The sequence below is a fragment of the Papaver somniferum genome, chromosome 10 (assembly GCF_003573695.1).
Source record: "Papaver somniferum cultivar HN1 chromosome 10, ASM357369v1, whole genome shotgun sequence".
Taxonomy (NCBI): Eukaryota; Viridiplantae; Streptophyta; class Magnoliopsida; order Ranunculales; family Papaveraceae; genus Papaver; species Papaver somniferum.
Window position 1 is genome coordinate 63566948 of NC_039367.1, and position 72089 is coordinate 63639036.

The 72089-nt window shown below is 36.4% G+C and overlaps 2 protein-coding genes and 1 long non-coding RNA gene across 4 annotated transcripts; 1 reads left to right on the plus strand and 2 right to left on the minus strand.

Annotated features, from left to right (window-relative positions):
• The first annotated feature begins 19960 nt into the window (after window positions 1-19960).
• On the plus strand, window positions 19961-24098 carry LOC113319020 (dehydrogenase/reductase SDR family member 7-like). 2 transcript variants are annotated; one of them, XM_026567326.1, is made up of 13 exons: window positions 19961-20129; window positions 20219-20274; window positions 20366-20399; window positions 20835-20933; window positions 21016-21164; window positions 21378-21416; window positions 21619-21711; window positions 22071-22169; window positions 22334-22435; window positions 22605-22688; window positions 22856-22921; window positions 23533-23641; window positions 23782-24098. In XM_026567326.1, the coding sequence occupies exons 1-12, from the start codon at window positions 20057-20059 to the stop codon at window positions 23623-23625; spliced, it is 987 nt and encodes a 328-aa protein (XP_026423111.1). In that variant the 5' UTR covers window positions 19961-20056; the 3' UTR covers window positions 23626-23641; window positions 23782-24098. The 2 variants fall into 2 exon arrangements, with proteins under 2 accessions (XP_026423111.1, XP_026423109.1); XM_026567324.1 differs by having other exon boundaries at window positions 19962-20129; window positions 23533-24098.
• Window positions 24099-24832: 734 nt separating this feature from the next.
• Window positions 24833-28134, minus strand: LOC113318669 (F-box protein SKIP16-like). The gene is made up of 5 exons (XM_026566874.1): window positions 27863-28134; window positions 27073-27777; window positions 26603-26821; window positions 26032-26138; window positions 24833-25230 (listed from the first exon to the last, which is right to left on the minus strand). The coding sequence occupies exons 1-5, from the start codon at window positions 28073-28075 to the stop codon at window positions 25152-25154; spliced, it is 1323 nt and encodes a 440-aa protein (XP_026422659.1). The 5' UTR covers window positions 28076-28134; the 3' UTR covers window positions 24833-25151.
• Window positions 28135-36955: 8821 nt separating this feature from the next.
• On the minus strand, window positions 36956-37690 carry LOC113315560. The gene is made up of 2 exons (XR_003342946.1): window positions 37636-37690; window positions 36956-37116 (listed from the first exon to the last, which is right to left on the minus strand). It is a non-coding gene; the product is annotated as an uncharacterized LOC113315560 (long non-coding RNA).
• Window positions 37691-72089: the final 34399 nt, after the last annotated feature.

Genomic DNA, 72089 nt, shown 5'->3' on the forward strand with positions numbered 1-72089 from the left:
AAACTTAGAGTTTTGGGTGTCTCTAGATAAACTAGTCATAATATTCCTAATTTCTAGACCATCTGGTTCCTGAAAAAGGTCAATTGCTTTCTCTGAGTTGTAATCAGGTGGTTCATCCTCTAAATTCTTTTGAGGTATACTATTTATAGGACTTATATGTTTCATATCCTCTATGGTCATCCCTAGAGTTTCCTTATTGTGTTGAAGCACAATTACTGGCCTAATCTCATGATCACTATCCAAATCGGAAGTTATAGGAAAAATTTCAGATGGGCCTACAAATGCATAATTGGGGTCCAACTTAGGAGGATCTTTAGGCTCTTCGAAATAAGGGCTTAAGGTAGATTCGGTAGCTAGTAATGGTTCAAACCTAGATTTCCATCTATCGGTATCTAACATAGGAATAGAATCCAACAGAGCATTTACTTGTTCAATGTTGCTATCATCGTCAAAATCCATGCTAAAACGGGCTAGACAACTCTCTAATGGATCTTCCGATTCGGTGTTTGGTACAGACTTCGGAACTAAGGTTCCTATCATATTGACCTCTTCAATGCACGTGTCATCTAGCTCAGAATGTAGCTTATTGACATTAAAAATATTCAACTCAATAGTCATATTACCAAAAGATAGATTCATAATACCATTTCGACAGTTTATGATCGCATTAGACGTGGCTAAAAACGGGCGACCTAAAATCACTGGTATTTGGTTCTCTGGGTCAGGGATAGGTTGGGTATCTAAGATAATAAAATCCACTGGATAAATAAACTTGTCAACCTCTATGAGAACATCCTCGATCACACTACGAGGAACTTTAACGGACCTATCAGCTAACTGAAGTGTTATCTGGGTAGGTTTCATCTCACCAAGTCTTAGCTTAAGGTACACATGGTATGGCATTAAGTTCACACTGGCTCCTAAGTCAAGCAACGCTTTCTCAACACGGAATTTACCTATTGTGCAAGAAATGGTCGGGGACCCTGGGTCTTTATACCTAGGAGTAGTGGTATTCTGAATAATAGAACTCACATGACTAGCTATGAAGGCTTTCCTCTGGACACTGAGCTTACGCTTTCGCGTACACAAGTCCTTAAGGAACTTGGCATAAGAGGGAATCTTCCTAATTGCATCTAATAATGGAAGGTTGATATTAACCTGCTTAAAAACCTCCAATATATCATTAAAGTTGGACTCCCACTTAGTCGGAACTAACAGCTGGGGAAACGGGGCTCTGGGAACAAAGCCGGGCTTAACATGACCCTCATTGGTCTCTTTAGAGACTCTATCAGTCTCCTCATTTTCTGGCTCATAAGGGTGAACTACAGCATGTTCACTTTCAGGTATGTCGACCTTATTATCAACTTTCTTTCCACTCCTAAGGGTTGTAACAGAGTTCACATGATTGTACGATTTCTCTCCTCTAGGGTTAGGATCAGTATGACTAGGGAACCTTCCTTCTTCTCTCTCATTGATAAACTTAGCTATTTGGCCGACTTGAAGCTATAATTTAGCAAAAGACTGGGCACTATTCTTAAAATTCTGTTTGGTTTCCTCTTGAAAATTACCCTGGCTTTTTACTAACATTTCCTGGATTTGTGATAGCATCTCCTGGATCTTCCTTAATATACTAAGGGTTTCCTCTAAGCTAGCTATTCTATTCTCAGATGGGTTCTGGGTCTGACCTGAAGAGTTCTTAGTATAACCAAAACCTGGGGGAGGCTGAGAATTACTAGACTGGCCTTGATTCTGGCCCTTAGACCAAGAGAAATTAGGATGGTTTCTCCAACCAGGGTTGTAGGTCTCTGAGTAGGGGTCAAACTTCTGACGGTTTTCAAACCTAGCATTGTTATAGACAACATGGGCTTGTTCTTCACTAACCTGACCTTCCCAAAATGAGTTATCGGGCTCTATTCCACAACTAGAGACTTGAGAGGCTCTATTAGGTTCAACAAGGGACCTATTTTTAGACTGACCCATTTCCAAAGCTTCTAACCTTCTGGACAAAGCAGCAAACTTAGCATCTGATGCAAAACTCGTATCTACCATATTGGTGCTACTTGTATTGACCAAGAGTCTTTTAGGGGTTCAACACAAGATTCCCACTGTTGGGATTTTTCAGCGATAGCTCCTAAGAAGGTAAAAGCGTCATCAGCATTTTTACTAGTGAACTCACCAGCGCACATAGACTCAACCATGGCTTTGGTCGAATAGTCCAAACCATTATAAATAATCTCTACAAGTTTCATCTTATCAAATCCATGGAGAGGACACTTGGATAGAAGATCATTGACTCTCTCTAAAAATCTATAAAGAGACTCTCCCTCTTGTTGCACACTAGTACTAATGTTCTGCCTAACAGCTGCAGTTTTATGCTTAGGGTAGAAATTCATATAGAAGGCAGCGATAAGTACCTGCCATGTTTCAATGGATTCAGATGGTAGGTTGTTCAGCCAGATCTTGGCTTTATCTCTCAAGGAAAAGGGAAACATCTTAAGTTTCAAGACTTCATCAGTAAGGTCTTTTATTCTAATTGTCCTACAGATTTCCTCAAAGTCCCTAATATGGAAATAAGGGTTCTCATCATATTTTCCTAAGAATATAGGGATCATCTGAAGAATACTAGGTTTTATCTCAAAATTAGTCGTAGTGGCTGGCAATTTAATGCATGAAGCTCGGTTGGTCCTAGTTGGGAACATGTAATCTTTAAAAGTTGCCATCGTTGGCACAACTGGAGTACTAGGGGTAATTTTATCACTCAGAGATAAATTCTCAAAACTGAAGTTTCCAGAAACAGGGCTCTCCAAAGAAGAGTCTTCCAGCTCCCTGCTTAAATCAGAAGAACTACTAGGTTTTTCGCTAATCAATCGACCTAGAGTATCTCTTTTCCAAGCCCTATTAACAAAATCGGGCATACACTAAAAAAAATTCAAACAAAAATAAAAATCCTAACAGGAAGGTTCTAGCAATCACACAGCAGGCTGACTCGACTTTACCACAACAAACCTAAAGATTTCTAGCAAACAACAAGCATGATGGCTCCAATTAGATTGTTTCTAAACCAGCTTCTATTCCTTCGAAAAGGAATTCGTTACAATTTGTGCAAACCCCTCTGGAATCAATCCGAGTCAAAGTAAGTTGAATTGAGGCGAGGGAAGCTCAGTGGAGCTTTGATTCCCAAGGCCTCACCGATCCAATGCGGCGCAGTCACGCATTCAACTCGCAGAAACCGTCAAGAACTTCGAGGTGTGCTTAAAAGAGTAACCAATATTTTTCGAATGATTGTCCTGTTAAGCTCGATACCCTATAGGTCTCTTTCTAGTCCAAATTTTAGGCTTAGGTTCGCTTTAGGTTTCGTTTTCCTAAGGCGGGCAAGAAGGGAGCGGTGATGAAATCCGAACCCTTATCTTGTTTAGGCCAGGCCTTGCCCTTTACTAGGAATATAAAAACAGTCCGGTTCGTCCTCAAACAATTATCACCTTAAGGAATACAGTAACCCGCTTGCAGGAGATTCGCGAGTGTTTCGATTGGACTTACCTCCCGTACCAGACGGGCGATGAACCATTGAAGTCGACTCGGGCCACTGACTCCATTGTCAGTGTGCGAACCCGAGGGGCCGAGATGATATCGTAATCGTCGTTCTTCCCTGCAAACAGTTTGTATTTAAACTACCCTTCCGTAGGGTATAAAATAAAAAAAAAAATGTCCAAAGTTTAAAGTCCACAATCCACAAAAATAAAGTGCAAAAACAAAAAGTAAATTACAAAATATTTCCTAATACAATTCTAAAAAAATAATAATAATAAAACTAAATCCTAAAAAAAAAAAAATCTTCTTTTTGTCTTCTCTTTACGCTTTACGCTTTAAGCTTTTTTTTTCCAAGTCCTTAGTGTTCACTTCAAACCTGTAAATCAAAGACAAAAAGAAACGTAAAAAGGAACAAATAAAAATAAACAAAAAAAAAATAATAAATAATAAATCTAAAAAAAAATGCTACCTAAACACAAATCTGCGTCGGCGGCGCCAAAAATTTGATGGATTTTCAAATGATGTTGTAGTTGTGGTAAAAACTGGGTTCTTTTCAGACTTGTGAAGGAAATAATTTTTAGACTTAATAAAAATAAAGATAAAACATATTAAATTCAAAGGTGAAGTAAATATTATGGAAAGACCAGGGTTCAGGATTTCACCATACACCAAAATTCATGTGATTCAATGATAATTCTTATCATGCAATTCTAGACATTATAATTCCAATCAAAAGTAATTGTGATTCTAATCATTGCCTAAATCAGATTTTCAAAACATCCATTGTTAATCGCAAGCATGAAATATCAAAAGCAATAAACCAAGCATATTTCATCAAGAGAAAACACAATTAATTAATAAAAATCATTTATTCAATTTTCATTCGGTGCAATTAATCATAAAAGGATTGCATAAATAAATTTAAATGAATTTTACCACATAACTTTTGGAAGAATGGCTTCCTCCATCACCCCTGGGATTGGGTTTAGCTCCTCATCTCAAAAACACACTCACAAGATAAATTCATGGCTAAAATAGGTGTTTTTATTGATGAATATATGATGAAACAGAAACTTGCAACGCTGTAATGGTGTTACAGCGCCACTGTTACAAAAGGGAAAGGGCTGAAAATCAACGATACAACTCAAGTGCTGTAAAACAACGACACTGCGTTCCACTTTTAAGACTGTTGAAGAACGACTGCCTTAGCTAGTCTGTTCTTTGTCTTCTCTTCCTCCTCGAGCAGCAGCAGAAGCAGCACTGTAACTCGATTCTCCCTTCTCTGCAGACCTCTAAACTCTCCCCTCATGGTTTCCAACCCTTCTATGATATAAATACAACTATTTATAGGCTTTAAATCCCCTAGAAACTCGATCGAAATCGTTGAAAATGCGCATTACTCTTTACGGGCAGTTGGGAGAATAATTCCCTTTTTGTTGCGTTCCACTGTTTTGTTAGATATTCTATCGTCTCAAATATCTTCTAGGACTTGGACTCAACTTATTTGAAGTATATCCCACGCAAGACAATCCCTTAAATCTCTCAAACTAATCTCAAACCCTAAACAGAGAAGCCGTATCCTGTTGGGACTTTGATCAATTATTCCGACTTATCCAGCCCAATTGGATGGGTCTAGACGATTGCATTAGGCCTGTTATGTCTTCTAGAGTCCGCAAGTACCAAATACACCCGTTTAATCTCCTCAGAACTCGCTAAGAATTCAACTCCAAAACTGTTGTCGCTGCAGCCAATTCTTTCCGCCAATTTCTGTTTTGAATTTTGAAGATGACCTCTCCCTATCCAGTTCCGGTGTCCCTGTAGTACATGCCCTGAAATGGGGTGCCCCTATCCAAATTAGGGGTGCCTTTAGCAATTCTTCTGGGATGTTTTCCGCACTTTTTCAGGGTTCCTCCGGGGTATTTCCGGTACACTATCAACGACAATCCAAGGGCCACATTTTTAGCCAATTTTTGCCGCAAAGACTTATTTATCCAAAAACACCTACAAAAGCATAAAAGACCATAATAAGTACAAAATCGAGCACTAATAATATATACAAATAAGATATATTAGACACATAAATGTGTCTATCAGAAACTAAATAATAAGTCAAAATATGATCATGTGAAAATTTCCTTGAAACATCTTACATGATTTGTGTGAGACAATCATTTGACGTCGAATCGGAAAGTTTCGTATTGAGCATTCGATCACTTGAAAATTACTTATAAGCTAATAGTTTGTGTGAGACAACTATTCTCGTCTTCTAAGGATGTTTCAATGATTGAGATGGGAGTTTAGAAAATTAACCTTTGTATGGATACAACACAGTATGCAAACTTTTGTGGTATGATTCAGGTCCGAGAACCTTATTTGCATACCTAGTATGCGAACGGTTTTAACTGTTAAAGTACGGGAACCAAGTTTGCATACCAGTATGCAAACGGTTCTACCTGAGTTAAGGTCCGGGACAACAATATGCATACCCATTTGCAAACTGTTGGACAAGACTAAAGTACGGAAGCTATAGTTTGCGTATCTGTTTGCAAACTTAGTGGTTAAAGTTCTAAAATCGGTTAAGTATGTTTTCATACTCATGAAAAACATACATTTATGAATTAAGGAATGCAATCTTTGCAAACCGTTGCTTAATGTTCATGAATTGATTCTTATGAATCAATCCGATTTTGATTCAATTGGTTCATATATATTTCTATGAAATAGTGAAAAATTGAACAACTCTATTTGAAACACAATTAAATTCATTGGATTATCTTTCATGGTTGATTGATCATCATAGTTGATCTAGAAGTGTTAGATGAATGTGGCTAAGACAAAAGTATTCATATGGCTAACTTCGGTTAACTATTATTGATCCAACTCAATATACACGTTTAGGTATGGTTACCCATATCTTAATGAAGGTATATTTCATTTGTGTGTAACAAGCTAAGACCATCTAACGGTGGAGAGATATTACTTTGGTTTTAAGCAGACTTAGCTTGAATCTTAAATCAGGTTTTCATATAACGGTGAATATTGAATGCTTTGTTACTAAGCTATCTTAGCTTTGATTGAAAGCAAACCCTGGTTTGAAAGACTATATAAGGGAGAACTCTAACAACTGGAAAACCTATCCCGGCACTTTCTTGTGTCCTAGTTGTGACTAGAGTCGATTCTCCTTTAACCAAGGTTTTTCCAAAACCATTATAGGTTAACGACTTGAAGACTTCATTTTGGATTCGTGAAGCGAGACCCAACTATTTTATCTGTAGTTGCGTGATATGCTCTTACTTGTTCTATCGTATTGAGTTTTATCTTCTCTAAGATTTGCTCGAGATTTATCTCCGATAGGTAAGATATAAAAAGTAATCACAAAGCTTTTCGTCTCATTCTTTGTAATTCCATAATAACTTCTTCTACTACCATATAGTTAAGTTATTGTGAGGTGATTGATATTTCTAGGTTGTTCTTCGGAAGTATAAGACCGGATTATCAATTGGTTCTTGTTCACCTTGATTTATCAAAATACGAAACAAAACTTCATAGGTACTTCAGTGGGAGACATATTTAGATATCAGAATCTATGGGTCGTAGCAACTCTTAGTTGTGGATGAGATCATCTAAGGGAATCAAGTGCGCAGAATCCGGCGTGGTTCAAGAGGCGTAAGGAACGCGACTGTACCTTAATCGGTATGAGACTTGGTTAGGGATCAACTATATTCCAGTCCGAAGTTAACTTGTAGTAGGCTAGTGTCTGTAGCGACTTAATACAGTGTGGTGTTCAAATCTGGACTAGGTCCCGGGGTTTTTCTACATTTGCAGTTTCCTCGTTAACAAAACTTCTGGTGTTTGTGTTATTTCTTTTCCGCATTATATTTGTTTATATAATTGAAATATCACAGGTTGTGCGTAGTTCAATCAATTGGTAAGTCCGACCTTGATTGTTGGTTAGTAATTGATTGGCACTTGGGCATTGGTCTTTGGTACCGTCCAAGTTATTTCTCATATCAATCGGGCTCGCATATTCTATCTGTTCGATTGGAGATTGTATTGAGAAATTCAGATATAACTCTTTGGTATATTTCTTGTTTGAGCTCGCTTTATAATATGGTGCTCTCGGGATTATATTAGAGTTAGTCCATACAAATTATCGAACGAATTATTGGGTGTGGTTGTTATACCCACGCTTTTTCGCTAAGATGTCACAAGCCTCTTTCGATGTTTCACATGTAGACACGTGATGTTGAAGATCCTGGCTTATGACATGGATAATATCATTCGATCCATCAGTAAAGCATAGCCATTTTCCACATAAGTAATTTGTACCATCGAAGGATGGTGATACGTTAACACATATAAAACCCTTGTCAATAGATTTCATAGTGTTTTTGATATGGTAGACTGATTGTTAAAAATCAACTGACCATTGCTTGAATTATAATTTGAGATTAAATCAAGACAAGCTTGAACTCTTTTTTTTTATAATATAAAATATACTTCATATGAGATAATCTCATAAGATAAAATGGTAGATACTTTGAGTAAATAGGAAAAATCAGTCTTCACGTACATTTATTGAGGGTATTTGGTGATACCAGATACTCAACCACCATGCTCTAATCCTAGTCCCAGTCTTGACTTTAGTATTTTAGTAATCAAGATATAGTTTTATACATCTAACACTCAACAAGCTTGGGATAGCAAAAAATTTGAGTTCGACCGGGCGAGGCTTTAAGAGAATTTTCTGGTTGATAGGCTCTCCAAAGAAGGTAAAGCTTCTGACAGAAAGAGGAATTTTGGGTACACCTTCAATTCCCAAGTATAACTCGCTCGATTATATCTTTTTTTGAAGATGCGTTTCAAGTCATTTTATTTACTTGTTGGATGATAAAAAAATCTACGAAAGGGGAAGATTTTGGATTCGTCATCTCTTAGACAGTTGGTGAACGTCGTACATGTGGAAATTTGATAGCGCCTTCTCGTATCCATACTTCCAACAACTCAATCACCTCTTCCGTGGATGAGAAGGTTGAAGTCCGTTTCAGTTTCTATTGTTGTTGACATACAGTTTTAGATGGATCTTGGAATGGAGCTTGTCCTTGGGATGGTACTGGTGTCAGAGTCGGAGTTGGAGTTGAGGCTTATGTAAAACGTTTATTTCGTGGCACCTGTTGAGTCGGAGTCTCCCTCTTGCCTCCTTTTCCGCTAACAACATCAATAAATGGGTTAACACTATATTATTTGTTGACTAGACGTCTGCTTCTATAAGTACCTCCACGACCTTCTTCTAGCTATTATTCTCTCTAACAAGGCAAGTGCAGTTGTTGTTGATCTCTTGGTAGTTCCATGGAGTTCAGAGAAGGTCTTTAAGCACATTTTTCCTAGAAAAGTACGATAAATATGAATCATAACATTAACGCAAAGTTCCATTTGCTGCAGTTCAGTGACATTCATATCATGACAGTCGAGTGTCTGAGTTTTAAACCGCTTCATGAAGTTGTTAAAAAGTTTGTCATTTCATTGAAACATCCTCCCCAAATCCGGCAGGGCGATTTGCTCTTAAACAAATTTATTTTATAAAAAATACCGACCATCTCACCCTAGTTGGAGATGGTGTTGGGAATAATATTATTATACAAGGTGTACCCTCTCGGTGAGAGATTTTTAGATTCCTTGTGACATAATGCATGATTATATTTATGTTCCCCTAATGATTTCAGAAATAGAGAAACATGCTCTCGAACATTTCCTATCCCATCATACATCGAAAATAGAGGAAAGGAATATCCCATTAGCAAAGAAATCCTCTAGATTTCAGTTGGGTAAAGAGGCTGGTGCTGGTGAATTGAAGACGATCCCTCCTTTCCACGATTTTGTACGAGACTTTCTAGATCTTCACAAGTGATAAAATTAGATTGTTAACTATTTTTTAGTCTACTATCAGTGACAACACGAACTTCATCATCATCTTGGACGTGAACTCTGGGAGTGCTAGCATCAACATTGACATTGGAAGCATTTATGGTTAGTTCCTTATGAGATGACATTTCTCAAGTAATAGTTGCTCCGTCAAAGTCTTGAGGGAGCTAAATACTTTCTTATGAGTAATAGCCACATCTCCATGTGTCTTGGAAAGAGTTTCTTATCTCTGCACCAAATCAGCTATGTTGGCGCAACTTGGATATTTTGGAGCAGTGTCAGAGGGAGGAGGATTGGTGTTACCGGAGGTAATATTAGAAGGAATGGTCTCATAACAACCACTGCTAATATTACCAGAATTAGGATTAGAGGTTTTTAGGAATCCACGGGCCTAACTAACCTCGAAAACCGGCTTGCAAGGTTAGGATTGCCCGAGGCTTATTAAGCATGGGACCTAGGTTGCCCTAGGCGATGTGGTACTATTTAACAGAGGTTACTGAACCTGACTTTAGATCGACCATTTTGAATAATCGAGAAATTGATTTCGTAACTGATCAACCTCCCGATGTGACCGTAAATTGTTTTAAGGTAAAAATAAATATATTATAAAAGTGCTTAGGTTCGAAAAATCAAGATCGTATAAGACGAGCCTAAACCAAGAAATGGTCGTTCATGTCTTGCTTCAGTCAAGGAGACAGGTTGATCTTAAGGGGAAGAAAGCAGAGAAAGTAGAAAAATTACTCTGGAATGTGTTTGTAGTCTGAAGTTGTTGAACTACTGTGTCAAAGGCTGAGCTTGTGTATCATATTGTTTTTAATAAATTGAATTATCTGTTTATAGTTTTAGTGAACATACTGATTCCTCGTAAGGAGTGGAGGTTAACATTTCTCATTATTTGTTACCTTCTCATCATGGGTGTATTGCTACACCCGCATATTGCTGGAGAACACTAGATCGATACCCCAATGAGTATCCCCATGTACCATATTTGATGTCTTGTAGAAAATAATAAAGTTTATGTACTACAATTTAGGTTAAGTCATTGTTATGATTTGCTGAGAATAGATGCGTAGTTTTATTGAACAGACTGAACAACCTCAAGTCTAATGTAAGTAATAAGTCTATCAACGACTTATATATTAGTAAGTTTAAAAGCAAACTGCGTTAATATGATTTGAGCGTTGAATGCTGATGATGCCAACCGTGTGCAATGAGTAAGATGGTACTCAGTATGATTAGGAATTACGCGTGGTAGCGTTTTAAGTGATCTCAGCTGAGAGATTCAGTTTTGAAATATTTGCGCCTTAGATATCGAAAGATGGCTCAGACTCGAGATACATATGAGTGATGAAGATATTAATGTTGTACCAAGAGGAAAGTACTACTCCCTCCGTTCTTAAATAATAGGCTGGTTTCTATAAATAAATGTTTGAAAAAATAGGCTGGTTTTCTAATTGGGAAAGTCAAATGTTACTTTAGTTTTTTGGGACCACTTTTCTCTTAACTTATTTTGATGACAAGTGTTTATGGACAATTTCACTTTACTTCTTTTGCTGAAAAGTGTCATGGGGACCATTTCACTTCACTTCTTTTATTGACAAGTGTCATGAGGACAACTTTCAATGATTGATTCTCTTAATTTCCTTAATTTTCTCTAAAATAAAAACCAGCCTATTAAAAAATAACGGAGGGAGTATACAATACCAGTACTAATATGGCCTCGAGAATAATCGGCACTATCACTAGGCTAGAATCAGGAAACAATGGGTTGATGTCGGCAAAGGCCAGCGTCGTGATTGCTGGTGCTGGAGCTAGCAAGCTCCAAAGACAGAAGGTGCTGGCGCTGGCATATATGCTAGGTTTAGTAAGCTATGATGATAGAAAATGCTGGCGCTGGCAAAGGACACCGCCTTGAGTTACTGGATCTGGAACTAGTAAACTCAATCGTCAGCATTTACATGGCCAACGTTGAAGGGAATGGTTGTATCTGTGATGCGCCAGCACTGATAAGTATTAACAACACTTGTTTTTTATCCTTTGCCCGAGCCGTGCACTTGCCTATGTTGGTACTTGTATTTGCATCCACCGTAGTGTAACTATGAGCTAGTGATATCAGACAAAACTAAGAACTTAGGGTTAAACAAGAAGAGAACAGAAGAGACTAAACGTTTTGTTTTTATTAACTGAACTTAGTTTACAGACGAGATACAAGAGATTATTTATACATAAAGCTTCCTTGAACAGCAAGGAAGGTAGATTTCCTAACTTAAGACTGATTGCCTAAATTACAATTGCTTGAGAAACAGGATACCGTGTGTTATTTTACACACGGATTATATGTTGTATTAACACCCTCCCGCAAGCATAACGGGTTATCCTGAACCGTTAGCTTGAACCTTAAAAGAGAAAACCGATCTTGAGAAAGTGGTTTAGTAAAAATATTCGCAATTTGATCTTTAGAGGATATGAAACGCACATCAAGAATCTTGGAAGCTACTTGATCACGAACAAAATGATAATCAATTTCTATATGTTTCGTCCGAGCATGAAATATAGGATTAACTGTGAGATAGGTTGCACCAAGATTGTCACACCATAATATTGGAGGAGAGCGTGTAGATATACGAAGCTCAGAAATAAGTGATTGAATCCACATAATTTCAGCAGTAGCAATGGCAAGTCCACGATACTCAGCTTCAGTACTAGAACGAGAAACTGTTTTCTGTTTACGAGCACTCCAAGAAATAATGTTACCACCTAAATAGACACAATATCCACTTGTAGAACGACGATCATCAAGAGAACCAGCCCAATCAGAATCAATATATGCACTGAAAGATAGTTGTAAAGAAGAAGATGGCTTAAGAAGTATACCAAACGTACTCGTATGCTTGAGATAACGAAGAATACGCTTGACTTATCCCCAGTGAAACTATGTAGGAGCATGCATAAATTGACAGCAAACGCAAGGTCTGGACGAGTAAATGTTAAATATTTGCAAAGCTCCAACAATGCTACGATATTCAGTAGCATCCGTTAATAAAGTACTACGATCAGAAGAAATATCACCAGAAGTACTCAATGGAGTAGTAATTGGTTTGACTCCATCCATTTTGGCTCGAATAAGAAGATCATGAGCATAACGTTGTTGAGAGAGAAATAACCCCGAAGAAGTACGAATTGCCTCAATTCCAAGAAAATAAGATAATTGACCAAGATATTTAATTGCAAATTCTTGTTGTAAACGAGTGAGAATAGAGGTAATACCTGTAGTACTAGAGCCAGTGACAATGATATCATCCACATAGACCAACAAATAGATAACGCCATGAGTCCCATTATAAATAAACAAGGAAGAATCACACTTGGAAGTAACAAACCCAATTTGCAACAAAAAATTGCTAAGTCTGTGGTACCATGCACGAGGAGCCTGTTTAAGTCCATAAAGAGAACGATGTAACTTGCAAACATGTGTAGGAAAACGAGAATCAACATAACATGGAGGTTGTTTCATGTACACCTCTTTTTGAAGTTCTCCATGTAGAAAAGCATTTTGCACATCAAGTTGATGAATGGGTCAATTGGAAGACAAATCTAATGTAAGAATAATGTGTATAGTACACGGTTTGACAACCGGACTAAACATTTTAGAGAAATCAATCCCCTCTTGTTGATTGTATCCTTTAGCAACCAGGCGAGATTTGCGACGTGCAGTTGTACCATCAGGATTACGTTTGATTCGAAAAACCCACTTACAACCAATAACATTCATAGAAGGATGATATGGAACTAATGACCAAGTATCATTTTGAAGTAGTGTACTGATCTCGTCATCGGATGATGTACGCCATTGGGGATCCTTATGAGCTTGAGAAATACAAGTAGGTTCAAGAGTTGAATCACATATAAGAGCATATCTTGAATTTGGTTTAAAAATACCATCTCTAGCCCTTGTAATCATTGGGTGTGTGGTAGGAGCAGATATTGTTGGAGCAATGGACGCATCAGTAGAGGTAGACGTCATAACTGTGTCTGGTGCAGAGACCAAAGAAGATGTCGGCGACTGTTTCTGATGATTAGAAGAATTATGGACAAGTGGCGTCGAATGAGTAGCAGCAGGTACTGTCGGCAGCTGATAATTATCAGAGATTGATGGCGGCGGAAGAGGGACAAGAGCAGCTGTCGGTAATGATTGACAATGAGTAGATGTTGTCCGCTGATGAGAGACAGATTCTGACGACTGATGATTGGAAACATTTTCTGGCGGCTGATGATTGGAAACAGATGTTGTCGGCTGATGATTGGAAACAGGTGATGTCGGCTGAGAAACAACAACAGTTGTTGTCTGCTCATGATTGTCGGATGACGGTTCATGATTGACGAATACAGATGACGGCGCAACATTATGAATAATAGACAAGGATGGAGTTACCTGTGAAGAAGTCGACGCCGGCGAAGGTGATGAAGCGGACGCAAATGGAAAGGTAGACTCATCAAAAACAATATGTCGACTGACGTATATTCGACCCGTAGGAATATGAAGACACTTATAAACTTTATGAGATGGACTATAGCCAACAAAAACACAAGGGGAAGACAAAGCATCCATTTTATGAGACCTATATGGACGCAAGTGAGGATAACATAGACAACCAAATACACGAAGAGAAGTGTAATCAGGCAGAATACCAAAAAGGGATTCATATGGAGAGGAATTATTAACGGAAGTCGAAGGGACACGATTCATCAAATAACAAGCAGTGTAAAAAGAATCATACCAATATGAGGACGACACAAAGGCCATATTGAGAATAGTAAGACCAGTTTCACGAATATGACGATGACGACGTTCAATCAAACCATTTTGTTCAGAAGTATGTGGACATGAAAAACGATGAAAATTCCAAGTTCTTGGAGGTGTGGAGTGAGTTTACGATACTCAGCAGCATTATCAGATTGAAATTTTTTTATCTTTCGATTAAAAAGATTTTCAACATGTTTTTGGAATAAAAAGAATAAAGAGAAAACATCAGACTTTTGAGACATAGGAAACATCCAAGTAAAACGACTATACGCATCAATAAATATGACATAATATTTATATCCTTCATTAGACAAAATATGATAGGGTCCCCATACATCGGAGAGAATTAAATCTAATGGATTCAAATAAACAGTTGTACTGGATTGAAAAGGTAACTTATGGATCCTATGCTCATGACAAAAATAACAAAAACTAATAGTTTGGTTTGAAACCGGAAGAGAAAACTGAGAAATAACTTTGCGAACTGTGCGCATCATTGGATGACCCATTCTAGCATGCCATGCTTGTAAACTAGTACGTTCTCCTATGCAAGCTTGAGGAGATTGAGATGAAACATCAAGTTGATAGAGACCACCCTTCCTAATGCCGCGAAGAAGAACCTTCCCGGTATATCGATCCTTCACAAGACAAAAATTTGGATGAAATTCAAATAAGACATTGTTATCAGTGGTGAAACGAGAAACAGACAAAAGATTATGAGAGATTTTGGGTGCAAAGAGAACATTAAGAAGCTGCAACTTACGGTTGGGAGTTCCTAAAATAGAGGAACCAACATTAGAAATTGGTATAGAAGAACCATTACCCATCTGTATTTGATCAGGACCAGTGTACTCAGTAGGAAATTGAAGACGAGAAAAATCATTGGTGATGTGATATGTAGCACCACTGTCAGGCGTCCAAGAAGGTGAAGGTAAAAGATCAGGTCCATAAGCAGCATAAGCCCGAGGCATAGAGGATGGTGGTTGACGCCTAGGTGGTCGAAAATTCTTGTCATAACGGTTCCAGCAGTCCTGGGCCTCATGATTTTGACGCCCACAGAGTTGGCAGCGTAGAGATGAAGGATCAAAACTTACAGGCATACGTTGGTTGTCAAGTGGAGCAGGCCCATGCTGATTATTAAATCGAGCAGGCTGAGATGAACCAGGCCCATGTTGATTTTGATTTCGTTGATTGCCAGGAGGACGAGATGAAGAGATTTGATTGTTAGACGCTGCAGAAGAACCAGTTGGGGAAGAAAAATGATATGAGGATTGTCTGTTCTGCGCAGCAAGATTAGCAACTGGCTGAGAGTTGGACAGCTTCGTCTGTTGATCAATACGCAGTTCAAACGTCAGGAGGAAGCTGAGAAAATCTTCTATAGACAGTGAACTCATCGGGGTGGTTAATGATGTTACAATAGCATCATAGGTGCTATCCAGGCCAGCTAAGAGACAGTGACGGAACTCCTTGTCTGTGACCATAGTGTTTTCTGCTGCTAGACTGTCCACAAGATCACGAGCACGATCTATATACTGACGCATAGTTTGAGAGCCTTTCCTTAATTCTCGTAATTCACAATGAAGGTGATGAACCTGAGCATCAGACTTTGAACCATAGAGAGATTCCAGAGATGACCAGATTTCTCGAGAAGTCGTCAAACGATGAAGATGACGAAACACAACTGGGGTAAGGGAGGAGAACAGCCAGCTAACTAGAAGTTTGTCCTGTTTTCTCCAAGAAAGATAGGCAGGATTTGGTAGATCAGCAGCAAGAGTTGGTACATGACAGAGAGTTTCACCAGTAACATGACCATCCAAGTCATGTCCTTGAAGATAGGGAAGAAATTGAGCACGCCATAACGAGTAGTTGGTGTCGTCTAATTTTACAGTGATCATATGATGTGGTTGGGAAAATTGAAAAGAAGACATGGTAGAGTTAACAACGGTGGACACAATAGAAAAAATACTTGAGAGATCGTAGAAGAGACCGTTGAATAGACTGTAGAGGAGGTAGTTGATGGTTCTGTAGACATTATAGAATAGGATCGACTAACCTAATGATACCAAGACAAAATTAAGAACTTAGGGTTAAACAAGAAGAGAACGGAAGAGACTAAACGTTTTGTTTTTATTAACTGAACTTAGTTTACAGACGAGATACAAGAGATTATTTATACATAAAGCTTCCTTGAACAGCAAGGAAGGTAGGTTTCCTAACTTACGACTGATTGCCTAAATTACAATTGCTTGAGAAACAGGATACCGTGTGTTATTTTACACACGGATTATATGTTGTGTTAACAATATCGATGACAACCTTAATTGCATTACACGAGCCAAGAACTTCATTTAGTTCATAGCGTTCAGCTGAAATTAACCACAAACTGATTCAAAAACTCATTTAAGTGAATGAGCATACAATTGATATATACACTTCAAGTACCGAAGATTTATGTTGATACTGTTAGTACAATAATAAGTCAATATTGCTCAATCAAATAATCTGAACATTAATATGTATATAGAACGAGACAAGGAATTCATCATTGGGATTACTACGACTTGAGACAGGTTCTATATTTCTCTATACTAAGAGCACAATATTTTACTCAAGAATAACATTAGAACTTATTATGAATACATTTCCGGCAGAAATTGCAGCAAACACCAGCAATTGAAGGAAAATCAACACAAAAAGTCGATACTGAGTCATACAGGAACTCTGATGACAAGACATACAATACAAATGATATCAGAAGTTCAATTGGGTGAAGCAGTGAAGCTATAATGTGTGCATATATAAATTCAGAGAGGCCACATGATCACTATAGAATACCCATAACTATTTACAAAATTTATACTCTCGATTCTCTTGTAGGATATGAAATAAGCTGATATAAAAATAAAATAAAATAAAATAAAAAGGATTAATCCAACAGTACATAGACAATAAATCATACAGAACTATTGGTTGGTAGCCTAACAACAAGCTGAGCTCCAACACCTTTCTAAATACAATAAAATAAAAATTTATATTCTCGTCACAATTTTAGGACTTTCTCCCGTTCTTTGTCAAAAATAAAAAAATTCTCCCGGGCCTGTAAGAATGAAGCAAAGGAAATACGAGGTGAACAAAACACTTTTGTTATAGGGAGGGGGCATTTGGATCAAGGGAGTGATAAACTCGTAGTCGACTCACTAATTTATCAATGAGTCAAATTTCAATATTTTTTAGACCAAAAAATCCTTGAGGGCCGACTCACTAGAATTACCCTAACCCACAGATACATGAATGAGTTATGTTTAGTGTTGATCATCTATGATTGTTTGACGTAAAATCAATAAGAGTTAAACCTTTAATACTTACTTCTCCATTTTCAAAGCTAATAGAATCAAATGTAAAATTTTGTGATTCTCTGTTTTCAAATGCACTTGAGTTTGCCGTAAATGAAGAATCCGAGGAACCCAAATGATTAACTCAAGAATCTCTCTTCTTTCTAGGTATGGATAGAAAGTAGTATCAATATGTAAAACCTTGGTTCGTTCGCAACAATGGAAGAGAAATAAAAAATTCACGTTAATAATTCAGAACGTGAAATTCAAATTTCTCTACCGTAGAAAAGAAAATGAAACACAACAATTCACTATCAACATAGTATTGGTGAAATGTAACCTTTCCCTACCACCAAAGTGATGGGGAAGGCTGTATTTCATTATCATTGGTTTGGTTAATCTTACTAATATCACCCTTAAATTGATGTTCACTACAGTTATTCCAATTGTAATTCTCCCTAGGAATGAAGAAATTCATCCTTCCAATTGCTATCTTATGTGTCCTCCGAACATATTGAAATTTAAGTGCATTAAGGGATATTGATACTAGTACAACAACATACTCACCTTGGTGGTAGTTTGGTTTCATAAGAATCACAACAAATCTTATTTACTTTGATGAATTGGAGAAGATCTTAGGGTCGGGTCATCACATTTTGTCATTTTGCAACATTACTGCATGGGCATATAACATAAAAAAAACAAGCAGTTGAAATCCATTGATGCAAACTAACCAAGGTTTGTCTTGTCAGTTGATAATTTTAATTCTCATGCAGCAGATATCATACCCCAAAGTCCATAATATAAATTCCTCAAGGTCTAGTAATGAATTGGAAAAGGTTTCTTATGAGCTTTAAGCTTAAAGCATATCCTTCATCAAAAAAAAAAGCTTAAAGAATATTCATTAAGCAAAAACATCGTGCAGATTTTGGGCAAAAGAGTTTCAAAAGTTTACTAAAAATTCCATGGATTTCTTGTTACTAGTTCTACTTCTCCTTATCCCATGTTCTTTGTCTCGTCAGAAAAGTGTGAATGTGAATGTGAATCTGAATTTGGAGTTATCATCACCAAGTTGTGTATCTTTTCTTCTTTGTTGTTGTCTTGATCCTTATCTATAAGAAATAATTGATCTTCAGGAGTTGTTGATTTCTGCAAAACCAAGCTTTATATGACATCAATAGCAAAGTCTGGCACGTTAACGTGCTTAGGAATACAATGACCTGCAAGTTTTAGCTGTTCCTCGTGAACTTGAAGTGATCCATGGACCATGGTGAAGAATAGTTAACTCTTTCGACAACTGTCTAACTCTAATTATAACTCCACTAATCCCACCATGAAGCCAAGGACGTGCACTTAAAATTACGGTACACAAATTAGTAGGTATAAAATGGGAATCAAAAAGAAATCACAATTAAAAATTTGCATTCTAACTATTTCTACTACATGCAATGCTCAAAACTTGTAGGAATTTCGCCAGTATCCAATCCCCAATTCTTTTTCATTGTAGATGATCTAGCTGATTTAGACAACGAGTTCTTGTTCTACCATATAACAACGATTCCCACCATCGTAATATCAAAAAACACTTTATGCCATAATTTCACTGGCATTCAAGTGGTAGTGAAATCTTACATTTTCCCGTCACTTGTATGGCAGAGAAATTTGGTAATCATGTTCCGTAAAGAGAAAGTGAATGATTTATTTCTCTTCTATCCGCATGAAGGAACCAAGGTTTATAGACTCGTTTTTGTTTTTGTTTTTTATAAAGATATATAGAATAAAGAGATAATCATGATTTAGTCACTTGGGTATCTAGAATTTTTCTTTTCCAACAAATCTGGTACATTTGAAGACAGGTGTATCCAAAATGTTTCATTATATTTTCTTCGCTTTGCAAATTGTTCCCAACCTTCATAATCTAGATACTCACCCATCATTGTCGTTGAGACTTTTTCGAAGATGTAGTTTTGGTGATGAAATGTTCAAAATCCTGATGGTTTGACATCAGATCAATCGTAGATGAAATTGGATTTTAGAGTTTATAAGTGTTCTTCACGGTTAATAGTTAGAACAGAAGAAGAAAAAAAAGGAAAAGGTTATCTTTTGTTTTGAAACGCGTCTTGTGCAGGGGTTGTTTTATCCGACTCGAGCGAAAAATATGGGCTAGCTCGTATGAGGTGAGTCAAGCACGAGTTTATCACTTCCTTGATCCAAAAACCCCCTCCCTACAACAGAAGTGGAACAGAACGGCTCACCATCAGAGTTCCTGTCAGCATTGTGATTCCGCTACGTGTCATCTCCAAGCGCATAGAACAAAGGACCAGAGTCCTTCATCACTGGATATATATATATATATATATATAAATACTGTTTTTTGTTTCTTCATAGCACATAACTACACAAGACTGTAGAAAACGAAAGAAAAAACCTAATTTGATATCTTTTTTCTTTTTAAGTCGAAATTCAAATAATGATTTTGGTGATAGGTTTGTTGATTTTATCTCCATTCATTGGATTCATACTTAAACTATCAACTGCAGATGGTAATCCTGTCTCTTTCTCTTACCCCTCACTCCATTTTCCTTCACTCGGCTGTCAGATTAGCACTAATCTTGATTTTTCTTTTCTGTAGGGGATTTGACGTTGTTATCCAGAGGGAAAGCCAAACAAGAAGAAATTGAAGATAAGGTGAGTTTATTTGTTGCTCAAAACAATTTATTATTATTATTTTGATTTTGTTTTTCATATGATAATTTGGTTATTTAATAATTGGAATTAGGTTTTCTGGATTACGGGCGCAAGCCGTGGAATTGGTATGTGTTCAATTTACTCAGGAACATAATCTGGTATTGTGAATTATATGCATCTATGAGTAATGAGTTCATCAGTAGAAGCACTAAAGCAGGACCTATTTATTGTAGACTGTGTTACTGTAATTTATGGGTATTAAGAAGATCTAAAGACTTTTAAGAAACGAAAGAAACTGTACTTGAGTAATTACTCTCCCATTGTTCAGTTAAAAAAATACTTAATCTCAATGGTGATCCGGGAAGAAATAGTCTGTTTTTTGTAGCTTCTCGTGTATGGTTTAGCTATTCTAAGGGAGATGGATACTTGATACTTCATTCTAAGACTAAAATTAGGGGTAATGGAATAGGTTGTTTCACCTTTTATGAATATGATTAAAACTCTTACTAAAAATGAGGTTACTAGTTTTGACAATGACATACTATAATGTGCTTTCTTAGGGGAGATTCTGTGCAAACAACTTGCTAGTTTAGGAGCCAAACTCATCATTTCTGCACGAAATGAAGCTGAACTGGAAAGAGTCAAATCGCAGCTTGTTGGTAATCTCCCTCCAAACACTTTCAGTTCTTCTTCTTCTATTTATTCAAATTATAATACTTTTTATTTAAAAACCAATCCCAGGTAAACATGCACCAGAAGGAGTTAAGGTTTTACCTTTGGATTTGACAGCTGGTGAAGAGTCTTTAAAAGAAACCGTAATGACAGCAGAATCATATTATCCGGCTAATGGTGTTGATTATATGATCCATAATGCAGCGTATGAACGACCAGTGAGTGAATATTAACTCATAATAGATTTATTTGGTAGTAGTATTCTTGTCTTGCATAGGATTGTATCTAAATCTGTTCAAGTTATCACGTAATTGAGACATAATATTGATGTCAATGTAAAAATTTATTATCCTCCAAAAGATTCAATACTTAAAATATATACGGCTGCTCAAGGTAACTTTGTTTTGGCTGGTTTGAATCCGTGCTTGCAGAAAACATCTGCTTTGGACGTGACTGAGGAAAGTCTTAAGGTACCAAATAGAAACTCCCTGTGTCATTTGATCCAGACAGTAAGCTCAGTCCTTGACTATAAAAATTTCACCGAGAGTTTTGCCTCCATGTGTTGATTTGAATAGTCAAAGGCTGATCTACGTACTACTTAACTATTTTTATCTTGAAGTTATACAACAACAAGGGAGAAATAATCTCGACAGTTTGCATCCTTGTAACCAGGCTACTCTTGATGTGAATGTTGTGGGGACAATAACTCTCACTCAGCTCTTAGCACCTCTTATGGTGGAAAGAGGAAAAGGTCATTTTGTAGTGGTAAGTTTGAATCAATTCCCAGTTATAATCTTATATATGTGATGATGTCTTCAGTAAAATAAACAAAGTTATGATCGTATTTCATTCTTAAGCTACATCATGGATAAACAACTTTTTAAGATGTTTGTCGATGTCATCACTAATGATAAAATTCACAAAGCTTCTTATGGGGCATTTGGTTCATTTAAAAAGTGGTTATGACATATGATACTGGATTTGGTTTCCTATAAGGTGTTGTCTGTCCAAGAGAGGCTTTGTTATAGGTCGTCACTACGATCATGCGTAGCCTTGGTTAACCCCAGAAACTTGTGGTGGATTTTTCCTATACATCTTTAAGTGTTAACTAGGTTTATGTGCAGATGAGCAGTGCTGCTGGAAAGACACCTGCACCAGGTCAGGCTATTTATTCTGCCTCGAAATATGCTTTAAATGGATATTTCCATACCTTGCGTTCTGAGGTACACCCTTAACATCAATACCATCATTTTTTTAATCTCGGTTTTCTTGATAAGTAGTCAAATTAATAACAGTCACAATTGTTGTATTCCAAATTCTTCTCAATTTTTTCTGGAATCTGGATATTACGTATATGCTTCAACTATTTTCTATCTCATGAGTGCAGCTCTGTCAAAAAGGTATAAAAGTAACGGTCGTCTGTCCTGGACCTATAGATACATCAAATGGTACTGGAGCAGGCACTTCTGCTCAAAAGGGCTCTTTTGGGGTAAGCATCTCAATCTGGACTGGAGCTAACCTGAAGCCATATTTAACTGAATGACCAGTGGATTTGGCCTGGGTAATTCAACGGGGTGTCGTGTGTATAAATACAATCTTTGGGAAAATTTATGTTACACATGTGACACCCAAATGCCATGTTATTTTATTGTTGGCAGAAGCGGGTCTCATCAGAAAGGTGTGCCGAGCTAACAATTATTGCAGCAACACATGGATTGAAGGAAGCTTGGATATCTGACCATGTAAGTGTGTGTAATTTGGTTTCGTTCTTATTTTGCAATGATTTCCAGAGAAATCTGACATTTTGTTGGAAGCCATTAGTACTCGTACCAAAAAACATATCAAACTTTGGGATACTCAAAAACCTTCGTTTCTGAAAATGTCTGAGTGAAATTTCTTTCAATTGCAGCCTGTGCTTGCCATTATGTACTTGGTGCAATACATGCCAGCAATTGGCTATTGGATCATGGACAAGGTATGTGCTTAATATCTGAATAAGAACAGAAATCTTTGATAATGTAGTATCAAGATGCTAAGCCACTTCTGTCTGCACATTTACACACCATGACCTGCACCACCACTTCTATCTGCACATTTACACACCCTGCACCTGGTTAAGAGTATAGATCAGTGTGTTTCTTCTTTTATGTTTTCTCAGGTATGTGTTCCCTTACTTTTTTGCATCTATTCGCATCCAGTTTCCAATCGAATAGGCAAAAATCATGCACCATAGATCATTGAGGTAGGATCTCAATGAATGATACAAATGTTTGTTTTCCCCTTTTGTTGACAACGAGATACCTCCAATCACAAAACAAAAAAAACTGGAGCAATACATAATTCTTAACAGCGGGATGAGGCTCCTCAGTTAACCTCTTTTTTCTAGTTATTGCATTTTTTCTCTCTCTTTTTCGACTTTTGTCCACGTTATAATTATCCATGCGATCTCTTTCATTCTGTTTTGCTTTTCGGCATATTGAACATACATTAACCTTGTGCAAATTAAATATACGAACAGATCTAGCTGCTTCTTTTCTAAGGAATTATTTATGTTATTTACTTCTGGGGCTTATTTTGGGCATCCAGGTCGGTGGAAATCGAGTACGTGCTGCAGCAGAGAAGGGCAATACATACTCATGGAACCTGCTCTTTGGCAAGAATAAGAAAAAGGCAGCTTAAAAGTCGTGGATCCTAGGTCATGCATGTTATATTTTACCTCTTTTTCATCAATTCCAGTGCAAACTAATGATTATGCTCTTTACACGTGATTATCTTGCCTTTTTTCGAAGGACATCACGACTAAACTGGTGTACTTGTGTTCATCTTTCTTCCCAGGATTCCCTTGTAATATTGTCTCCATTCTTTCTTTGCTCTTGTTTGTTGATGTTCTGGAACAAAAGGTTATTTAGATTCCCATTACAGAAAATAATGAACGTCAAGCAACAGCTCTCTTTCAGCTGTATGTATTTTCATACATTGATCCTCTTTAACTTCTAAACCCAAGAGGGTTAATAGTGGGTGAAGCATTCAGAATGTTTTTTTTAGTTTGCAAGCTACAACTGTAAAGTGTTATAACTGTTTGTTTTTTTTGGAAATTTCCAATAAGTATTGATCTTCTGATAACTGCAGTTAGTTACAGTTATCCCAGTTGAGCTTTCTGGCTGCCAATAAGAATAATGTCTAGAAATGTCTAAAGCTAATTGCTCGGGTGTTCTAGATTTGTCATCAAAGACTCTAAGACACCTTTCTTTCCGTATGATATGCTGTATATAAATCTTTCCGTATGATATGTTGTATATAAACCAACTCTTGGTAGCCGCAAGTGCCATAGACATGTTGATTGTATTTTTTGACCAATTTTTGAGGAGTGAGGAGCTTAGAGCATCTCCAATGCAAGGGGTAAAGGTCTTAAAAAGACATGACACCTAGAATTTAACACTTATCTAACCAAAAATTTATCTCCAATGCCAAGGTAAAGATCTTAGCATGACATGGATGTCATCTCAAAGAGAAAGTCATATCTTTACCTTTTCCTTGATCCAAGGTCTTTTGACACATCATTAATTTCTTTATTCCAAAATTAATTTTACTCTAAGTTTGAGGATAATAATACCTTTGCATTGGAGATGAAATTTTAGGTAGGAAGTATAACTTTAACTTTTTTTAGCTACATAGGAATGACCCACGACAAAAAAATAAAAGTATTAATAGGACCTCCAACTAGGATTACCTTCACCCTAACATTGGAGATGCTCTTACAAATATTGGATGTTCACCCCAGCATTGGAGATGCTCTTACAAATATAGAAATATTGGATGTAGAAGGCTTCCAAGCAAATCATACACAAAAACTAACATCCTCCGGAGACAACCGCCAGATGCCAGATGGTGAAAAACAAATTCATGCTGTCTATGCTTCATTAAAAAAATTTAAAAAAATACTGTTCACGACACAACTGAAATCAACATAACAAAGACACATGAGTAATGCGGCCAACATCCCTTAGTTTTAAGGTTTAGAAAGAATCAGCAGCGCTATTTTTTGTTTTTTTATTTTTGTTCACAGAGAAACAAAATCATAGTATTTTTTATGAAAATATACAATAACAACAACAAAGTTAAATCATACAAGTTTTGAGTAGTAGACTTTGCATTTTGCCCTGTTGGCTCCACAAAGGCACTAGATGGGTTGATGATGAGAACAATTAGAACACATATTTTGGCAGTTGGAGTGGAAAATTCCCAGCTTCAACCCTAAAGGGACTGCTTAATGGGTTTGTCAACCTGCAAAAGTAATAATCAAAGCATCAGAAGTCTAGAAAACTATTTCATTTACATTTCATAAAAGCATCTTCAAGAAACTCAACAGCGACTTAGAGAAACTGGTCTCCGAGAAGCTCTCACTATAATGAATACTGGTTTTGGCTTTCCTCATGTGGCCAGCCAACATTCATTCTCTAAATCCATAAGCACCGTGTTCTGAAAAATTATTACTCTCCACCCTTTAGTAAGAAAAGTTAGCCTCTCTCTTTACTTCAAAGAGCAACTTTTTGGAGAGCTCTTTATTCCACTGAGTACCCTTTTCTAAAGTAGTAAACAACATTGCATAAAAATCGAAGATAGCATAAATCTAAATCCAAGTGGCTGTCTCTTCTTACAAAATCAACTCTCAACGCACTAGGTAAATATAGTCGATCTATGTGAAGAGAGAAAACCCCCCAACTTATGTTGAGCCATTGCAGAGAGATATTAGATATCAGTTTTCCCAACCTAATTTGTTAACCCCTTCTTTTGAGTCCCTTGACGCTCTTGAGGAAAGATGTTCTGCAGAGTAGGGAGCTTTCTAGGAGATGCTGTGTGAGCATTTGCGCAACCAAGGCACACTAATCAAAACCAAAACGCACCAGCAACCTAAATTCCAAATACATCTGAATAGACATGCCAATCATCATTTTATTATTGTCTTCCTGATATACAGAGGTGTAGTCATATAATTTGTCACTAGTTATACCCACGGGAGCTTACAGCCATTATTCTTCTGTGTTTATTTTTCTACTAATGGGACACTAAGTGTAGCTGAAATACCTTCCAGGAACAAAAGTGAAAGAACCTTCAACAGAGCCAGTAGAAGATGGTAGAGGTGTGCAACTTTGATAAACAAACTCCTGACCATCTGGAGACAAGAGTGGGTACTGTAGCAAACAAGAACATGAATAAGTAACTAATTATCAAAACAAAAGGTGCTTGTATCTTGAGAATATCGAGAGTTCGGTATTAGATAATTAGTAGGCACATTTTACAGCTCTAACTTGACCTACATCCTTAGAACAATGCAATAAGATGTACTTGATTGTAGAAGAATCCTACTAAGATTTGCTTATCCAACATGATGGATATCTTCCTTCTTCATCTGTTAGATATATAGTCAGTAGGTATATATTTTACAACTCTAGTTTGACCTACGTCCCTAGAACAACGCAAACGTAATACCAATTAATAATTTAAGTATACACGGTATATAGAAGAAGCTTCCAAATCATTTTTGTGAACATATTTTTGATTGCACTAAGAAGTACTCCATCGTAAGAGATTGCCATGAAGATTTGCTTACCCAGAGAAAAAAACAAAAACAGTAAGTATAGAACATGATTGATACCTGTCCTATTACAGCTTCTCCATTTACATCAGAGACAACAGCATCATCAGCTCGAATAATCCAGTGCCGCCAATAAAGTTGACAGGAGTTGAAAGGCATGCCATCTAACCGGCCACCTTCTTGTGAAAGGCTCATCCGGATTGAGTAAGAAAACCAATATTTTTCATTATCCTCTTGAAGATCACTTAGCTCCGGGACAAAGACAGCAGAAGCACGAATCTGCAAATAAATCATCGACATTAGTACAAGCTGACATTTCAGTCCCCAGACACAATCTTCCCCACAATTTGAATACAAACCTATGAGCAGAGACAACGATGCAATGCACATATGGATTTTCGATGGACATGCTAATACCTCATAACAAGACACACGAATGAACTAAAAACTAACTGTAGAAATGAAATCTCAGTTTGTCACAAAAACAGCAAATTATACTTCAGAATAAAATACGAAGTTTTTCCGGTTACCTTAACACCATGAGTAACTGCAGTAGAACACAGTGGGGGTGATTCAGGGAATAGATTGATACTTTTAACTTTCTCCACCTCATGAACTTGAATAATTCCACTATGTAAGCGACGGTTATGTTCTTCTAACCACAACAACATAGCATCTTGTGGCTCACCACCATCCCCACCATGCACGGAACTAATCAATTCCCTAGGCACACAAGGAACTGTTTCTCCATCTGCATATAAGTTCCTTGTACCAACATGAAGTTGCCCATTAATACAATTCAGGAAAAACAGCTTCTCAATGTAAGTAGACGAAGCTGCGACAACAACATACTTAGACCTGTTTGAAAATCCAAGGTTACTTACAAACTCCTTGGTTGCTGTTATGACATGAGACAAAGGTAACAAGTAGACATTTACATTATGGTCATAAAAGGAGTAACCTCCCATAAGGCCAAGCCCTGAAAACATATTATCTTTAACATCTTGACCATCGCAAAGGCGGTACAGAACCTTTGTAGATAATGGCAATTTCACTTTTAGACTCTCTTCAACAGTTTTAATATCATCCTCAGTTGCGCCTTTTCGCAATGTATTTCCAGCCTCTGGGAAATTTATGGCCATCCAATTTTTAAGTGATCCCCAGCATCTTTTCACTCTTTTCACAAGAGACCAAGGGTACATACTGAACTCCTTCCTCCATATCTGGTATGTTTCCTGTAAAAAACCAAGGGGAAAAATGATAAATGAAAATACAGATTGATTAGGTTGGTGAATAGGGATGATTAATGTAAATTTATACCTTGAAAGAAGGAGTTGGATTTCCAAAAGGATCTGTAGGAGAAGAGAGATCAAGATCTTGAGAACATAATTTAGACCAAATGATTTCTTCAGAAGCTGAAACCCTAAATCTCTTGTTAACGCAAGCTAGAATAGCTGCATCTTTAGGACCTAACTTTGATACTATTTCATGTATTGCTAATCCTCCTAAACCCTCTAATGAGGCTGATGACATCTCTCTCTCTCTTTCTCTCTCAAAATCAACTTCTTTAGTTTTATCCAGAAAGAGTGATGAGAATGGGAGTTTTAAACATAGAGAGACTCGGACATAAAACAGTTGATTACCTGTCGTTCATAGGCCGTTTCCTCATAACATGAGTCACGAGCCATGACTCATGCCGAGTGTCGAAAAGATTTTTTTGTTTGTTTGTTTGTTTGTTTGATAAACAAGGAACCTCTTCATTAATGAAATTCTAGGTTACAATGAGTTTAAGATCAACATACAGTAAAAATACAATACCGAGAAATCCGACAAGAAAAAGAGAAGGATTATCGAAGTAAGACAAATACAAGTATGAATAAGATCCGATTAAATCGGAAGAAGAATGGTTTTTCTCGGAATTAACTTCCAACCATTTAGTTTGTTTTTCTTCTATAGAAAGATGTGCTCCCAAAGTAGGAGTGATTTGCTCAAATCTCTTGAGACTAGTGATGAAGCTTCCGTCGTCAAAAAGACCACATATGGAGATTCTGTCGCCGGATAAGTTGATGATGAAGATTCCGACGCCGGAGACAGCCAAGATGGAGATTTCGTCATTGGAGAGCATCACTATTGATCTTAAAACCCAACCCAATAACCAAGAATCGCCATTAAAGCGAAGACAAACCTCAAAAGAGTAGATAAAACCACCATAATGGTGTAGATAAGTAGGAAACATAATAAAAACTACACTAAACTACTAGCTAACCTAGAAAACAAGGAATAATGAAGAAATCTGCTCAGATCTAGTCCATCATTGGACTAGATCTGAGCAGAGAAGGGTTGTTCTTGATGGTTTTGTTGGAGAAGAAGAAGTGAGAGAGAGAGAGGAGGAGAGTGATAGTTTGGTTACTGAACCGTGAATTGATTAGAAGATTTTCGTTTGCTACAAGGGGTAAGGCTTATTCCTGTGCATATAGCATATGGAAGTGGTTTTGCTAGTTTTGCACCCATTATGGGTACGTAAAAGTGGCAAACATAAGTAGTTAAGTGGCAAATATACCACGTAGACATAAACGGTAGGTCTCTACCGAGCAATAGAGTATTTTTTGCTCGATGCAATCGCTTGCTGGTCGTTAGAGCGCTAGCGATAGTCTTTATATTGCTCGACACTATGATCATCGCTCAGTTAGTTATCATCCAACGGTCAGTAATTCACCCTCTATAAATACTCAACTTCAAGTTCATTTCAACTCACAGCAAAATTTCTAAATCTCTCTAGAAATTCTCAAACTCACATATATTCCATGCTTTTTGTAACTCTTCTACAACAAAAAAAAAAACTCATATAATTTTCAAAATATGAACATATGTGAGTTCATAGAAAACAAGTACGTCGCGAAAAATCAAATAACTGTTAATGTGAAAAATCAAATAAGTAGGCAGGGTCCAAAATTTACTATTGCAGAAGATGAATGCATTTGTATGAATTATGTTTGGTTTACGGATAGTCCTATCATTGGAGGTGCACTCCAATCCCAACCATTCTCGGAAAACATATTTCTGAAATATCAAGAAGAAAAAATGAACCTCAACAAACGCAATGCACTCGCGTTGAGTAGCTAGTCGCTTAAGTGTTATCAATAAAGAATTTAATTTGTATATTGCTTTGGTAATGCCAGCGGGTTAAAACATGAGGAGTGGCGGACCTTGAACAAAGGTGCCCGGCGATTGGCGTCGCGTCAATGAAAAAGACTTCCATGAATCCTTTGTTTGTGTGACTCTTCTTTACCTTCAAATTTGTTTTACCTTGATTTTCCTTGTCTTGAACTCTTCTTTTGCCTCTTCTTATTTGCAGGTTTGAGTTGGTTAATATCTAAACTTGAGGACTTCTTTGTTTTTTACCTTTTTTTATCTATAAATATCACACATATCTTCTTAATAAAAGCTTCAAGTACTACTTCAGAAAAATCAAGCACTGAATCAAGTTGGGTTTAAAATTATGCCATTTGAGAAATTTTGAAAAAAAAAAATAAAGATTAAGAAAGAGAGTAATAGAGAAAATTTTGAGTAAAATTTTCGGTGTAAATTTTTATTTTGAAAATTACCTTATTTATAGGCTACTAAAAACTAGTCGTTGATGCTACACTTTCCAGCAAGCGATATTGATTTAATAGACAGCGATGAAACTTTATCGCTGGCTTTATAGTCAAGAGCGCTCGATAGAGTTTCGATCGCTTATATTTTTCCCATAGTGGTGCGACTGGTTTGTCATATCACCAAGTATGTCAAATGCTTTTCCATGGTGTATAGAAATAAGCCTAGAGGGGTGGGGTGGTTGGATTGCAAGTTTTATGTAAGTTAGTATATCGATTAAATGTTCTTCGCATTGTAAAAGTGTTAGTTATGATGCTCGATCAGAGCACGAGCAAATTTTTCCCGTAAAAGAGCCTATTTTTGTGCAAACTCCTCTAAAAATTGTATATTTAACATGTTAATTTGATTAAATAATTAGTTAAAAAAATAAACTTATTACTGTTTATATTTAGAATCTCGATTCTCGTTGCGTAACTCCTAAAATTAAATAAGTGATGAAAATTAAAATGTCACGTGTACGTTCACTAGAGAATCCGCATAGAATCGGACTCTATATAAGATGTTATTACATGACCCAACGATAAAAAGACCTAATATATAAAAAAGACATAAAATACCCATGAAATATAGAATCTGCAATTTTAAAGGAGACAACCTTAATATAGTAAAGGTAATCAAATTTAGCTTAAGTTAGATAGGCTAATAATAATGTTACAGTGATAGTAAGTATTCGTTAAGCTTGTTTCATTCCTGGAAAAGCACTTATTTGCCTCGAGAGTCAAACAGAATAGCAGACTATCTAGCAAAATGTGGAAGGTCTAGAAAAAGTACCTAGTCCTGGTTGAAGGATATTCTTAGTTGGTTGCACAATCTCATTAGGGAGAATATAAATGTAACTCAGTCAGATTACATTACATGTTAACCCTAATCTGGTTAATGTCATAATCGGATTGAAACTTTTTTCTCCATCTGACATTCCTTCCATATTTGATTATTTATTTGTAATTATTGAAGCATTAACATTATGCTGGAAATGCTACGTAATTTGTTGAAGTCATAAAAACTAGAGTGTTGGAGGTTGTGAAAGAGTTAGGGTACCAAGTACCCCACCAACTTTTTCGTTCGGCACCTTGTATGGACAAAACCTAATACAATTGCAAGTAGATCTAAATTAAAGATCCGTGAACAATATGTACATAGAGTTTTCTCTTATCTCTTCTACAATCAATACGTCTAGACTGATAAGTCCGTTAACCGGATTGTGTAGAAGAGTTCTTGGACGATCTCACAAATCAATATCCATAGTCGTGTCTATCAACAGGATCTCAATTATGAAAAGTATGAAACTTGTAGTCTATCTTTCAAGATAATAATTCGATATGAACAAGTCTGGTTGTTGACCACAATTAATAAGGACTTAGACTACCTAAATTGAATACGTATTACTTGTGTTATTCCTATTATAAAGACAAAACAATATTATACGAAATGAAAAGGCGAGGGTACCCAAATATACCTCAAGCTAAAACTTTTCCACCTATAAGTCCTTTCTCCAAAAGTGATTTTCTATGGACTGAGTCGAGACAATACAACTAATCGGTTTACACTTCGTGTGATCGTCTATGGATACGAGATCGAGACAATACAACAACGAAGTATGTTTACTTGATAAGAGGTTCAGACTTAACCAAACACAATGTGATTACTATCAAGTAAATCGGGATTAACGTTTGTGTAATTTACTTTAAATTATAATAACAAAGAATTATAATTTCGGAAAATAAAAGTAAATGACACAACAAGATTTTGTTAACGAGGAAACCGCAAATGCAGAAAAACCCCGGGACCTTGTCCAGAATTGAATACTCTCAGGATTAAGCCGCTATACAAAATCAAACCAACTTCGTGTAGTTGAGACCAAGCAACTAAACATATAGTTCACCTAGTTCCGTCTGTATTCCCACGCCTCCAACTTATGAATAAGTCACATACTTGGAACAATTCCTTTGGTTCGTATTCCAAAAAGTAAAGGAACAACAAATCTGTTTGGTAGCAACTCTCTTCAACCAAGTGATGTGAGTTCGACAAAGGATCTTCTGTTTATCTCAATAAACTCATTCCTCAAGTTCTTAGATCTATCTTATGATCAACTACCGAAGTAATTGTTAAGAGTTTGCAATCAATACTTTTAATCATAAAGAATTGTATTGATGTCGATCTACACAACTAATCAATCTAATCTTCCACAAGGATAAACCGATTATAGTTGGATCCTCTATACCGAAACAAGTATTGTGCACACCAAAGATTATGAAACCCAAATCAGAAATCTTCAATATCTTCTTTGTCTTCAAATCTTCTTAAATCTTCAATAAACGCTTGCATGCAACAACTTGAATCTCTTGTGATCAATCACGCACAGAACGGAGTCTGTTAACAATGGATTATCACAAGAAGTATTTAGATCTACAAACAATCTAAAGATCCCTGTCGAAACTTCGATCTAGTTTGAGTGAATCTTCTATCAGAAGAGAAGATTCTCAAGCATAAACAAACTAGGTGCAATCAAAGTTCAACCACCGTTAGTCAATCAAATCAATCAAAAACAAAAGATAAACCACAATTATCTAGTTTTCCACCAACGGTACTAATAGAGCTTCTCAATCCCAAAGAAGACTTTAAACTGAGCGGCCGTAAGAGATTTCTCCTATTAGGTTACTCTCCTCTCCGAATAGGCGGCTTCACCAGTAACAACACAACCGAAGAAGTTTGCTGTCACGAAGGATTAGTTTGCTCGAAATGCAAACTTCAAGTATTTATAGACAAGGAAGTTTGGACACCAAGGAATTTCCAAAACCGAAAATATTCTCAAGATATGCAATATATTCCAAATTCGGTTTTCATAATTCCTGGAATCTGTCCAAAATATTGAACGAAAATCTCTTTGGAAAATCTCCAACTAGTAAATGCACATTACTAATTCTCATTTTCGTAAAATAAAATTAAAAACCTTAAACTAAAGATTCTTAACTTATTTATGTTTCGATCCTGGGATTTTCTTCCTTTAGCTATTAAGGAATAACTTCGAACAATTAAAGATAAGCGTTACTGCACATGTTCAAAGTATGTCGACATCCTTACTTTGTAAGTCCTCTTTCATACTTAAAATCTTGAAACCGATTTTCCACACTTCCAAACAAGTTTATAATTGGTTCATCTGACTTTGAAGAACTATGTGATTGATCAAGAACACTCAATCACCAATCATGGGTTTAACGGTTCTACCAAAACAAGTTTCGGTTCTACCTCCATGTGAGTACTGTGCATAGTTACACTGGCTTTCCAAAATTCGGTTGAATAGGTACTAGGATCGGTTCCCCATATATATATGGTATCTAACTTTAATGTGTTGCACATGTCCATAGGATCGGTTCCCCTTTGCCTAAAAACATGTTGCACATGTCCATAGGATCGGTTCCCCTTTCTGCCAAAACATGTTGCACCTCATACAAGGATCGTTTCCCCTTTGTGATAGGTTGCACCTCTTACTAGGATCGGTTCCCCTTTACCCAGAGTCGGTCTTACCAATAACACAAAATCAATCATACCATCTCAGGTGATTACTTAAGATCGGTTTCACTAATAAAAGTCATACCAATACAAAAGTCAAGCCTTTGTGAATAGTTTTACCAAGAACACAAACAAGTCATGAGCGGTTATACTAATCACACATATTGGTTGTTCACAAGATATGCAATGAATAACAATACCAATAATGCCAGGCGATTTTCTTTTCGATTCACAAAACAAGTTCATGAATTTACTTCCTTAAAACACATGTAAAACACTGTTTCCTAAGATGAAATCCTCTCCTCATACCCATACATAATCACAATAGCATTTAAACAATTATGTCGATGTCTTATCTACAAAGTTTAATGGTTAAGCAATAAACCTCATATTGTATTCCTTAATACTATGTCTATCTAGAGTGTTCATGCTTCACAGTTTTGTTTTCAATATGCACGACTTGAAAGATACGTTAGGGAATGAAACAGTTCAAGTCAAATATCACTAACCTCAAGTGGAAGGATGATGTTGTCGTTGTAGCTTCTTACTTCTTCACTTCTTCAAGTCTTCGCAATACTTGTAATGTCTCATATCCTAATACTTTCAAGCTAACCTATACGAAGTTGACTTTATTACATAATCAAGCGACTCTTTAAATGAGTTTTGATTCACTAAAATATGACAACCAAACTTGACATACCAACGCTTGTTGGGTTCAACCGAGGTATGCTCTAACAATCTCCCCCTTTGTCAATTTTAGTGACAAAACTCTTACAACATATGGATAAACAAATTACAAGAATTCATTACACATACGCTTGATTCCCGAATTCAACAACACAATAACCTGTATTACATTCAATCCTTAAATGCCGCTTTTGACATTATAATAACAAAGCTAATACTCCCCCTAAAGGTGAGATAGGTAGATTTTCAATTCGCACGTCTTTGTTATTCGTATCATATGATATGCTACTCCCTCTTAGTCTATGCTTTTACTCTTTCTTTAGATAAACGTTTAAGCACCAATGTCCTTTTCCTTAGTGATACCAATCAATATAAATCGATGCTAGCATCACTTGTTTACTCCATATATTTCTCCCCCTTTTTGTCACAAAATGACAAAGAAATGAAAAAATAAAGGACAAACCGAAAAGGATCTCACAAATCTCAAAATAGACTTGGAACCTATAGAGTTAAACACGAGGGTTCCACACACCATTTTTTATAACCAATATCAAAACCGAAACTACAAAGTAATTTTGTTTTGATATGTTACCAAGGAAATAATTACCCGAAGCAATTTTCCTAATTTAGTTTAGAAAACCAAAAATCAACTAAGCACTTTAGTTCCTTTGCTAAACCGATTGTACAAATACAATCGCTTATTCGATAAGACCAAAATAAAGATAACTCTAGTTTTCTCATCGGGTTCTAATTATCCATATAACTTAGACCTTTCACTTTTAAACAAGACAAGTAATAGGTTAGTTAACTAGCATTTCTTGTTAAGGCATTCGATTAGACTTGAATAACCGAAACCTCCACTTTGATAAGTCTAACTAAGATCATAATTAACTTAGTTTCTCTTATCCGGAATCGAATTGGACTAAAAAATTCATCCCATAAACCTTTTCTTTCCTTAAGCCATAAATAATTCATACAAACCAAATAAATCAACTTGCATAATTATTCACCTCAACCAGAAGCAATTGAAACAACATAGACATTAAAGCACCGCAATTGCACCGAAATTTTGTAAGCCTAAACAATTGATACCGCAGAATAAAGAAAGATAACAATAGTTTTTCTTAACCGAAACCAATTGAATCACACACACATCCATACAAAAATAACGGAATAAAGCATCAATTATACCGAAATTTTGTTAAGCAAAAACAATAAATATATGCAATAAAATCAGGCTTTTCTTAAACAGGAAAAAAATTAACTAACAAGATTGTTACCTCAAATTTCGTATCCTCTTCTCCAATATGTTTGTATCTTCTTCCAGGGAGAATTGATATCGAAATATCATTATGTTGTCATCCTTATGCAAAACAAAAGAATAACAACAACCAACCTTTACCAGAGAAAGGTTGAAAACCGGTTTTTAACTATTGCGAGCAAAAGTTGAAAACCCCGAAACACATATGCTTTTATGCTAAACCAAAACCGATTCAACATATTGTGACTTTTCACATATTGTTTCTATCAGAACCCCTCATGATCCTTTGATAAAACCTACCAACATGAGCTAGAACTTAATCCTGCTAAATCAAAAAGTCACACAAACTATAAGGGTTCACAACATTATGAGATCGAATATCTAGGTAATAAAACCGAAATCAAACATCCCATAAACATACATAGCAATAAGATAAAGCATTCAAGCACAGGCTATGTAAATCAAAACTATCACAAGAAAAATTATAAATCAAATAATTTTATTCATAATCATAGTTTTATTCATAGTAGACTTAATACAATTATCGAAAGAAATCAAAAATTGATGTCTATTTTCTCATTTTTGAGACTCTAATCATTGGGAAGAACATTCCTTGGGATCAAGTGCTTTTTGTCGCCCTTCTTCAATTTTTGATTCTTGATCCCAAAACTCTGATTCAAAATTTTGAATTCCTTTAAGAGTTTCTGCATCTTTTCGAGTAGCAAAGCCCATCTGTTTCTGAAAACAGTCAAGTTGTTTACCAAGATTTTCAAGATGAACAAGAAGAGACTTTTTGTAGAAATTTGGTGAAATTCTTTTAACACCCATTTTATTACTGGATTGTCCTCCAATCATTTGACCTATAGTCTTATTAGAGACGGCCGTAATGCTTCTCATATCATAGATTTCATCTCCTGAGATGAATCTGCAAATCTCTGTAATTATACATGGAAAGCCTATATGCCTTTTTATTCCTGAGGAAGCTATAGAATCTGAGATTTTTATCATTTGACTACAATAATTCCGCAGAGATCAATTTGAGAGTCTCCTTTCAGCAGGAAATAGACGAATTCTGCAAAATCCTTATCCCAAACTGACTTATCTCTTGTACTTGCAAATAGGGTAGCTAAAGCAAGTTTACCGAATACCCTTAGGTGGAAGGGTATATGTAGCGCCCCCAAAGCTAGCAACTGGATAATCCAAGAGATTAACTAAATAAAGAGGCACTAAGAATCTAAATCATTTACTTAAACATTCAATTAAGAAATCTGCTACAAAACTTAACCCAAAACTAGCCCCGCTCAGAAATATATATACAAGAACTTCTCTCAAATGATACATATACAATAGTCATTTGGTTTACAAATAGAATATACAACATAATAAACATAGCAGAAGTAATCTAACAAACGGATTCAACTCCTTGAAGCTTTCACTGCGCAACTCCGATCTGTCTCTGAAACTGAAAGTGGGAATGGGTGAGCACATCATCCCTAAAAGGGGTGCCTCGTAGGAATAACATTTAACTTTCATGCAATCATTGGAAATGATTCGAAAACAATTCATGTTTTCCATAAACACTAAACACGACAAATTTACAGAGATAAACAATCATGTATATGGAACTAACTCCTTATAAACAATGTAATAATATGGTGACTCGTCCCGCACCTAGATAATAATATGGTGACTCGTCCCGCACCAGTAAATGAAGGAGCCGTATCCTATATACCACAGATGGAAATTCTTATTTCCAAACAATCAAATGGAAATTATTATTTTCCAAACAATTCATAAAGACAAACAAGGCATTACAATTCCTTTCCAAACAATGGAAAGATTAAAAGAGATAATGGAACTTTCGGAATTTAAAACTAAACAATGCATGGAATACACAATCAAATAATGCATGAGTTTGTTAAACATAAACTTTTGTAAAAGAAAACAACAATAATCACAAAAGAGATAAATGTATTCCCACCTCTTTTGATGACAAGCCACGCCTACCTCGAGATCCACGATCCGCTAGTTCATCCTTTGAATCGATCGTTGTTAATAACTAACTGTTAATCACACGAGAACTCTAAGAATCTAGCCACAATGGCTCACACAAGAATCATATAGTTATATCTAATGGTTCTAAGACCATTTATGGTTCTACATCTTTATCATATCTAAGGTCTACTAATTCCATTTGATTAGTTCTATAGTCAATTATCTAAGTCTTATGAACATCTACAACTTTGTAGAAGGAACCAAAAACTAATTCGGACCATACGGGTCCAAACATCAATCTAGGATGACTAGCCCTAAGCCCAAGTCCACTTAAACAAACCCATGAGACAGGGCCTGACCCAACTGGGTCAATCTAACGGTCACTGACAGTCAAAGGGGTCAACTAACAGTCCACGTCCAGTCAAGGTCAAGGCCAGGGTCAAATGGTCAACTCAGTCAAAGTATGGTCAAGAAGTCAAACTGGAATGGTTAACAGTTCAACTCAGGTCAAACCTATGAAAAATCGGTGAGTCGACTTAGTCCACAAGACTGATTCAGGTTATACAAACCAAGGCCCTTGCTCAGGCCAAACATTCTGCTGCACCCTCATGGTGCAATAGCAACAAACTCTATAGGCCAAAACCCTATTATAAACTTCATTCATCTCTATTTATAAACAACAACACTATCTATATCAATTCAGTTATAACTATCGGCAACCAAAGTTCTCAGCAATACACATTCTCAAATCAAACTTCATAATTCGATTACAACTGATAAATCAGTTTACCTGCAATTGCAGCTCTATGTAACACCTTCTCTAATAATTCTCATGACCTGCAATACATACACCACTATTACAGTTCCAATATTTAGTTCAACTCATGCTTCTCAAGTCACTAATCTTTCCCCAACTGCAACTTCCCAATTCTGTTTACCATTAATATTTACAATCATTCATCCATTCTAACTCTCTTAACATCTCCAGGATCATACACTTACCAACCTTCATCACCTGCAACTTCAACAGCACCACTACAACTCATAATTCAGCACAACCACCTACAATCAACATTTCAGAACCAACAAAATCATCACCACCATTTCAGGTCTCATCTTTCCCTCCACCAGATTGTATCACAACCACTTACTTCTCCTTCTCCCTGTAATTCACAACCATAACTCTAAGAGCCCAACTTCTGAGTCATCTCCACATGAACCCTTCCTTGATAATCACATAAACCTAAACTGCAACTACATACAGCTTCATTCCATCCCAAACTCAAGTCTTAATTCCAATAAAATCTACTCAACTCTACAATTGAAACAATTCAATTCAGAAAACTAAAATTAAATCAATTTAGAAGCTTACCCAAACATTAGCGTCCTCTGAATTGCTGTCTTCCCCAAATCATCTCCACTGAACCCTAGAGTTAACTCTCATCAGCACCCGCAACAAACCACCAGTTCAGTCCACGCAATACCGAAACACTCCCATCATCACTAACAGCTCTCAATCATATTCTAATTCAACTCCGAGACCTCCATTAAAACAGAATCAAACCTCAACTACCAATTTCAAGCTATACTTCCACTTTAACTCTTAATTCACGTTAAACCCACCTCCAATCGATCTTCTAAACCTTCAATATCATCTTCCCTGACTTTTCTTTACAAACCCTAATTACCTTCCCAGTAATTGAATCTTCAAATTAACATCATTAATTTCGTATTCACCTCATAATCTTCAAAACCCATCCTTCAATTTCTTCTTAACCATCAATAGTTCGATTTCTAACTTTATCAACAGAAACCCTAATTCTTTGATTCTTCATCAAATACAGCTAACATCTTCAATTAAACCACAACCCAATTATTCTTCATCCACCAACAAATTAATTAACTTATCAATTCCATAAGAATCCAAAGATCAATCCTGAAGCCCCAACTCTGCTTCATAAAACATCAACACCACTTTCAAATCTTTATAAACACCAGCAGAAACTTCTACTGCATCTGATCTTCATCATATATTGATTCTCTCAATCGAATTCACAAACTCAACTCTCAAACGTCGGCAGAAGAAGAGCAGAGAAGAAAGAAAGAGAAGAAGAAGGAGAATGAGAGTTATCCTCTCGATCGGCTGGGGATAAGGTTGACCAAAATGTTAAAGGCACCCGTCACTTGGATATGGGCAGCCAATGCGGCTAAACGCTGTTCAAACAAATCTGATGACGTCTTCTTCGTACGGTATCCGATTGACACGTTCGGGCAGTCCAATCCGCATAACTTTTCGAGATTCATCTAACGATACTAGTTTCTTATCTAAATCGTTGTTAGATTAATTTCTAATAATTAACGTTTGTGTTAAACTAATCGAGTTACTATCGACTAATTCGTCACTTGACTGGTCTAATAACGTTGACGAGCTTGAGGGTCTTTACATTATATCTTTTGTTGGTAGTCTACCATTTTCCCATTCTGTTGATCTTCCAGTGAGATGTGTTGAAATGATATCGTGTTCAATTTCAACTCCAGTAATCAAGTGACTACATTCCTCATTGTAATTAATAACATTAGATATTGTCTTACGATCAACATAGTAGATTCCTCGACCAACAAGAGTAACAAAAGAAAGTTTTTCATGATCAATATTATGGATATTTGCATAAAAAAACTCTTACCATATCATGTGAATATTTTTCAAAACCAAAAAGTTTTCCCCAGTTTCGATCTTGAACAAACTTCACATAATCTTTATCTTGGACATCTGGATCAAATTTCTTTTCAGTGGTAAAATTCATGCTCTTGAGAATTTCGTATTTCCTGAAACAAGAGCTGTCAACAAAACAAGCGAAATCATGCTTGTTATCAATACTGTTAGGAAATCTGATTTTATCAATATCTTGAATCCTGACCCAATCATCAACTGGTTTGGTCCTTGATTTCCTTTTTCCCATATTTTTAAAAATATGAAAAATCCTAGTTACAGTCTTGACCAATCTTCCCCAATATGTTTGAACACATACCAAGAGATTATCTTTTATAGGAAGAATTGATATTGAAAACCGGAAATAACTAGTTTTAGGAAATCTTGTCAAATTCGGAAATCAAGGCTTGTGGGAAAACAATTCTAATTTTATATCTAGGTATTTCTTTTGGAAAACCATTTTTTCATGGAATGGATCTTTATTTCGGATTGACTTCATGTTTTTGTCCAAAAACCTGTTACTATTTTATTACCAGATCTTGATAATATCACTTGAAATTTATTCAAGAGTTTACTAGAGTATTCTGAAAAAGCGGGGGGGCTAACAACCACACCCAACAATTCGATTATCGATCTGTATGGACAAACTCCAATATACTTTCTAGAGAATGAACTAGACAGTCAGACTCAATCTAGATGAAAAGTATATCAAAGAGTTTATATCTCAATCTCTCGATTTGATATATACTCAAGCAAATAGAAATATGCAAGTCTTTATCAAATACTAAAGAGATAACTTGGATGGTACCAAAGACCAATATCCAAGTGTCAATTAATTTAAATCAACAACCCAAAGGTCGGATATTCTAATTGATTGAACAACGAACAACCTGTGATGCGGAAAAGAAATAACACAGACACCAGAATTTTGTTAACGAGGAAACCGCAAATGCAGAAAAACCTCGGGACCTAGTCCAGATTGAACACACACTGTATTAAGCCGCTACAGACACTAGCCTACTCCAAATTAACTTCAGTTTGGACTGTAGTTGAACCCCAATAAATCTCACACTGATCCAAGGTACGGTTATGCTCCTACGCCTCTAATCCCAGCAGGATGCTACGTACTTTATTCCCTTAGCTGATCTCACCCACAACTAAGAGTTGCTACGACCCAAAGTTGAAGACTTCAATAAACAAATCTGTATCACACAGAAAAGTCTACGGTAATAGATAAATCCGTCTCCCACGAATATACCTACGAGTTTTATTCCGTCTTTTGATAAATCAAGGTGAACAAGAACCAATCAATAAAACGGTCTTATATTCCCGAAGAACAGCCTAGTATTATTGATCACCTCACAATAATCTTAATCGACGCAGCGAAAAAAGATATTGTGGAATCACAAACGATGAGACGAAGTGTTTGTGATTAATTTTCTATCTTGCCTATCGGAGATATAAATCTCGAGCCAATTATTACAATCGTACTCGTAACAATAGAAGATGCAAGATCAGATCACACAACTACAAGAAAAGTAGTATCGGTCTGGCTTCACAATCCCTATGAAGTCTTTAAGTCGTTAACTTGGTTTAGAAGAAGAAACCAAAGTTTAAAGTAGAATCGACTCTAGCTATGCAACTAGTATCACACGTAAGGTGTGGGGATTAGGTTTTCAGTTGCTAGAGTTCTCCCTTATATAGTTTTCAAATCAGGGTTTGCAATCAATGTTATCTTGGTAACAAAGAATTCAATATTCACCGTTAGATGAAAACCTGATTAGATTCAAGCTAATATTTCTCAATCGTTGGATCGAAAACTTAGCTTGTTACACACAAATGAAATGTCCAATTTTGGGTTTACGAACCATTCCCAAACATTAACATTTGTTGGTTCAACAATATTTAACCAAATTGTTAGCCATATGATTACTTTCATATCAACCATATTCTTCTTCACCATAACTAGTTCAAATGACTCAAGTGAACTAGTTAGAGGGTTGTTCAATTGCTTAGATCTTATGTAACTATACAAGACACAATCGAAGCAAAAACTGTTTGATTCACTCGAATCGGTTCATGAACTTTATAGCCATTGTTTGCAAAAGCATTCCTTAGTTTAAATAAACATGAGTTCAAGAACAACCGATTTTAGATATAACCTGCTCAAGTTCTCGGACTGGGTTCGCAGACTTAAGCTCATGGAAGGAGTTCACAAACTCCAGCAGAAATTCTCGGGTCGAGAACTTCCGCCAGTTCGCGGACTTGGCTCATGTCACTTCCATTTCTCTTGATCAACAAATTTCGCAAACTTTGGTTCAAGGAATAAGGAATTATACATATATGTGTTTCCACAACAATGCTTATATCCTACCAATGGTTATGTAATCTAAACTCTCATTTCAATCATTGAAACATTCTCAAAGGATGGATATATCCGTTATTCACATACCATTTTTCGTCAGAGCAATTTTCAAAGTGATTGAAACATAACATGACTTTCGTCACTAGGTAAAGATGAATTCGGCTAAAGTGAAAGCTTAACAACACATATTTCGAGAAATAGATAGGCGAGATAAACTCGGCTCGAAATAGCAAATGTGCATAATGAAAGTCTATATATCAAAACGACTTTTGTCTCAAGAGTAGGAGATAGAATAGATAGACTTTTGAGTGACAGATAAGTTCAAGTCTCCACATACCTTTTAGTCGATGAATATCCACCAGTTCCTTGAGTTGTCCTTCGTCTTGTATGATGATTGCCATGGAGTTCTTGAGCTCAACTACACTTTCTATCCTAGTCCGAGACCTTTAGCTATGTAGGCTAGAAATCAAGACTTATAGTTTTGATCATTAACATTGACAAACATGCTTGAGATAGCAACGGATGCGAGTTCGACCGAGCAATGCTCTAACAATCTCCCCCTTTGTCAATTTTAGTGGAAAAACTATGAATACATATGGAATATAAATATATAAATAAATTAACTTTTGTAGATCCTATTCCACATGCCTAATCTTCAACATTACTCGAAATCTTCATCACTTCCAAGTACTCCAATGATCCCAAAGGTTGTAAGTTTAGCATCATCGTTGTTGAAAATCCGTAGCTATAACAACAAGAAAACAATAGTTCTCAATCATTGTTATACAATGTCATAGTATCATTACACAACGTCAAAGTTCAATTGTATCACAACTTCAATAACAATACTATGGTGATATGTATCACTCCCCCTTAGTTACTACTCCATCTCACATGGAAACCACTCCCCCTTACATAATGATCCGAAAACCATATGTATTTGTAGTGTGAACCACATATTAATTCTCCCCATTTTTGTCAATAAAATTGGCAAAGGTACAAGAACGGGATCCTAATGAAATTTCCGAAAGAGACATTTCTTGACCAAAAGAAAGCAAAAATATCAACTTGTTCTTTAGATGTAATCATAAAGCCGAAGCTAAATGCATTCATCAAGGAGTTTATAAAGATACAAGATAACCCCTATAATATTCCACGGCCGCACTCCCCACAAAGATATGGCAATTAAGCGCAAGTTCAAAAGAACCCTCCCCCATTAAATGTCATTCCCGAAAGAACAACAAGAGCGACCTTAATTTCGAAAGAAAAGAAGGATTTCTTTGGGCATAACGAATCACATACAAGTATGAATTTGAATCCAAAAATTTCAATTAAATTAACCACAAGATAACCCATGATTAATTTAATCGACAAATGCTCAAACATAAGTGAACTTATGGAGACTTAAAAGATACAATTAGATTAATCACAAAAGAACCCATAATTAATCTAATTGAAATACACAACCAAATTAATCGCAAAATTAATCAATTTAATTGGTCATGCTCGACATAAGAAAAACTTACGGAGCAACAACTAAATAACCAAACAAGATGATTAACTTAGTTGAAAATGCTCGACATAAATTACCTTACGGAACAACAAAATATCTAATAAAAAATAATCAACTTTGTTGTTTAATGCTCAACATAAGACACTTTACGGAGCCTCACAGTAATACATAAAATATGGATCGGGGAAAATCAATTACTGCGGAATACACAAGGATTCATTCTATTTTCCATCACTATGTGCACAATGACATACAATAGACATAATCCTTGCAAACAAAAGATTTTAACCTGTCTTCCATCAATAATTGACAATATAGGCTTAACTTTTGTATTTTTCAAAAGTCCATTCATTCTTTTATCAATACATGCATATCGACTTACGAAAGACTTTACTTTTGACAAGATATGGGACGGTCAAGTTCACGGACGTAAACACACAAATCCCATAACAATATTGCAATATATAAAACCATAAAAATTAATACTGTAAAAATCATCTTCCAAACAAGTTTAGAATTTAAACCAATAAATCTAAAAACATGAAGATGAAAACGTTGGACATAGCTATGTGTAATCACAATAATGGCTATTCCAAACTCTAGTTACTCTTCTAATAAAAACAAGAAAAATAGAAGATTTACTAGGCAAATAGAACACAAATTACTCATCTTCATCCTCATCGGAGATACTCCAAGATGCTTGATTGTGTTCAATTCTTCTTTGAGATCGGGAAACTTCGTTGCAACCAAAGACAATTGTTCTTGGACACACTTCACTCTTGAATCGACCTTACACATACTCTTATGAATTTTTTGAAGAAGACTCAAAGTGGTAGGGTCACAATCGTTAAGTGAAGCATCTATTTGTCTTTTGCACACATTTTCCCTTATGCGTCTAAAGGTACACGGACGAACCAGTTTGGGAACCCCGAGAGAGTTGCCAATCGAAACAAGACCACGATCATGGAAAATTTGTCCAATCAATCAAGGATATCCTAACATCTTGATGGGTGAAGTCATCGAAATCATTTGATAAATGATAAAACCACAAATATCGAGACTTTGAATACCCGATTCAAGGAAATAAACTAATTCCGCAAACTCATGTTTCCACTAAGAATTCTCAATTGTGGAGGGACAAAGATTGGGGATACCAAGTTTCCCAAATGCCAACAACGGGATACTAAGATCATTAGTAGGAAACTTCCCTTGATTCCAAATTACCTTATTGCCACAAAGCCCAAGAGAGATTTCATCACATGATGGACGTTCTTCACTTGGTCTAGGAAGACGCACGTTTCCCAACGGAATGTTGGTAATCTTTGAAATTAATTCTCTATCAACAAGAAACCTTTCTCTATTTATCATGGATTTGAATTCTATCTTATTAATATCAACATCATGAATGTTGGCATAGAAAATTCTTTTGAGAGAATCAAAACCTTGACCACTACCATCAAATATATTTCCAAGCTTGAGTTTTTTGAAGCAAGCTAAATCCTCTTCATGCCCACTAGAGAAATCCAATTTCTTTTCTAGGATAAAACCTTTAGATGAAATTTTTTCAAAAATTCTAGCACAAGAATCATCCACAAACCTAATCCTAAGAGAGTTTTGGTCACAAGGAATATCCATGCTAGAGGTATTTGAGTTTTTGGAGCTCCTTTTTGAGCCCTTAGAATTCATCATGAGATCTAAGAAATTGAAAGGTACAAGAGGAATTTACTTACTTGGAGTGAAACTTGAACACCCTTTCTTTCAATTTCTCCAAGATGGCTTCAATGGAGAAAAACACACAAAACCCTAGAGGTTCACGTACGCGGACGGGTGATGAGGAAGAGGGCGCGCGAACTTCTTCTTTAAAATACCAAAGATGGGCTTGGACCCGTTTGTGAACCGTGACCCACACAAGGAAATTGGGATTTTCTTAGCCATTTGCACATCAAAGGCTATGCATCCCGTGACAACACACTTTTAAGAGAGACGATGAATGCAGTAGAAAGCTTTATTTGGTATTCTAAAAGAGAATAGAAAAACTGTACACAACTCAAATATTTCTTGCCCCATTTCAAGATATATACAAATGGGGTGGTGTCAGGCTTGTTACCAAGAGGCATAATGTGCAGAGGAATTCTCATGCAACATTTCTGGTTGATATGTGTGAACAGTCCCCGTGACATAATCAACGTAATGATGATAATCTGGGAAGTCAGGGATTTCTATCCTTTGTTTAATCTGGCTAGAAGGAAATTTTTTTCGAACTCTAGGTTGTACAATATTATTCGATGGTTTATCATGTACAAAACCTTTTTCGGAAGGATTCTTAGACTTAACAGAATTAAGTTTTTCTAAGAGATTAAAAACGCCTTCAAACGCTCTAAATAGATCTTTATCAATTGATCCATTATGATAGTATTCCTCAAACAGATCAAGAGTTAATCTAGTGAGAGTCCATATCCTTGAGCGTGATGAACGTTTCCTCAATCTTTCCTTCTTTTTATTTTTTCCTTTAGATTGGAACTCATCATCTAAATTTCCTTTTTAGATGATATGAGATTATCATGTAAACCCAGAGGTTTTAACAATAATAATCCTTGAGAAATCTTTAAGGACTTTTGGCGAGCGTTACAGATGCCAAGAGAAAGTTTTCCAAAGAAATTTCCCATGGGACAATTTATAAGGAACGAACAAACACAAAATTATTAGGTTTAAAGTGTTTGCCTGCTCTGATACCAATTGAAAAAGCGGGGGTCTAACAACCACACCCAACAATTCGATTAGCAATCTGTATGGACAAACTCCAACATACTTTCTAGAGAATCAACTAGACAGTCAGACTCAATCTAGATAAAAAAGTATATCAAAGAGTTTATATCTCAATCTCTCGATTTGATATATACTCAAGCAAATAGAAATCTGCGAGTCTTTATCAAATATTAGAGAGATAACTCGGATGGTACCAAAGACCAATATCCAAGTGTCAATCAATTTAAATCAACAACCAAAAGGTCGGATATTCTAATTGAATGAACAACGCACAACCTGTGATATTTCAATTATATAAACAAATATATGCGGAAAAGAAATAACACAGACACCAGAATTTTGTTAATGAAGAAACCGCAAATGCAGAAAAACCTCGGGACCTAGTCCAGATTGAACACACACTGTATTAAGCCGCTACAGACACTAGCCTACTCCAAATTAACTTCGGGCTGGACTGTAGTTGAACCCCAATCAATCTCACACTGATCCAAGGTACATCTATGCTCCTATGCCTCTGATCCCAGCAAGATGCTACACACTTGATTCCCTTAGATGATCTCACCCACAACTAAGAGTTGTTACGACCCAAAGTCGAAGACTTTAATAAACAAATCTGTATCACACAGAAAAGTCTACGGTAATAGATAAATCCGTCTCCCATGAATATACCTACGAGTTTTGTTCCGTCTTTTGATAAATCAAGGTAAACAAGAACCAATCAATAAACCGGTCTTATATTCCCGAAGAACAGCCTAGTATTATTGATCACCTCACAATAATCTTAATCGACGCAGCGAAAAAAGATATTGTGGAATCACAAACGATGAGAGAAGTTTTTGTGATTACTTTTCTATCTTGCCTATCAGATATATAAATCTCGAGCCAATTATTATAATCGTACTCGTAACGATAGAAGATGCAAGATCAGATTACACAACTACAAGAAAAGTAGTATCGGTCTGGCTTCACAATCCTAATGAATTCTTTAAGTCGTTAACCTGGTTTAGAAGAAGAAACAAAAGGTTAAAGGAGAATCGACTCTAGTTATGCAATTAGTATCACACGTAAGGTGTGGGGATTATGTTTCCAGTTGCTAGAGTTCTCCCTTATATAGTTTTCAAATCAGGGTTTGCAATCAATGTTAGCTTGGTAACAAAGCATTCAATATTCACTGTTAGATGAAAACCTGATTAGATTCAAGCTAATATTTCTCAACCGTTGGATCGAAAACTTATCTTGTTATACACAAATGAAATGTCCAATTTTGGGTTTACGAACCGTTCCCAAACATTAACATTTGTTGGTTCAACAATAGTTAACCAAATGGTTAGCCATATGATTACTTTCATATCAACCATATTATTCTTCACCATAACTAGTTCAAATGACTCAAATGAACTAGTTACAGAGTTGTTCAATTGCTTAGATCTTATGTAACTACACAAGACACAATCGAAGCAAAAACGGTTTGATTCACTCGAACCGTTTCATGAACTTTATAGCCACGGTTTGCAAAAACATTCCTTAGTTTAAATAAACATGAGTTTAAGAACAACCGGTTTTAGATATAACCTTCTCAAGTTCGCGGACTGGGTTCGGGGACTTAAGCTCATTGAAGGAGTTCACAAACTCCAGCAGAAATTCTCGGGTCGAGAACTTCCGCCAGTTCGCGGATTTAGTTCGCGGACTTGGCTCACGCCACTTCCATTTCTCTTGATCAACAAAGTTCGCAAACTTTGGTTCAAGGAATAAGGACTTATACATATATATGTTTCCACAACAATGCTTATATCCTACCAATGTTTATGTAATCTAAACTCTCATTTCAATCATTGAAACATTCTCAGAGGAAGGATATAGCCGTTATTCACAGAACATTTTTCGTCAGAGCAATTTTCAAAGTGATTGAAACATAACATGACTTTCGTCACCAGGTAAAGATGAATTCGGATAAAGCGAAAGCTTACCAACACATATTTCGAGAAATAGATAGGCGAGATAAACTCGGCTCGAAATAGCAAATGTGCATAATGAAAGTCTATATATCAAAACGACTTTTGTCTCAAGAGTAGGAGATAGAATAGATAGACTTTTGTGTGACAGATAAGTTCAAGTCTCCACATACCTTTTAGTCGATGAAGATCCACCAATTCCTTGAGTAGTCCTTCGTTTTGTATGATGATTGCCATGGAGTTCTTGAGCTCAATTACACTTTCTATCCTAGTCCGAGACCTTTAGCTATGTAGGCTAGAAATCAAGACTTATAGTTTTGATCACTAACATTGACAAACATGCTTGAGATAGAAACGCATGCGAGTTCGACCGAGCAATGCTCTAACATATTCAGAGATAAATTTGAACAAGATATGATACTTGTTAAAGGTACCATCAGAATCATAAACCCTGTAATATTTCAAAAGATCACTTGCTTCATTAATACAGTTGTGAGGTGCATGAAGCAATCCATTGTTAATAGAATTATTAACTGAAAAATCATTCCTTGTAGGAATACATATTTTCCAAAATCGCCTCCTAGACGACAATACATTGACAGCCTTTGCTCTGAAAATGTACATATATATACTTTGGTAATTTATCCAAAATATATTTAAGATTCCATATTTTTCTAGAACTTAATAGTCATGGTTCATATAATGAAAAATTATGAGAGGAATCTTATGCATTTTTGAGATACAATCTGTCTCATATAGAATCGTATCATTAGTAACAAACACAATGATATACAACTCTATAGGATCCAAAGTATTATGCAAGTCACTCAAGACATACATAAGCATAATTCCTAACAGGTTTAGGAATAAGAGTCTTACATACTTCATACGTGTTTCCCACCACGATCTTTTAAAGTAGTCAAATCCTGCCATTATGTTAACTGAATCGACCATTAGATTCAATTTCTTATAGGATGGATCCCACCAAACACAGATTGTTAGATCTTTTCGTGTTTGCCTGCTCTGATACCAATTGAAAAGGCGAGGGTACCCAAATATACCTCAAGCTAAAACTTTTCCACCTATAAGTCCTTTCTCCGAAAGTGATTGTCTATGGACCGAGTCGAGACAATACAACTAATCGGTTCACACTTCGTGTCATCGTCTATGGATACGAGATCGAGACAATACAACAACGAAGTATGTTTACTTGATAAGAGGTTCCGACTTAACCAAACACAATGGGATTACTATCAAGTAAATAAGAATTAACGTTTGTATAATTTACTTTAAATTATAATAACAAACAATTATAATTGCGGAAAATAAAAGTAAATGACACAACAAGATTTTGGTAACGAGGAAACCGCAAATGCAGAAAAACCCCGGGACCTTGTACAAAATAGAATACTCTCAGGATTAAGCCGCTATACAAAATCAAACCAACTTCGTATAGTTGAGACCAAACAACTAAACATATAGTTCACCTAGTTTCGTCTGTATTCCGACGCCTCCAACTTATGAATAAGTCACGTACTTGGAACAATTCCTTTGGTTCGTATTCCAAACAATAAAGGAACAACAAATCTATTTGGTAGCAACTCTCTTCAACCAAGTGATGTGAGTTCGACAAAGGATCTTCTGTTTATCTCAATAAACTTCTTCGTCAGGTTCTTAGATCTATCTTATGATCAACTACCGAAGTAATTGTTAAGATTTTTCAATCAATACTTTTAATCACAAAGAATTGTATTGATGCCGATCTACACAACTAATCAATATAATCTACCACAAGGATAAACCGATTATAGTTGGATCCTCTATACCGAAACAATTATTGTGCACACCAAAGATTATGAACCCCAAATCAGAAATCTTCAATGTCTTATTTGTCTTCAAATCTTCTTAGATCTTCAATAAACGCCTGCATACAACAACTTGAATCTCTTGTGATCAATCATGCACAGAACGAAGTCTGTTAACAATGAATTATCACAAGACGTCTTTAGATCTACAAACAGTCTAAAGATCCCCGTTGAAACTTCGATCTAGTTTGAGTGAATCTTATATCAGAAGAGAAGATTCTCAAGCATAAAAAAACTAGGTGCAATCAAAGTTCAACCACCATTAGTCAATCAAATCAATCGAAAACAAAAGATAAACCGCAATTATCTAGTTTCCCACCAACGGTACTAATAGAGCTTCTAAATCCCAAAGAAGACTTTAAACTGAGCGGTCGTAAGAGATTTCGCCTAATTAGGTTACTCTCCTCTCCAAATAGGCGACTTCACCAGTAACAACACAACCGAGGAAGTTTGCTGTCACGAAGGATTAGTTTGCTCGAAATGAAAACTTCAAGTATTTGTAGACAAGGAAGTTTGGACTCCAAGGAATTTCCAAAACCGAAAATATTCTCAAGATATGTAATATATTTCAAATTCGGCTTTCATAATTCCTGGAAATGCTCTGTCCAAAATATTGAACGAAAATCTCTTTGAAAAATCTCCAACTAGTAAATGCACATTACTAATTCTCATTTTCCTAAAATAAAATTAAAAACCTTAAATAAAAGATTCTTAACTTATTTATGTTTCGATCCTGGGATTTTCTTCCTTTAGCTATTAAGGAATAACTTCGAACAATTAAAGATAAGCGTTACTGCACATGTTCAAAGTATGTCGACATCCTTACTTTGTAAGTCCTCTTTCATACTTACAATCTTGAAACCGATTTGCCACACTTCCAAACAAGTTTAGAATTGGTTCATCTGACTTTCAAGAACTATGTGATTGATCAAGAACACTCAATCACCAATCATGGGTTTAACGGTTCTACCAAAACAAGTTTCGGTTCTACCTCCATGTGAGTATTGTGCATAGTTACACTAGCTTTCCAAAATTCGGTTGACTAGGTACTAGGATCGGTTCCCCGCATATATATGGTTTCTAACTTGAATGTGTTGCACATGTCCATAGGATCGGTTCCCCTTTGCCTAAAAACGTGTTGCACATGTCCATAGGATCGTTTCCCCTTTCTACTAAAAAATGTTGCACCTCATACAAGGATCGATTCCCCTTTCTGATAGGTTGCACCTCTTACTAGGATCGGTTCCCCTTTACCCAGATTCGGTCTTACCAATAACACAAAATCGATCATATCATCTCAGGTGATTACTTAAGATCGGTTTCACTAATAAAAGTCATACCAATACAAAAGTCAAGCCTTTATAAATAGTTTTACCAAGAACACAAACAAGTCATGAGCGGTTATACTAATCACACATATTGGTTGTTCATAAGATGTGCAATGAATAACAATACCAATAATGCCTGGCGATTTCCTTTTCGATTCACAAATCAAGTTCATGAATTTACTTCCTTAAAACACATGTAAAACATTGTTTCCTAGGATGAAATCCTCACCTCATACCCATACATAATCACAATAACATTTAAACGATTATGTCGATGTCTTATCTACAAAGTTTAATGGTTAAGCAATAAACCTCGTATTGTATTCCTTAATACTATGTCTATCTAGAGTGTTCATGCTTCACAGTTTTGTTTTCAGTATGCACGACTTGAAAGATACGTTAGGGAATGAAAAAATTCAAGTCAAATATCACTAACCTCAAGTGGAAGGATGATGTTGTCGTTGTAGCTTCTTACTTCTTCACTTCTTCAAGTCTTCGCAATACTTGTAATGTCTCATTTCCTAATACTTTCAAGCTAACCTATACGAAGTTGACTCTAGTACATAATCAAGCGACTCTTTAAATGAGTTTTGATTCACTTAAATATGACAACCAAATTTGACATACCAACGCTTGGTGGGTTCAACCGAGCTATGCTCTAACACGAAAAATAAATAAAAATACAACACCCGAAGTCTTGATAACGAGAAAAACTGTACCTGCAGAAAAACTCGGCTCCACATCCAGCTTTGAACACCAAAACTTTATTAAGCCGCTACAAACACTGGCCTATTATTAGACTTTGGACCGGAACGTAGTTGAAACTGAATTAACCCTTCAGTTCAGCTGCAGTCGTGTTCCTTATGTCTCTTAAACCTCGCAAGGCTCTACTCAATTGATTTCTTTAGTTGACGTCCTTTATAGACTAAGAGTTGCTTCAACCTAAGTGTATAGTTATGATATCAATCTTCCTCGAACAAATAATCCTATTTGATTTCCCTTTTGATCTTCCAATCTAGGTTTGCAAATCTATTTTGCAATAGACAAAGTCTAGCAAATCGCTCGAATCCGAAACAATTACACTCAGTTACCTCAAAAGCATGGATTACTAACCACCTCTTGAGAACAATATAAACAAATCGATGAAGAAGAGTTTAGATATATATTTTGAGGAATCACAAAGTCTGAGACGAATGGAACTTTGCGATTTTTATCTATCTCGTTCATGATCGGAGATTGACGAAAACCTCAACGATCAATGAGAACGAGATCAGGACAAACGATCTATCATGTAAAGATAGTCGGACATAGCTTCACGAATATCTAAGTGAAGTTTTCGAGACTTAAACCTAACTTTATTTCTCAAAAGAGTTAATAGAGGATGACTCTATCAAGCAACTAGGACACAGAAGTGTCAGGGATTAAGAAGTTCTCTAAAAAATAAACAACTTCACTGAATAACCCTTGAAGATTGAAGACTGGAGATCAAAAGAAGACATTTGGAAAGCTTCAAAAATAAAGATGTATGTGAATAGTGAACTATCTTATTTACTCACAACATTTACCATTTTATACTATGAGACAATGTCATATGGTTTTAGTAGATTCAATATTGGAAAGAAAAAAATTTCGAGTCGAGCTTGTCTTGATAAATCTCTCGAAATATGATTCAAGCAATAAATGTTCGTAGATCCTCAATAATCTTGGTTAAGAACTGAATACACTAAGTTTGGACTATGTGAAATCATCGAAACCAAGTCGATATGTTCTCTTTTAGTCATGAATAATCTCTTTGAGAATTTCATTATGATCCCGCTAGTTACCTTTGCTAATTTATATTGACAAAAAGGGGAGAATTATTTTTTAGTTCACACTACATACATATGGTTTACGGATCATTATGTAAGGGAGAGTGGTATTCATTATGAGATGAAATATTGACTAAGGAGGAGTGATACATATCACCATAGTATTATTGTCAAAGTTGTGATACAATTGAACTTTGATGCTGTGTAAAAATACTACGACATTGTATAACAATTATTGAGAACAACTGTTTTCTTATTGTTATAGCTACGAATCTTCAACAACAATAAGGCTGAGTTGAACACGTTCAGAATCGCTGGAGTACTTGAAGTGACGAAGAATTCAAGGAATGTTGAAGAACCAAGGAAATCAAGCATGTTGTATGAGAAGCTACAAATTTTATTGATTTTGTGATACATATGTATTGATATATTTTTCACTAAAATTGACAAAGGGGGAGATTGTTAGAGCATTGCTGGGTCGAAATCGCAAGTGTTGCTATCTCAAGCTTGTTTGTCAAGTTTAGGTGATCAAAACTATAAGACTTGATTTCTAGTCTACTTATAGCTATGTCTCAGATTAGAATAAAATGTGTAGTTGAGCGTTAGACTTCACCGCGTTCATTGATTGAAGACGAAGATCTACTGAGGAGAGCTTGGAGGAACTTCATCAACAAAATGTACGTGGAGACTAAAACTTATCTATCACTCAGAAGTCTATTCTATTCTATCTCCTAATGAGACTAAGTCATATAGCTATATAGACTTTTACATTATACACATTTGATATTTCGAGCCGAGTTTAACTCGTTTATATATTTCTCGAAATATATGTTGGAAGCTTTTTGCTTTAGCTACGTTTATCATTATTCTTGACGAGTTTAGTTGGAAAAAATTTATTTGTTGGAAACTAAATAATAAGTCAAAAGATGATCATGTGAAAATTGCCTTGAAACATATTACATGATTTTTGTGAGACAGTCATTTGATGTCGACTCGGAATGTTTCGTATTGATCTTTCGATCACTTGAAAACTAGTTATAAGATAATAGTTTGTGTGAGATAGATGTTGTTGTCTTATAAGGATGTTTCAATGATTGAAATGGGAGTTTAGAACAATTAACCTTTGTCTGGATACAACATAGTATGCATACCAGTATGCAAGCTGTTTTGGTATGATTCGGGTCCGAAATCCTAGTTTGCATACCCGTATGCGAACGGTTTTAACTGTTAAAGTTTGGGAACCAAGTTTACATACCAGTATGCAAACGGTTCTACCTGAGTTAAGGTCCGGGACAGTAGTATGCTTACTCGTTTGCAAACTGCTGGACAAGACCAAAGTCTGAAACTAAAGTTTGCGTACCCGTTTGCAAACTTAGTGGTTAAAGTTCTAAAATCAGTTAAGTATGATTCCATACTCATGAAAAAAATACATTTATAAATTAAGGAATGCGATCTTTGCAAACTGTGGCTTAATGTTCATGAATTGATTCTTGTATAAGTAATTTGTACAATCATGAATCAAAATCCGATTTCGTTCCAATTGTGTCTTATATACTTCTATGAGATATAAACAATTGAACAACTCTGTGAGTAACACAATTAGATTCATTTGATTATCTTTCATGTTTGATTGATCATCATATTTGATCTATAAGTGTTATATGAATGTTGTTAAGATAAAAGTATTCATATGGCTAACCTCGGTTAACTATTGTTGAGCTAACTCAATATACAAGTTTAGGTACGGTTACCCATATCTAAATGAAGGTATATTTCATTTGTGTGTAACAAGCTAAGACTATCTAACGGTGGAGAGATGTTGCTTTGGTTTTAAGCAAACTTAGCTTGAATCTTAAATCAGGTTTTCATCTAACGGTGAATATTGAATGCTTTGTTTCTAAGCTAACCTAGCTTTGATTGTAATCAAACTCTAATTTGAAAGACTATATAAGGGAGAACTCTAGCAACTGGAAACCTAATCCCGACACTTTCATGTGTTCTAGTTGCAACTAGAGTCGTTTCTCCTTTAACCTAGATTTTTTCCAAAACCATTATAAGTTAACGACTTGAAGACTTCATTTGGATTCGTGAAGCCAAACCCAACTATTTTCTTTGTAGTTGCGTGTTTTGATCTTACTTGTTCTATCGTATTGAGTACTATCTTCTCTAATATTTGCTCGAGATTTATCTCCGATAGGTAAGATATAAAAAGTAATCACAAAGCTATTCGTCTCATTCTTTGTGATTTCACAATAACTTCTTCTACTACCAGATAGTTAAGTTATTGTGAGGTGATTGATATTTCAAGGCCGTTCTTCGGGATTATAAGACCGGATTATCAATTGGTTCTTGTTCACCTTGATTTATCAAAAAACGGAACAAAACTTCATTGGTACTTCTGTGGGAGACAGATTTATTTATGAAAATAGACTTATCTGTGGGAGACAGATTTTTTTATAAGTCTTTGACTTTGGGTCGTAGCAACTCTTAGTTGTGGGTGAGATCAGCTAAGGGAGTCAAGTGCGTAGAGTCCTGCTGGGATTCAGAGATGTAAGGAACGCAACTGTACCTTAATCGGTGTGAGACTTGGTTAGGGCTCAACTATATTCTAGTCCGAAGTTAACTTATAGTAGGCTAGTGTCTGTAGCGGATTAATACAATGTGGTGTTCAAAACTGGACTATATCCAGGGGTTTTTCTGCATTTGCATGTGGTTTTCTCGTTAACAAAACTTCTTGTGTCTGTGTTATTTCTTTTCCGCATTATATTTGTTTATATAATTGAAATATCACAGGTTGTGCGTAGTTCAATCAATTGGTAAATCCAACCTTTGGTTGTTGATATAAATTGATTGACACTTGAACATTGGTCTTTGGTACCGTTCAAATTATTCTCATACCAATCAGTTCACGGATTCCATTATGTTGATTTGCTGATTGATTTGAGAAAGAGATATAACTCTTGGATATCTTTCCTAGATTGAGTCTGACTGTCTAGTTGATTCTCTTGGAATTATATTGGAGTTAGTACATACAGATTTTCGAACGAAATATTGGGTGTGGTTGTTAGACCCCCGCTTTTTCACTATTTATATCTTACCTATCAGAGATAAATCTCGAGAAAACCTTAGATAAGATTAAACTCAATACGATAAAAAAGTTAGATCAGAATACGCAACTACAGAGAAAATAGTTGGATCTGGCTTCACAAATCCCAAATGAAGTCTTTAAGTCGTTAACCTAATAATGGTTTTCGAAAACCTAGGTTAATGGAGAATCGACTCTAGTTTGCAACTAGGGCACACGAGAGTGTCGGGATTAGGTCTCCTAGATGCTAGTGTTCTCTCTTATATAGTATTTCAAATCAGGGTTGTTTACAATCAAATCTAAGATAGCTTAGTAACAAAGCAATTGATATTCACCGTTAGATGAACTCCTGATTTAAGATTCAAGCTAAGTCTGCTTAAAATAAGCAATCAATCTCCACTGTTAGATGGTATTAGCTTGAAACACACAAATGAAATATACTTATATTTAGATATGGATGAACCGTACCTAAACGTGTATAACCAGTTAGCTCAATAAAAGTTAACTGAAGTTAGCCATATGGACACTTTTAGTTTAGCCGTATTCATCTAACACTTTTAGATCAAATATGATGATCAATCAATCATGATAGATAGATAATCAAATGAAACTAAATGTGCTTTAAGAGAGTTGTTCAAATGTTCACTATCTCATAGAAATATCCGTGAACGATTTGAATCATATTCGGTTTGGTTTGTAATTGTACAAAGTACTTATACAAGAACCAATTCATGAACATAATGCCCCGGTTTGCAAAAAAAGTTCACATACCTTATTTCATTAAAGTTTCAGGGACTTTAGTTCGCAAACGAACCTGAGTTCATGAGTATGAATTGACATACTTACCGAATTTAGAACCTAACCACTGTGTTTTCAAACTGAGTACGCGAACCACAATTCCGGACCTGGCCTAGTCTTTCCATTCGTAAACCACAATTCCGTACCTTTCACATGTAAACCCGTTCGCAAACATAGTTCGCAAACATGAGTTCCGGACCTGAACTAGAACTTCACAGTTCACATACTAGGTACGCATACTGTGTTATATCCAGACATTGGTAGTAGTTCTAAAACTCTTGAAACATCCTTAGAAGACAACAATGGTAATCTTACACATACGACATACCACTAGCTTCAAGTAATTTTCAAGTGATTAATTGATCAATACAAAAATTCCCAAGTTAACATCAAATGATTGTCTCACACAAATCATGTACGATGTTCAAGGTAATTTTCACATGATCATCTTGACTTAAATTTTGTTTCCAACAAATAAATTGCCTACAACTAAACTCGTCAAGTAGATGATGAATTTTAGCTAAAGTTAAAAAGCTTTCAACACGCATTTCGAGAAATATATAAACGAGATAAACTCGGGTCGAAATTTCAAATGTGTATAATGCAAAGTATATATAGCTGTACGACTTAGTCTCATTAGAAGATAGAATAGACTTACGAGTGATAGATAAGTTTTGGTCTCCACATACCTTATGTTGATGATAAGTTCTAAATGCCAAAAGGAGATGGTTGAAGTTCAAGTTCAGGTTCAAGCTTCCCCTCTTTTTTCTATTGTTGCTCATAGTGACAAGGTTGTTGTTTCTAATTATGCTATTGTGGCATGGTATGAAGAGTCAATGAAGAAACAACAATCTAGAGTCCAATTTATGGATTTGGGAGATTCAAATACTTCTTTCTTCCATAATATTTTGAGTTTATGTACTTTGGATGATGAGGTGTTGGCTGAGGATAAAAACATAGCTGCAGAGTGTAAATTTTTCTCTAATCTTTATGATGAAGGTAGTATTGCTGAGCCAAATGTGAATCTGATCCAACCGTTGTAATTTGATAGACTTGTGGATGTTGATGCTTCTGTTGATCTCTCTAAGCCTGTCACCAGGGATGAAATTATTGCTTCCTTGTCTTCTATTGGTTCAAACAAGGCTCCTGGGCCTGATGGATTTTCAAGTCATTTATTCAAGGTATGTTGGTCTATCATTGGTGATGACTTTGTAGCTCTTGTTCAAAATGTCTTTACTAAATCAAAGCTTTTAAAGGAGGTCAATAGAACCTTTATAACTTTAGTTGATGAGAAGGATAATCCTAGTCTGATATCTGATTATAGACCTATTGCATGTTACAATGTCATTTATAAATGTATTGCTAAGATTATTGTCTTATCTGGGATCAATTCAAGATAATATCTTAGTGGCACATAAAATTGTTAGGAATTACCGTAGGGCTACTGGTACTCCTAGATACACATTGAAAATTGATCTTAAGAAATCGTATGACTCTGTTAGCTGGCATGTTATTATGTGTACTCTAAAGAAGATGGGATTTCCAGATATTTTTATTAGTTGGATTGAGGTGTGTATTATTACTCCTAAATATTTCGTACTTGTTAATGGTTCTCCATATGGTTATTTTGGAGCTACTAGTGTGACTACTCGTTTTCCCGTAGTCTACATAATGTATACAACTCTGAGAATCTGATACTAAGTAGTATTGATACCTCCGTTGAACCGATATTGCCAAGTAATAAATGATATCTAAAATCACAATAACAACGAAGAACACAAGTATAATGTAAAAGATTCTAAGTTATCATGAGACACAAGAGATTTACGTGGTTCGACATTTGTCTACATCCACGGGGTAATGAGTGCTTTTTTTTGTATTAAGTTGTGGTGGTTATAAAGATCTTAAATGCTTCCCAAAGTAATAGAGAGAACTCAAGTGGAAGTAAATACTTAAGTTCTAAACATTAAAGAGGTGTAAGCTTAAGACTAGATCTTCTCTCCTAGATATTGAATGCCCTTAGTTTGTTGGTGAAGCTTGATATTTATAGCCCCTCTTGCTCCAGGTATATCTTTGCTGCCTCTGGGTCCATCATCTGCTGATATACCTTTCGTACCAATGGTACCTTCGTCCACCGCGCACTTTCTCCAGTTATATTTCGCCACCTCAGCTCGCCCACGTTCCTTCGGGAACTACCCAACCTTAGTACAGGTTGTACCTTCGTTCACCGCCAGCTTCCGCCAATCGGGTTCTGCCACACTTTCTCTCTCCACGTGCCTAGATTCATGCGTGTAGATAAGAGATTTGAGTAGTTAATGCTGATTGGATGCGTCATCTACCTATGTCCCCTCGCCAGCTGACTCTATATAGACTAGGATTTTTCCTTCCTTATCTTGACCGTTCACGCCTTCTTTCTTGGGATGAGATAAAGTAGATCTGCGGAGGTATCCCTTGTTACTCAGGCTTCTCTGTTTAACGAAGGCTACACAGTTAGGTATATATGCAGCCACTAAGATCGTGACACGTGCTCCACAAAATATTAGTATTCACAGTTTGCCCCTTTTCTTTCATCTTCTACCGTTTGGTAGAAGTGGAAGAAAACTTCCGTTACGCCGCCAATTTTGCACATACCGATTGGGCGGTCCCTACATGTCCTTTCATGCATAACTTCCCGTTGAATTTCGGGACATCCAAATTTTTTGGATTTTCCAGCCTCCTATAAGAGGGGAACAAAGAGAAGGGAATTTTACTAACTCCTTTTCCTCTTCTTCGAACTGTCGCTCTCTATCCCTTTTATTGAGATACTCTTTTGCTGCTAACTGCTCCCCTTTTTCCTTTGCTGAGGAGGAATTTTATTAACTACTCCGCGTGCTTTGGCTCCACTCTGTCGATCATACAAGTAAGTGATACCCGTATTTGGTCTTGATTTTCTCCATGCTTGCCCATGTTGTATCGTTGTCGGACTAGGAGATTTATTGATGTTGCTTATTATGCTTGCACGTGAGAATTCCTGTTTTTTTTTTTTGCTTGTTTACGCTGTATGGGAACTTGGTTTTTGTTCCATTTTGATTTTTGATGATGGCTTCGGTACGATAGTTCTTCGCCTGCAACTTTGATCATGTGATCAAAGGTTTTTGATTTCCCTCATGATATGTTTCGACTGTCCCCTTTGGTTGGTTAAGTGAAGCCCATGCCCAAAGTTCGTCGGTTTTTTGCCCCCAATTCACTTTTGAATGAATTGCAATCTTCTTCTGCCATTGTTGATGGAGATGTTCTTCCTTATGGTGTTAGGCATCATGAGGCTTCCAAAGAAACCTACGCGTAAGGGTCCAAAGATATCTTCGTCGACTGATCCTCCTCCGCGAATGGATCATACTGATGCTACGCCATCTCCTCCCCATGAGGATTCTGAGGTGCCTGCTGGTACTGAGGTGGCTACGGTCGCTAAGGAGGAATTTATTATCGAGGATCTTCCACCTCCTCCTCCTCCTCACTATGAGATTCAGAGGCTCCAACTGCAAGGATAACTTTGCTCATTTGTCTATTGATGAGATTACCAAGTCTTTTCGCCTTCATAAATTCGAGATTTTCTTCGTCAATGGCCATGATGTTTTCATTGAGTCTCACATTCGGGATTTCCCTTATGATGAGAATAGTCTTTTGATTAGCGTTGGACAATTGGCCACAGGTATGCTTCTTCCTCTGTATAGTAGAAAGGATCCTTTCTATTATGACGTCTTGTCCACCAGGGATGACCCGGCAAACAAGACTCAGGTCCGAGGAATTTACCAGTATACTGGTAATTACTGGCGTGCCCTTCGCGAAAGCTGGTATCGTATCAAGGGAAAGACTACTTTGAAGTCTTATGACCCCTTTGCTGAAGGGATATCTAAGCAGGAGGACTATACCCCTGCCAACTTCAATGCTACATATGCTGATGCTATTCAAAAAAGCAACCTTCTTCCTTGGAGTGTTGGTCCTCGTCGTATTCATGTTACTGCTAGGCATATTAAGGAGGGTAATAGAATTCGCTTGCTGGAGGAGATTGATAAGACTGGTTTGACTACCATCCCTTATTCTGCTAGGCTGCCTTTGCCAAAGTATGACCGCATTCGTCTTGATCATGATGATCGTTGGGATCATACTCCTCTTCGTGTGGTTGGTCCTTGGGCTTATGGTTTCACCACTACGGACCCCTCAGTCCCTCGTATAGCTCGTTCTTTGCCTGTGAAGTATGATGGGTATCCGCCTTGGATTTTTAATCCTGCTGCTTCTCACGAGGTACCTTTGCTATTAATATCTTTGTCTGCTTATATATCTTTATCTGCTTTGATATCTTTGTTCTGATGGTCTTCTTTTGCAGTCTTCCCCTGCTTCTTCTGCTGGGACTGCTTCAGGCTCTGCTGGTGTAGTTGCAGGAAATCCTACACTACACCCCTCACAAGATTTCATTAACATTCAACTCATTTTAGATTAACAATCTTAATTTTATTGATGAATCTTTGAACAATCTTACAAGAAAAGATAAAGGAATCAAGAATAACCACTACTCTAGATTTTCTCTCTCCTATTTACTTGCTTCTCACTCAGAAAAAGATCTCTCTCTTCCTTTACTATTGAACGACTATTTATAGGGAATTACATAGTGGATGACAGCTAATATGTCCTTTATTTTCTGATATGGCTTGCAATATTCTCGCAACCTTACAAATGTTAATCTCGCAAACTCTCTTATTTTCGCAGGACCATCACATTTTTCTCATGATTTTAGCTGACGTCGTTTATTATGTCATTTCTGAAATTGTTCTGCGACTCTGTTGTGTTGTGTTGTTAATAATTTCGCTGAGGCATTATTGCTGCGAGATTCTGATCCTACATCTTGCCTCTTCTCATATCTTCTCTGCGAAGTAGAGAATGATATGAGAAATGCCGCAGCTGTTCATCTCTTCATATTCTGCATTTATCACACGTATCCTTTCTTCCATCTATTTCTTGACACGTCTTCGGTAACCGCTGCTTTTTAACCGCTCACGTCTTTTCATACTAACGGTGTTTATTTCTTCGAGTAAAAAATCCTCTCTATATATTCTTCTTACTCTTCTTTCCATTTTCTTTTTACTTTCTCTTCTCTTTTTATTCTTTCATCTCTGCAACTCTATTGTTCTTCCATAAATTCTGCCATTGCAACTTTTCTTCTTTCTTCTTCTTTTACCCTTTTTATTTTCTTCTTCATCTCCATACTGTTCCCTCTGTAGATCGTCACTGTTCGTAACTTTCTTAATTTTTACGAATTAATCTTCCTGCTAGTGTTTTCCATAGATTCATCGAGGTTAGTTTTCTTTTTTCTTTCTTATGGGTATTGCTGAAATTGATCTTGCTTTACTGCTTATTTGATGATACTGTTTATGTGATTCCCATACTGTTGTTATTTCAGCAAAAACGCCTCTAACACCAGATTTACGGTTCAGAACCCTAATATTCCCGAATCGCAGCATAAGATTGTTGTACACAGAAGAAAGTCTGTGAATCAGAAGGTAGTAATAAACATTATTCTTTTCTAATAACAATATTATTGCCTCTGTTTCTTATCTGGATTGTAATTCGCAGGGTGATAAGGATGCCAACAAACCTCTCAAGAAATCTCGCCACCTTAAAACCGTTGAAACCTCTGTTCCATTCCACTTACTTATTTCTTCTAAATCTCCTGCGACATCTTCGCAAGTTAAACCATTATCTCTAATTCGCGAAAAGGCTGCCTCAGATTTTATTTCTTCAACTGACCTTTCAATGATTGAAACCCCCCTTATTGATCCTTCTGTGAATGAAACTTCTTCTCCTCCTGTTGATAATGTTTCTCAACCTTCTATCATCGCCAGTTCTCTATCTGAGCCTCTTCCCTTTTCGAAAGAAACCGTGGAAGGAATAGATATTTCTTTCAAAGTTTTGTCTGAGGTCCTGGATGATGGCAAAAAGTCTCCCATTGATCCTGTCAAGTCTGATATTTGCGAAATTCTGAGTAAATATTTTGGCTCTGACAGAGCTGCTTCGCAAACAGCTTTGAAAAAAGAGTGTAATGCTCTTCGTCTCGAAAATCAAAAGCTTCAGAATATTTCGATGGATCGCGACAATCTTCGCAAGAAGAATGATGAACTGAGAGGTATGATTTCCTTATCTATGTCTTCAATTTGCCTTTCTAATGATTTTATCCTTTCCATATTTAATTATCCTTGAAATCCCTCTTTCGCAGGTTAAGCCTTAAACCATAAATGAATAATGGAGAGATATCAATTTGAATCTGCTGTTGAACAAGCCCGTGTTGATAAAGAGATTTTGATGGATCAATATAACCAATTAGATAACCTCTATTCATACTCTGTTGATCATATAAATAATCTTACCAATGAAAATACCAAATTAGTTCGGAGGCAAGATTTATTAAGTAATGAAATATCTCGCCTCTCTTATTCTTTAACTAAAGTTAATCTTGGGATGGAATCTTTATCAGATGAGAATAAAACTCTATCTCAAGAGAAACGAATTTGTTTAAATAAGATGGCGATATCTTCGCAACAACTTAGTATCCTTCAGAAAGTATGTGATGACCAAGAGCAATCTCTTTGCTCTTTGAGAAATGAACTTAAAGAAGTAACCGAGTCATCTATCGCTGAAAGAGATACACTCATTCAAGGTAGAATAACTTTAAGTGTAAAGGCGAATCAACTTAAAGAAAAATATTCCAAATTAGAAGAATCTTATTATTTTCTTGCGATGAAAAATGCCTTTCTTATCTCTAAAGAGAAAAATCTTCAGTCTCGACTTAAAGGTTTAGTTGGAGATAAATTTGATGATGCGATGGACCGTTGGGAGAATAGTTGTCTGACCTTGATTCAACATCTTATTTCGCAAAAGGAAGGTAGTCATAATAGTTTGTCTGCCTTAACTATCTTTTCTTTGTCATATCTTTTTGAGTTCTTCATCTTACTGAAATTTTGTATTCTACTTTTCGCAGAGTCTGAGAAAAATCTTCATTCCTCCATTTCTGTTTTGGAGGCTAAATATGTCAAAATTCGCAAAGAAAATGCACTACTCGTCTATGTCCTTACTGGTTCTCGCGACCGAGTAGAAAGAAGACTTGATTATCTTGCTTACTTTAAGGATATTCAAGATAGGAATCATCAGAGAGCACTTCTTCGTCAAGTTCATCTCCGGGCTGAAGTCCTTGTAAATGATATTTTATTGTCTAAATATCTTCCTCCTACATCAATCGAACCTTTGGAAGTAGATGATGATGAAGTTCCTCGTCATGCTGACAGTGATTATGATTATAAAAGTGGTGAAGAGAATAGTCTTTTGGAAGATGGAGAAGAGATTCCTTCTAAGGAAGCATTTGTTGGTGCTAATCAAGATGAAAACGAAAAAGAAATCTCTTCCGAAGAAGTAATTGCTGGCGATAATCAAGGTGGCGGCGAAAAAGAAGTCCCTCTCAGAGGAATTATTATTGGTGAAGATCAGAATCGAAATGAAGGAGAGGTTGGCGATAATGAGAACATTGGCGAAGAACGTCTATTATCTCCTTCTACTGGAATTAATACTGAAGCATGAGCTTCTTATCTAGTTCTATATTCTTGAATTGTCTCATCTTTATTATTTTTTGCGAATAATATTCTTCAACCAACTTTTGAATCAATTTTCTCTTTTAGTATTTTGCTGGTGAGAAATATAATGCCTCTTGTTTACTGATTCCCATACTTGCCTCTCATTATCTTTATTGCGAGAAATGATCTGTTATGAATACTTATAAATATTTTGTTTTTTCATGTGGTCTTATTTTTCCTTCCTAATTTAAGGTCTTATTATGCCACCTCTTGTCATTGCGACAAAATCGCAGGTTGTTCTTGCACTTTCATGCAAGAACCCATTGATCTTGCCTTAACTTTTTCTTTTGTATTATGGCCTCTTCAGGAATGTTGCGACAATATGACAAGCCTAAATATTCTTGCGAAAATAAAGCCTCATGACATTGCCATCTTGCGACGAAATCGTAGGACGTCTTCGCACTTTCATGCGAAAACCCATTGATCTCGTCTTATCTTTTTCTTTTGTATTATTGCCTCTTCAGGATTGTTGCACAAATATGACAAGCCTTAATACCCTTGCGAGTAAAAATCCTCATGACATTTGCGTCTTAAGCCACTTATCAGCTCCCTAATGGAGGGTGCCGCCCTTATCCCCCCTGGTTACCCCTTCAAGGAGGCGTACTTATACCATACAAGGTTATCTCCTCCCATCCAGTCTTAACAACAACCAGTTGTTTTCGCAGTCTCTTATCCCTTTTACCTATAGGGTTTATGGTTACGAGACTGCACCCTAAGTGGGGTTTTCTTCAGGCCGAGTGCAGTATAAGCCAAGACTTGTCAAGAATGGCAAGGTACGCTCCAGACGCCCCAGGCACTCTTGACTCAACCGTGTACCTCGGCGCCTTGATCAGATTCTGCACTCCTTGGGAGAGTCCTTATTACCTTAGTCGCCCAACCTAAGTCATATGCTTAAGCTGAGAATCCAAGGTGCCTCTCCCGGATGGGCTTTATTGACCCCAAATCTCCATGACTCAGGTTTCGGTGGCGGTGTAGCCTTTCCCTGAGCCATGCAACAGGTACCCCCTTATATGACGTACTTTAGGTCTTACATTTGCCTCTTGCGAAATTTTATTCGCGAACTAGGGTGTACGCCATAAAGGTTCGCCCCTTCTTTTATGTCATTGTTCTATGATTATCTCTGCGAAAGTTTTGCACATCATGATCTTGTTTTGATATGAATAATCTCGCAACTATTCTTTCAGAATCCATAACTTGTCAAAGCTTCTTACGGATAATATATTTTTAAGTACAATCTGTTCCATGGTCTGTCAAGTCTATGACCAACATCTCTACCTTCTGGATCCATTAATTTATAAGCTCCTGTTCCAACTATCTCCTTAATGATGTAAGGTCCATCCCATTTTTTCGCTAATTTTCCACCATTTTCTCGCTGATATATTGGTGTCTCTCGCAGAACTAAATCTCCTGGTTGGAATTCACGTACTTTAACACGTTTATTATATTCTCGGGCTAATCTTCGCTGATAATTCTCCATATGTTGTAAAGCTATTTCTCTTTTTTCTTCTAATTCATCAAGTTTGTTTAAGATCAAACCCGCACTAAGATTTTTCTCCCAATCTTCTCTCTTTGTTTTCGGAATAACAACTTCTGTTGGTAACACCGCTTCAACTCCGTATGTTAAACAAAAAGGTGACATTCCAGTAGCTTCTCTTCTAGTTATATTATAAGCCCATACTGCATTATGTACTTGTTCGCACCATGCTCTATGATGTCCTTCTAATTTCTTCTTTAATATATCTGCAATTGTTTTGTTTGTTGCCTCTACCTTCCCATTAGCTTGTGGATACAAAGGAGTAGACTTTCCACATTTTATCTTAAATGCATTAAGTAACATTTCTATGTTCTGTCCTTCAAACTGTTTCCCATTATCAGATACCAACTGCGCAGGAATTCCAAATCTGCAAATGATATTTTCGAATATGAATGTAAAGATATCTTTGTCGCGAATATGCTGTATTGCCTTCACTTCTGTCCATTTTGTGAAATAATCTGTTGCGACTATTGAGTATCTTCTTTGTCCAGAAACTGGTAAAAATGTCCCCACAATATCTAAGCCCCACTTTCCAAAAGGCCACACACTGGTTGAAGATGACAATGGTGCTCTGGGTGCATGTATTTTCTTTCCATGTTGCTGACAATCTTCGCAATGTCTTGATATTTGTTTTGCATCTTCGTGCATGTATGGCCAGTAATAGCCTTGCATTTTTGCTCTATGTGCCAAAGATCTTCCCCCGCTATGATTGCCAACATCTCCACTATGTAAAATTTTTAGCACTTTTTCTCCTTCTTCTCGTGTCAAACATCTGAGTGATGGTCCATTAAAGGATTTCGGTATAGCAGCCCATCTCTTATTTCATAATTTGTTGCGCGGCTTTTTAACTTGTGTGCCTCCAGTCTGTTTCTTGGTGTTTCTCCTTTCGCCAAATATGCATGAAGTTCTGTTCTCCAATCTGTGACATTGTTCGTTTGTTCTTCTTCTTCACCGTCTATTATCATCACGTTCACTTCTTCTTCTTCTTTATTGATTGATGGTGACAGAAGTGTTTGTATTTTTATGCATCTCGCAGTTGGATCTGTCATCATGCTTGAGATGAAAGCAAATGCGTTTGCGAGTCTGTTATCCTTCCTTGAAATGTGCCTCCATTTTATTTTTGGGATTTTCGCTGACAATTCTTCAACGAGCTTCTTGTATTTCTTCAAGGATGGTTCATTTGTAGTTTACTCTCCCTTTATTTGGCGAATAACTAGCTGCGAATCACTAGTGATCCTGGCATTTTCTAGTTTCATTTCTATTGCGAACTTTAAGGTATGTATCACAGCTTCATATTCTGTTTCGTTATTGGTGGATGCAAATTCCAATCTGAATGAAAAAGCCATCTTCACTCCTTCTGGCGAAAATAAAACAATTCCAACTCCATTGCTTTCTCCATTTGATGATACATCTACCAATATCTCCCATCTATTTGGTTCTGTTAATAAGTCTTTTGGATCTCCGTGTTCTTCTTCTATATCCATCATTTCTTCTACCGCTTCATCTTCTTCTAAAGGAAATTCTGCCAAGAAATCTGCAACAACTTGTGATTTTGGTGAAGATAAAATTTCATATTTAATATCAAAGTGGCCTACTTGTGCATTCCATCTCTCCACTCTTCCTGATCTTTTTGAATTCTTCATCACTAATTCAATTGGTACTTTTGTTAATACCTTTATCTTGTGCGCTTGAAAGTATATGCGGAGCTTAAATGATGCATAAACTAGTGATAAGATTAGCTTCTCAATCTTTGAGTAATTCTTCTCGGCAGTATTAAAAGTTTTCCTAATGTAATAGATGGGTTTCTCCACTCCTGCGTCTATTCGCAATAACACGACACTTAGTCGCAAGATAGATTAATAATTCTTCTCCTGATTCTGCTTTTTGTAAAATAGTTGTATTCATAAGATGTTCTTTGATCCCTTGAAAATATTTTTCGCATTCATCAGTCCATTTGAATTTCGCACCCTTCTTGAGTATATCGGAAAAATACTTGCATTTGTCTGATGATCGCGAAATGAATCTCCCCAGCGAAGCTAAAAGTCCATTCAATTTATGTACATCTTTTATTGTTGCTGGTGTTGGCATGTCACGAATCGCTTGCAACTTTTATAGATCAACCTGTATTCCTTCCTTTGATACAATGTAGCCTAAAAATTTTCCCGATGCAACTCCAATAGTACACTTCTCAGGATTCAGTTTAATGTTATACTGCCGCATTTGTTCAAAAATCTCCTTCAGGTCCTGTACATGGTCTTTGGATTCTTTACTCTTTACTAACATGTCGTCCACGTATACTTCTAATTTTTTGTGTATCCATTTCGCGAACACCTTCTCTACCATTCTTAGGTATGTCGCTCCCGCATTTCGCAAACCAAATGGCATTTTCGTGTAACAATATAAACCTCTAGGGGCGAAGAAAACAGTATGCTCTTGATATTCTTCAGCGAGAGGGATCTGATTATATCCTTTGTACTCATCTAAAGACGATACTCTATCATTTCCCGCTGCGGATTCCACCATTTGACGAATATCTGGTAACGAAAAGCTATCTTTAGGGAAAGCTTTGTTTAAATCAGTGAAATCTATGCAAATCCTTATTCCTTTGTTTTTCTTTGGAAAAATGACCATATTCGCTATCCACTCTGGGTATTTAGCTTCTCTTATGATTCTTGCATCAAGCATTTTCTGTAGTTCTTCTTCTATTTGGGAATGGTAAGCTGTTGCGATTTTTCTTATTCTTTGTTTAAATGGTCTCACATTCTTGTTAATCTCCAACTTGTGACATGCAATTGATAGATCTATTCCCGGTATCTCATCCATGCTCCCTGCGAAAATGTCTTTATATTCTCGCAAAAGGTTAACAGTTCTTTCTTCTTCTTCTTCTACATCCATCTTGGTTCCAATTCTCAATATTAGAGGTTCTTCTATAGTCCCAACGTTTACTTCTTTTGTTGGTTCTGCGGCAGTGCAACTGGACTTGGGTTCTCCCATTGGTGTTGGTTCTTTTATTTTTTTCACAGGTCCTTCTCCTTCTTCCGAAATTTCGCTGGGTATTCCCCTGCCTTCTTTTGCCCTTATCGTGTATACTCTAAATTCTTCTTCTTTCTTTGCCTCCTTTGCCAACTTTCTGAGAAATTGTTTCTTTTTTGCTCGTCCTTCATAATGCTTTACTTCAATTTGATGACATAATTTCGCATTGTCAACATCTCCTCTGATTTCACCTATTCCATTTGGTGTGGGGAATTTAATACATTGATGCAACGTTGATACTACAACTTTTATCGCATGTATCCATGGTCTTCCTAGCAACATATTATATGGCGATTCCATATCCACCACGCATAGTGTCACGTGTGTTTCAATCTCTCCTAGTGGAATTCGTACCACTATTTCTCCTTTAGGTTTTGTTGTGGATTTTCCAAAGCCATGAACAAGATATGTTGAACTTGACATTTTTTCATCTTTAAATCCCATTCCCCTGAATGCATGATAAAATATTATATCCACTGAACTTCCTATATCGACTAAAGTTCTGTTCAATATCCATTCTTCCGTGGATTTTGTAGTTGTACCCTTCTCTTTTCGCGTAATAGGCACTGTAATAACCAATGGAGATGTGTGGTTCAAATTTTCTTTTGGTATTTCTGTCGCCATGAATGTGATTTTTTTCTTTTCCTAATCTTTCAAGGGTGATGTCTTTTCTACCGCCATAACCTTCCTTCCTTCAAAATTTCGTTTATGTATCCTTCCTTTGATGTTTTCATGGAATTCATTAACCATTATTTTTGTTATCATATTACACTCCAATCTTTTGTCATCTTCATTGACTCTAATCATTTTTCTTTTAACTGGTTCACTGATTTGTTTAATCACTTTCTTGATTTGAACAATCTCAACAACAATCTTCAACTTTCGATCTTCAGCCTCCCCGTTTCTAGCGCCATTATGTAGTTGCAGGAAATCCTACACTACACCCCTCATAATATTTCATTAACATTCAACTCATTTTAGATTAACAATCTTAATTTTATTGATGAATCTTTGAACAATCTTACAAGAAAAGATAAAGGAATCAAGAATAACCACTACTCTAGATTTTCTCTCTCCTATTTACTTGCTTCTCACTCAGAAAAAGATCTCTCTCTTCCTTTACCATTGAACGACTATTTATAGGGAATTACATAGTGGATGATAGCTAATCTGTCCTTTATTTTCGGATATGGCTTGCGATATTCTCGCAACCTTACAAATGTTAATCTCGCAAACTCTCTTATTTTCGCAGGACCATCACATTTTTCTCATGATTTTAGCTGACGTCGTTTATTATGTCATTTCTGAAATTGTTCTGCGACGCTGTTGTGTTGTGTTGTTAATAATTTCACTGAGGCATTATTGCTGCGAGATTCTGATCCTACTGCTGGTAATTCTGTGGCCACAAGGACTAGGAAGAGAAAGGCTTTGGTTGAAACACCTGCGGAGGTAAGGATCATTATCATACCTTTGTGCTTGTAAGTTCCTTAGTACCTTTCCCCCGATTCTTAGCCGACGCATGTGTTTCTTTACAGTCTTCCCAGAGGAAGGTTAAGTTGAAGACCGTGATTGATCTTGATGCTTTGGATGATGATCCCAAGGCTGCTAGTGAGGGACCCGGTGACGAAGACATGGAGGATATCGAGGATACTGGCCTAAGTCCTCATTTGGATGATATTGAGGAGGATTTTTCCAAAGATAATCCTAGACCCGTCCGAGCTGCTTCAGTTGAGGGTGAGAACCTTCTTGTTGGTACTGATAGATACATTTTTGTGTCTAAGTTGTCCTCAATTTTCTATATTGTTAGCACTCAATTTTGTACTAATTTTGGTATTTTATGTGTTTGTAGGCATTTTTGGGAAATAAACATTTTTGGAAAATTCGGCTCGAAAAGTTGATTTTGGCACCCGGAGGGCGCATGTTATTCAGACTCTCACTTTTGGATAAGGGAAACTCAATTACTAAGGGGCACCTTAGTTGGGCACCTGCTAATCGCACCCCGTCACTGGTTAAGGGGACTCCATCTTC

Excerpts from the sequence above, each read along its gene's own strand:
- LOC113319020 (XM_026567326.1), top strand. The coding sequence starts at position 20,057 with ATGATTTTGGTGATAGGTTTGTTGATTTTATCTCCATTCATTGGATTC. Across the intron at positions 21,165-21,377 it reads ATGCAGCGTATGAACGACCA|AAAACATCTGCTTTGGACGT; the intron begins GTGAGTGAATAT and ends CCGTGCTTGCAG. Across the intron at positions 21,712-22,070 it reads GAAAAGGTCATTTTGTAGTG|ATGAGCAGTGCTGCTGGAAA; the intron begins GTAAGTTTGAAT and ends GTTTATGTGCAG.
- LOC113318669 (XM_026566874.1), bottom strand. The coding sequence starts at position 28,075 with ATGTCATCAGCCTCATTAGAGGGTTTAGGAGGATTAGCAATACATGAA. Across the intron at positions 27,778-27,862 it reads ATCCAACTCCTTCTTTCAAG|GAAACATACCAGATATGGAG; the intron begins GTATAAATTTAC and ends GGTTTTTTACAG. Across the intron at positions 25,231-26,031 it reads TTCACTTTTGTTCCTGGAAG|GTTGACAAACCCATTAAGCA; the intron begins GTATTTCAGCTA and ends TTACTTTTGCAG.